The sequence below is a fragment of the Giraffa tippelskirchi genome, chromosome 10, assembly GCF_054371585.1.
Source record: "Giraffa tippelskirchi isolate mGirTip1 chromosome 10, T2T-mGirTip1v1.2.pri, whole genome shotgun sequence".
In the NCBI taxonomy this organism is placed as follows: Eukaryota; Metazoa; Chordata; class Mammalia; order Artiodactyla; family Giraffidae; genus Giraffa; species Giraffa tippelskirchi.
In genome coordinates this window covers 18,660,973-18,733,061 of record NC_137284.1, presented here as the reverse complement: position 1 = coordinate 18,733,061, position 72,089 = coordinate 18,660,973, and the positions used below count along the sequence as shown (strand labels likewise).

Sequence of the window (72,089 nt, the reverse complement as noted above, 5' to 3'; positions counted from 1 at the left end):
GAGTCTGGGGTTAGTAGGTGCAAATTATTACATTCAAAATGGATAAACAACAGGGTCCTATTGCATAGCACAGAGAACTATATCCAACCTCCTGGGATAAAGAATAATGGAAAAGAATATCAAAAAAGAGTGTATATATGTACATAACTGAGTCACTTTACTGTACAGAAGAAATAAGCACAACATTGTAAATCAACTATATGTCAATCAAAAAAAAAGATGTTAAGAATTCTGCTTTTGCCTGACTGGCCTTCCAGCCAACGTCCAGAGAGTTGAAGGTCGCCATCATGGCAGTAACTTACTTCTGTGCCAATTTGTCCTTGGTACCAGGGAAGAGCATGCATATCCTGTATGCTACATAGAGCAATCACCTCTGCTTCTTTTGTCTGTACCTTCATTCAGACTCTGCCCACCATGCTTCCCACCTCCTGGAGCATGCATTCTCACATGGTGATGATTCCTTGATGCCCAGTACAGCCATCTTCACCTCACCATGGTCCACCCCAAGGTGCCTCCTACCAAGCCTATGATGTCAAGTCCAGGGGACAACTGTCAACATGTTGGGGTGTTAGATTTTAAGGCTTCCTTAATTTATCATTATGTGCTGTGTGGAAGCAATCACATTGTTCTTTCAGGGTTGTTCCTGTCCCTCTTTCTCTGATATCTTCTTTGAGTGGTTGCTATCCATCCCCCACTTCTTTCTGTGCCATACCTATTGTCCTCTCAGATAGATGTGTTCTTTTTTTTTTTTAACTCTTTCTTATTTTTTAAATTATGAAAGTATGATAACACATTTACAGGAGACTTGAAAAATACAGAAGAAGGCTACATATAGTTCCACTATCTATTACAATTATTTAAGTGGATAAATTAAGGTTTTTAGTAGGAGTTTCAATGTCAAACTCTCAAAAATTAATAGAATGCCGATAATACAGAGAAGTTGAAGGATACAGTAGACCTGAAAAGCACTATGAACCAGTTCAACACAATTAAGATTTATACAATTTTCACGCAACACTAGGGGCACAGAGAATAGAGGGGAAGACAGATATGAGAACTGAACTGAACTATTCCAGTTCAGATGGGTGTGTCCTTCATCTTCCCCTCCAACTTCAGTTTCAGTGACTATCAATGAGGTTTCCTCCACCCCTATGTGTGGAATTTGCATAACCAACCTGCACTCTTTCTCCCTTGTGCCTGTCCTCTGCTGCAATTACATCCTAACGCAAAGCATCTGATAACCATACACTGGTTATTACCTCCCCCATCCAATGGAAATTAATACTTCTGGGCCAGGAAGCTCTCTGACTTCTGGTTCAGGGCATAATACATGAAAGCACCGGTGTTACCAATGGCCTCAAAGTCCTTGGCTCTGGCCACACCAAGCCCCCTGCAGTTTCCGGAACTGGCTTCATTCGTTGCGGATTTAGCATATGCCATGAAATACCTGAACATTCACTGGAAGGACTGATGCTGAAGCTGAAGCTCCAATACTCCGGCCACCTGAGGCAAAGAACCATCTCATTGGAAAAGACCCTGATGCTGGGAAAGATTGAGGGCAGGAGGAGAAGGGGGCAACAGAGGATAAGATGATTGGATGGCATCACTGACTCAATGACATGAGTTTGAGCAAACTCCAGGAGACAGTGGAGGACAGGAAAGCCTGGTGTGCTGCAGTTCATGGGGTTGCAAAGAGTTGGACATGACTGAGTGACTGAAAAACAACAACAATGGAATACCCGTTCCTTCTTCCAAGCCCCCTCCAATCCCTGGGTTATTTTCTTAGGCTAACTTCAACTCATCCTTGGAGCTCTGCTTTGTGGAGGAAGTTTCCTCTGAGAGTTCTCCCCACCCAGCGGGTTAGCATTCTTGCCGACTGCTCCCACAGAAAGAGCTCCATGCAGACTGCCCTGGGCCCCATCTACCTGCACCTTAGTTGTGTGTTTTCAAATCTGTCTTCCCCTCTATGCTCTGTGCCCCTGGATATGTCAGCATCATAGATATCTGCCTTTCTAAAGGTTTGGCACACTTTCCTGTGTGTACTGAGAAAATATCAGGGGCTTCCCGGAGGTGGGGGACACAATTTTGAGGGGGAGAATGGTGAAAGCACAATTCACAAACAAAACCAAACTCCCCAAATGCTGTCAAAAGCATAAAGTCTCTGACGAGTAGCTATTAAGGACACACAGTCCAAAATCACTGGGAACAAAAGACCCGTCTACAACCACTATTTATCACCCAGAAAACACTCTCTTTTTGTTCCATTGTCAATGCTCCACAGACCACATCTGCTTTTGGACAGAGGGGGGAAGACAGAGAGGGAGAGAGAAATGAATAGAAATGAGAGTATGGGTTTCGTTTATTTATTTATTTTACACATAAATCAGCTAATCTGTTTAACATTCATATTAAAGTTGTAATCACCTTTGCACACATTAAAATACAAACCAGCCCCAGTAATAGGCCTTAAGAACAACATTACAATAGCTATTAACATATAACAGCTACCTTATCAACTTACAACATCCCTATAAAATAATAACTGCATCCAGGACTGATTTGAGGGAAATTCATTCTCCCAGAGCACTGAAGCCTGACCCAGAGACTGGGGAAGCCAGAGTCGGTCTGCTCTGGCTGCCTCAAGAGGCGGCGTTGGGGTAGTGGCAGGGACACTGGTTGGGGAGGCAGAAGGTCTGAGCTTTTGTTTCAGCTTTATTACCCACCAGCTTCCCTGATGGCTCAGATGATAAAGAATCTGCCTGCAAGGTGGCAGACTCGGGTTTGATCCCTGGGTCAAGAAGATCCCCTGGTGAACGGAATGGGCACCCACTCCTGTATTCTTGCCTGGAGAACTCCATGGACTGAGGAGCCTGGTGCGGCTACCGTCCATGGAGTTGCAAACACACAACTGAGGAACTACTGCTACCACCCACTGGAGGTCTGACCTGGGATAAATTTCTTAAGCTCATTAAGACTCAGTTTCCTTACCTGCAAAATGGAATGAAAGATTTTTTTTTAACATGGACCATTTTTAAAGTCTTTATTGAATTTGTTACAATATTGCTTCTGTTTTATGTTTTCCTTTTATGGCCAGGAGCCATGTGGGATCCCAGTTCCCCAACTAGGGATTGAACTCATACCCCCTGCATTGAAAGGTGAAGTCTTAACCACTGGACCACCAGGGAAGTCCCCAGGATCTCTTCCTTTTAGTGATTTTGTTGGGAATCAAAGAGATCACAAGAAAGTACCTGGAATGTGTCATAGATGCTTAATAAACATTAGTGTGGTAGCTCAGACGGTAAAGAATCTGACTGCAATGCAGGAGACCCAGGTTTGATCCCTGGGTCGGAAAGATCCCCTGGAGAAGGAAACGGCTACCCATTCCAGTATTCTTGCCTGAAGAATCCATGGACAGAGGAGCTTGGCAGGCTACAGTCCATGGGGTCACAGAATCAGACAGGACTGAAAAGCTAATGTCAAACGTCAGGTGCTGAATAGGGACCAGGGCTGAACAGGAAGCTGCAGAGGACTAGACCAGCTCTAGACAACAGTGTACCCTTTCCATTCATTTATTTCAAGCTGGTTTTAGAAAAGGCAGAGGAACCAGAGATCAAATTGCCAATATCCGCTGGATCATCGAAAAAGCAAGAGAGTTCCAGAAAAACATCTATTTCTGCTTTATTGACTATGCCAAAGCCTTTGGCTGTGTGGATCACAATAAACTGTGGAAAATTCTGAAAGAGATGGGAATACCAGACCATCTGACCTGTCTCTTGAGAAACCTGTATGCAGGTCAGGAAGCAACAGTCAGAACTGGACATGGAACAACAGACTGGTTCCAAATAGGAAAAGGAGTACGTCAAGGCTGTATATTGTCACCCTGCTTATTTAACTTATATGCAGAGTACATCATGAGAAACGCTAGGCTGGAAGAAACACAAGCTGGAATCAAGACTGCCGGGGGAAATATCAATAACCTCAGATATGCAGATGACACCACCCTTATGGCAGAAAGTGAAGAAGAACTAAAGAGCCTCTTGATGAAAGTGAAAGAGGAGAGTGAAAAAGTTGGCTTAAAGCTCAACGTTCAGAAAACTGAGATCATGGCATCTGGTCCCATCACTTCATGGGAAATAGATGGGGAAACAGTGGAAACAATGTCAGACTTTATTTTTTTGGGCTCCAAAATCGCTGCTGATGGTGATTGCAGCCATGAAATTAAAAGACGCTTACTGCTTGGAAGGAAGGTTATGGCCAACCTAGATAGCATATTTAAAAGCAGAGACATTACTTTGCCAACAAAAGTCCATCTAGTCAAGGCTATGGTTTTTCCAGTGGTCATGTATGGATGTGAGAGTTTGATGGTGAAGAAAGCTGAGTGCCACAGAATTGATGCTCTTGAACTGTGGTGTTGGAGAAGACTCTTGAGAGTCCCTTGGACTGCAAGGAGATCCAACCAGTCCATCCTAAAGGAGATTAGTCCTGGGTGTTCATTGGAAGGATTGATGGTGAAGCTGAAACTCCAATACTTTGGCCACCTAATGTGAAGAGCTGACTCATTGGAAAAGACCTTAATGCTGGGTAGGATTGGGGGCAGGAGGAGAAGGGGACGGCAGAGGATGAGATGGTTGGATGGCATCACTGACTCGATGGACATGGGTTTGGGTAGACTCGGGGAGTTGGTGATGGACAGAGAGGCCTGGCATTCTGCAATTCATGGGGTGGCAAAGAGTTGGACACGACTGAGCGACTGAACTGAACTGAACTGATTTCATTTACTCACTCACTAAACATTTGTTGATAGTCACAGTTGATCAGATGATATAAAAAATTTTAAAGCATTAGAGTTTCTCTCCTTGTGGGACTCATGATTGAGTTGGTAAGGTATCCAGGAAGCAACAATTTGGGCAGGATAGATCACTTGATATAACAGGGTATTTACATTATGTCTGGGAGGACAGAGAAAGGCGTGTCTCTGAGCTGCAAACAGGAAATGACCTCATGGCAGAGGTGAGGTTTGAGCTGAGCCTTGAAACAGGAAATGTATTTCAAAAAATGATGAAAGAATATTTAGACTGAGGCAGTAGCATATGCAAGGGCATGATGGCATGTTTATATCCGGGGAATTTTTTTTTTCTTTCTTTCTTTTTTGGCTAAAGCTTGAAGAGCAAGGAGGAATGGAGAGAAGTTGATGCTGGAAAGACAGCTGGTTCCAGATTGAAGAGCACTTTCAGTGCAGGGTGATAGCACACACTCAGATGCCAGGTGGAGGTGTCAGGGCTCAGTTTATAGACAGAAGATAACAAGTGGACTTGGCTGAGATGGGGAAGAGTAAATCTGACTTGTATCTTACGAAGCTACAGGTAGTGAAGAATGATGATGGTGAAGGATGACTCTGGGAAAGAAAGTGAGGAACTTAAGAAGATACTCTAATACTTTGGGAGAAAATGATGAGGATAAGGGTGATAGAAACAGTTCAGACAAAAATTGTCACAATAAGATAAATGATTGGCCGTGGCAGATTAGAAAGAGGAGGCTGGAGGTGACGTGGGTTTCAGGACAAGATATTGGGAATATGGGGGATCCTTCACTGAGATGAAGACCACGATAGGGGGTTAAATGATTTTAGTGTTCAGGTGTTGAATTAGAAGAGACAATAGGGTATATATGAGATCTCATGGAACAGGAAACTAAACAACTCACAAGTATCTTTTCATCGTTATCTGCTCTCACAATTAGCCCCTAGAACAGGTGCTAGGGATTTAAACTTGGAACCAGGCAAGACTGAGTTAGAGCAAAATCAAATATTTGGGGGATCACTTAGAAACATTAACCCTTAATACTCTATACAGTAGTCAACCATTAACCCAATTGAAATTGCCGAAAATACTGTTCTCACATGATTTTGTTGTTGTTGTTCAATTGCTAAGTCATATCTGATTCTTTGAGACTCCATGGACTGTAGCCCGCTAGGCTCCTCTGTCCATGGGATTTTCCAGGAAGAATACTGGAGTGGGTTGCCACTTCCTTCTCTAGGGGATCTTCCTGGATCAGGGATCAAACTTGCATCTCCTGCATTGGCAGGTGGTTTATCACTGAGCCACCAAGGAAGCCCCTCTTACATGATGGGCCTACACATTTTGATGCTGAGTTTTAAATATTTGAAGCCTGGAACCACAGGACACCTTGTAGGATAAACTATTACCCAAATGTCTAGACAAAGACAAGAATGATGGTGAGTGAGCACCAGAGGGGGTGTTCTTATGTTCACAAGCCTTTCTATTTTGTTTCTTCTTGGATGTTAGCTCAGGGCCCAGGCAGGCTACACTGACCAGCACCCAGTGATTTCCTACCAGAGCCTCAAGAAGAACTGAGGGCCCTCAGATCCACTGAGAGCATGTAGACAGACTATCATCATCCCATAGAAAGTAACCAGGGCATGTTATATGTGCTACCTGGCCTGCCTCTTTAGAAATCTGTATGCAGGTCAGGAAGCAACAGTTAGAACTGGACATGGAAAAACAGACTGGTTCCAAATAGGGAAAGGAGTACATCAAAGCTGTATATTGTCACCCTGCTTATTTAACTTATATGCAGAGTATATCATGAGAAACGCTGGGCTGGATGAAGCACAATCTGGAATCAAGATTGCTTGATTGTTATTGATATTTCTATCAATAACCTCGGATATGCAGATGACACCTTATGGCAGAAAGCAAAGAGGATCTAAAGAGCCTCTTAATGAAAGTGAAAGAGGAGAGTGAAAAAGTTGGCTTAAAACTCAACATTCAGAAAACTAAGATCATGGCATCTGGTCCCATCACTTCATGGCAAATGGATGGGGAAACAGTGGAAACAGTGACAGACTTTATTTTGGGGGTCTCCAAAATCACTACAGATGGTGACTGCACCCATGAAATTAAAAGACACTTACTCCTTGGAAGAAAAGCTATGACCAACCTAGACAGCATGTTAAAAAGCAGAGACATTACTTTGCTAGCAAAGATCATTCTAGTCAAGGCTATGGTTTTTCCAGTAGTCATGTGTGGATATGAGAGTTGGACTGTAAAGAGAGCTGAGCGCCAAAGAATTGATGCTTTTGAACTGTGCTGTTGGAGGAGACTCTTGAGAGTCCCTTGGACTGCAAGGAGATCCAACCAGTCCATCCTAAAGGAAATCAGTCCTGAATGTTCATTGGAAGGACTGATGGTGAAGCTGAATCTCCAATACTTTGGCCACCTGATGCGAAGAACTGACTCATTTGAAAAGACCCTGATGCTGGAGAAGATTGAAAGTGGGAGGAGAAGGAGATGACAGAGGATGAGATGGCTGGATGGCATCACCGCTTCAATGGACATGAGTTTGAGTAAACTTCGGGAGTTGGTGATGGACAGGGAGGCCTGGCGTGCTGCAGTCCATGGGGTCGCAAAGAGTTGGACACGACTGAGCATCTGAACTGAACTATGTGCTAGAGCTCCAGGACTTGGGGCAGAAGAAAGTCTAGCCCCTGGGTAGGTCCCAAGGAAGAGCTACTCTCACCTGGACCTGTCTGCTTGCAACACGACTCTGCCCCTCTCCCCCCAGTTCTAGGAGGCAAAGGCAATTCGGCTTTTTCCCTTTATGTGGGAAGGTCTTCTGCCCTTCACGGCCTTGCTAAAACCATGTGTCTGGATGTCTGAGGATAACCCAGGGAGAGTCAGGGGCTGTTTACAATGGCCCTCCCTTCTGTGGAGTGGGCTCCTGGCTTGGTGCGGGCAGCTGTGGGGGGCTTCTCCCTCCACCCCTGCCCTTGGCCCTCCCCTGCCTTTGGCTCCAGGGCTGGTGCCTGGTGGGGCCCGTGCCCAAGGAGATGGCTGAGTTCTGCACCACAGGCTCCCTTACCAGGCGACTTTGCCAGCGATGGCAGCCTTTCAACGCCTCATTAATATTCAAATCTATTCAAGTCATTTCAATTTGAATTCTATGCATATTATCAGATAGAACAAAATGCAAATATATACAAATTCATCCATATGAAGAAATAAATAGGGGGAGCTCTGCATAATGGGATTATAATCATTCTCAGGGCTTGTCTCTCCTTTAATTCCCCGGAGCCCCGGGCTCAGGGTGGGTTGTGATGCTCCCTTTGGGACAATTTAGCAGCAGCATAACCTTTCCTGGACACAGGCCCTCCCAGGGTTGAACGCTGTGTAAACCTATTTGAAGATGCTATCATTGTCTGCGGATGATGTCTCTCCCTAGGCTCCCAGGGCAGAGCTGTGCGGCATTTTCAGGGTGAGCGTGAGGTAGACACAGTCTCAGAGGATTCTCTGAGAACTGAGACTCAGCTCTCCTTCTATGGAGTCTTAAGGCATCTGGTGGTGAGGTGAGCGAGAGGGGCTTCTTTCATCTCCAATGGAGGGAGACTTCATAAAGCCTTTTTAGCACACTAATGGAACCTTAAGACCTATATCTGTGGTCCTCATCCTTTTGGGCACCCGGGGCCAGTTCCATGGCAGAAAACTTTTCCACAGACCCAGGGCATAGGGAGATGGTTTGGGGATGATTCTCATAAGAAGCTTGAAACCTAGATCCCTTGCATGTACAGTTCACAGTAGGGTTCCCGCTCCCATGAGAATGTAATGCCACCACTGATCTGACAGGAGGTGGTGCTCAGGTGGTAAGGGGAGTGATGGGGAGTGGCTGTAAATACAGGTGAAGATTCGCTCGCTCACCCACTGCTCACCTCCAGCTGTGGAGCCCAGTTCCTAACAGGTCCGTGGCTGAGAGGTTGGGGACACCTGACCTACATGATCCTCAGTCAGTTCAGTTCAGTTCAGTCGTTCAGTCGTGTCCGACTCTTTGTGACCCCATGAACCGCAGTACGCCAGGCCTCCCTGTCCATCACCAACTCCCAGAGCCCACCCAAACTCATGTCCATTGAGTCGGTGATGCCAGCCAACCATCTTGTCTTCTGTCGTCCCCTTCTCCTCCTGCCTTCAATCTTTCTCAGCATCAGGGTCTTTTCAAATGAGTCAGCTCTTCACATCAGGTGGCCAAAGTATTGGAGTTTCAGCTTCAACATCAATCCTTCCAATGAACACCCAGGACTAATCTCCTTTAGGATGGACTGGTTGGATCTCCTTGCAGTCCAAGGGACTCTCAACAGTCTTCTCCAACACCACAGTTCAAAAGCATCAATTCTGCAGTGCTCAGCTTTCTTCACAGTCCAACTCTCACATCCATATACGACTACTGGAAAAACCATAGCCTTGACCAGATGGACCTTCGTTGGCAAAGTAATGTCTCTGCTTTTTAATATGCTATCTAGGTTGGTCATAACTTTTCTTCCAAGGAGCAAGCGTGTTTTAATTTCATGGCTGCAATCATCATCTGCAGTTATTTTGGAGCCCACAAAAGTAGAGTCTGACATTGTTTCCACTGTTTCCCCATCTATTTCCCATGAAGAGATGGGACCAGATGCCATGATCCTAAGTGGCGTCTAATAATGATCACAATACTCACTCTGCTTTGCTTGGACACACAAACTCATCCTTTAGCCCACAACCCCATGTTCACTGCCACACACTTTATACTCACTCCCTGTGGCCCCTTTCCAGTCAGAGACTCAAACAGACACAGGGGCCAAGAGAAAAAATCTATAGCAAATCCATGGAGGAAAACCCTGTGCCCGTGAGTCCTTTGTCTTACACTATTGTTGCTGTTTACCTCCCGTTCCATTTCAATGACTCCAAAGACAGGAGGAGGACGGGTTATATGGTATTCTCAAGGAGCATTCCCATACTCCACGATAATGAAGTCGAAGTAAATCGTTATTAAGAATCATTTAGTGAGGTTTAACTACAGACTTTAATAGACGCCCCCTTAATCTCTTCCCCACGGGACCTAAGAAACGTTGCATCTTGGAGCAGCTCCATTGATTAACATAAGCATAATTTATACCAAGTCATGGTAGGATACTGTAATAGCCATTCCATACTAAGCACCTTTTACTTGATAATACCAAAGCACTTTATAAACATAAACAGGATGAGAGATGGTTCTAATTTATGGAGAGTGAGCCCGAGGCACAGGTTTCTCCCAGAGAGAGGTAGGACAGGAATGCTGACCTTTTCCTGAAAAAGAGGACCACTCAGCTCCAATTTTGACTTTGGTCCCTGTGGTTGGTGTTGAGTCCTGCTCCCAAGGCCACAGGTGCGAGGCTTTGCACCAAGGCCACAGATGTAGAGCCTAGAATCAAGGTCACCTCTGAAGCTGACTGAGCCCCTTTGTAACCTTGCCAAAAGCCCCCTGATCATCACTAACCAGCTTCCTGACTCCCAATTAAGCACAGATGCCCACTTGAGTAAATACCCTATAGCACTCCAACCAGTCACCTAACACCAACCTTCCAGCAGGAATTTTCTTTGTCTTAAGGCTATAAAAATTGGCTATTAACCACAAAAACTGTCAGCTTTCCCAGGTCTGTCAGGAGGTCGGCCCTCTGCACCCACAGTGCCCACTTTATCTTTGCTCTTTGTTCTTAATAAACCCCCTCCCTTTTGAAATGTTCTGTGTTTGGGAATTCTTTTCCAATCCACGCTCAGACTGCCTCAACTGTTGGCAGAATAACGAGCCCCCAAAGATGTCCATCTCCTGGAATATGTCACCTTACATGGTGAAAGGGGCCTTGCAGATGTGGTTAAGTTAAAAGATGCTGAGATGGGGAGATTATCCTGAATTACCTGGGTGGACCTGATGTAACCAGTTGGGCTTCTCTGGTGGTTCAGCTGGTAAAGAATCCGCCTGCAATGTGGGAGCCCTGGGTTTGATCCCTGGGTTTGGAAGATCCCCTGGAGAAGGGAATGGCTACTCACTCCAATATTCTGGCCTGGAGAATTCCATGGACTGTATAGTCCATGGGGTTGCAAAGAATTGGACACGACTGAGCCACTTTCACGATCATGATATAACTACGTGTGTGTGTGCAAGTGCTCATTCAGTCGTGTCCAATTCTTGGAGAGCCTATGGACTGTGGCCGGCCAGGTTCCTCTGTCCATGGGATTCTCCAGGCAAGAATACTGGAGTGGATTGCCATGCCTTCCTCCAGGAGATCTTCCTGACCCAGGGATCAAACCTGCATCTCCTATGTCTCCTGCATGGCAGGCGGGTTCTTTAACCACTGAGCCATCAGGGAACCTGATAAGAGCAGTGGGAGGAGCAGATTTAGTTGTAGTGGATGTGGTGACAGAAGCAAGAGGTTGAGTAATGCAGAGGAGGAGCCACAAGCCAAGGGATTCAGGCAGCCTGCCTCTGGAAGCTGGAAAAGTCAGGAAACAGATCTCTCTGAGAATATCCAGAAAGAGCCAGCCTTGCCCACACTTTGACCTCTGAGCCCAGCGAGACTTGGTTTAGACTTCTGGCCTCCAAAGCTGTAACACATCTGTGTTGTTTTAAGTCACTAAAGTTTGTGGTGATTTGCACACCAGCCATAGGAAACTAATACAGCCTCATTCAGCCTTTCTCAACTGGGGTTCCTCTTCTGAACCAGAGCACCCAGAAAACAATACAAGTAACTGTTTCTTCTCTTCTCCCAAGTATAGCACATACCTAGCACCACTTTAGGGGCTTCCCAGGTGTGAATCTAACTGCCAATGCAGGAGTCAAAAGAGATGAGGGTTCGATCCCTGGGTTGAGAAGATCCACTGGAGAAGGGAGTGGCTACCCACTCCAATATTCTTGCCTGGAGAATCCCATGGACAGAGGAGCCTGGCAGGCTACAGTCCGTGGGGTTGTAAAGAGTCAGACATGACTGAAGTGACCTCTCACACACGCATACATGCACAAGCTAAAGCTGCAGAGGGAACACACTAATTCATTAATACAATCGCTGTCCTTCCGGGCATTTGAGTTTCATTCTCTTGATGAGTCCTGTTGAGAAAGGTCGCCTGGCCTCACCTGCTCCCTTAGAAAGCCATGCGGTGTCCTGCCCTGAAAAGAGACCGAGGATCCAAGCAGACCTGTCCTGACCTTGGGCACCAGCTCACCACATCTGGACATGCTGCACTAGAGGGTGGTGAATACATCCCCTCTGCTTAGCGTCCTTCACGGTGATTGAAACCACGCGTCCCTAAATAATCCCTCTAGGAGGCAGGTGGGAGAGGACGCCTGGGTCCCTTTCACAGAAGAGGGCCATGACACAGAGGGTGGCAAGTGAAAGGCAGAAGCTATCCAGACTGACTGACACACTCCATCCTCTCCCTACATGAGGAACACAGAACACATGATGACCATGGACTAGCAGGGCCAGCCCTTGCCTTCCAGGAGCTCACAGTCCTGAACAGAAGGCAGACAGGAAAAAGCCACTTCAATACGGGGTGATGAGAGCTTGGAAGGAGGGAGAAAGGGCAGTTCTATTTCCTTGTGAGGAGGGAGGTCAGGGAAGCCTTCCAGGAGGCCAGGTGAGCTGACCCTTGGGGTGGAAGTTAGCTGGACCAACATGGGGGAAGACGGGAGGTCCTAGTGAGGCAGGCTGGGACCTGGGACCTGGGACCTGGGACACTTTGCTGTAGTGCTTGCACCTGGACAAACATATCCTTGAGTAACAAAAAACTATAAGAGACTAAAAATAACTGCATGCATGCGCAGTTGGGGCAATCATCAACAACAAGATACAAGAAAACCAAAAAGCCCAACTGCCACTTCTGAAGAACTGAGAACAAAAGCAGGGTACTGCACACGCTTCCTACACACACCACCCCCAAAGGGCTGGGCAGACCACTTAAGCCACCCATCGAGCCTGAGCCCTGGACACATCCCTACTGCCACCCCATATAAGGAACCAGCTCGGCTCCCCTGATCAAGTGAGAGAGCAAGAGAAACTGTTAGGGGCCCCAATAAAGTCTTGTCTGAACTTCTTGCCTGGCCTCTGGTCAATTTCTATTGATTAAGGAGGCCAAGCACCCTGGTCAGTAACATTTCCAAGGGGGAAGGAAAATAGGTGAGGAAGCCAAGAGGTGTGAGGGAGCAGAGGGCACTCAGAGATGCCCCCAGCTCAGCCGGGCTGGAGTGAACGGTGTGTGAGAGATCAGGGAGGAGAGAGAGGCCTGAGCTCCATCCTGAAGATGTTCCATCCTGAAGGTGCTGGGACGCCATCAAAGGAACAGACAACCGTTTAAAGACAGAGACCTCTGTGACCCCAACCTGGGACATTTGCCCATCTTTATGGCTAAGCTACTCAAGAACTTCACAATGAAATTTTAAAACTGTCTTCTGTTCAAGTGTGTGCCTTCATGGTCCCCACCTGGGTCGGGAGAGTTAAAGCTGTTCTTTGAACCCCACAGTCCTCTGATCTCTGGGAGATGAGACTGTCTGTTTCCCGCATGTGACTCAGCTGGCTCAGTCTTCCTGTCTGTCCATCTGTCTCTCCTCTCGAGCCTGAGGGTCGCACACCTGTGTCTCTCTCCCCCTTCCACTCTCCTATCACATCGTCACTCAGGCATCTGGGAACACGCCCAGTGTACACTCAGAAGCCCCTGGAGGGGCTGAGGGTGCCTTCAAATCAGGCACTGGCTCCGCGTCTCCCTCTCCTCCCATCATCATATTCATCACCTCCTGCAGTCAGTTTCCCATTGGTGATCCAGGTTGAAGAAAGAGGCCCAGAGGCCTAGTGATGAAGACATCCCTTTTTATGAACTGAAAACTAAAATGACAGTAAGCAACTAGCAGATCCTAGTTCACAATGAAGCAAACATTAATGTCTGTGGTTGTACTGACCTTGAAGAGTTTTTTTTTTAAAAAAAAAAACTAAAACAAAACAACATGACAAGGACTCTCAGGGTGCATTATTATATACATGTGGAATCTGGACCAAACAGAAAATCCATCATTTATGGTCAAGAGCAACTCTGGTATACAGCCTTGGGTTAAAATACACATTCTGAAGTGCAGGTGGAAAAAAATACATGACTGTCCTGAGCTATGGTCTCTCCTGTCAGCACAGATCATCACGGCTCTCCCAGCCTCCCTGAGGGGGTCAGGGCTGAGAGCCACACGGAAAGGGACGATTCTCAAAGCATGTCTCAGTGATGGCTGGGTAAAGCTGCTGTGTTCTAAATTGTATGTTCTTGGCCTTGGCGCTTGTCCGGGTTCCTAGCTCAGGTTGTTGTTGCTGTTCAGTCGCTAAGTTGTGCCCAGCTCTTTTGTGACCTCATGGAATGTAGCCCGACGGGCTCTTCTGTCCATGGGGTTCTCCAGGCAAGAATACTGGAGTGGGTTGCCACTTCCACCTCCAGGGGATCTTCTCGACCCACAGATCGAAACCATGGCATGTGAATTCTTTACCACCTGAGCCACCAGGGAAGTTCTTCCTAGGTCAGGACCCATGGAAACTCCCAAGCCTATTCTCACCATCAAAGTCATTCTAAGATAACATGATACATTGAATAAAAACTCTGAGAGGCAGCTTTCATGAGTCACCTTGCTTCCACTGGTTAAAAACGCTTTCAAGACCCCTTGCTCAAGTTGTTGTTTTTCAGTGGCCCAGTCGTGTCCGACTCCTTGTGACCACATCGACTGTAGCACACCAGGCTTCCCTGTACTTCACCATCTCAGTATACTTGCCATGAGAACTTCAGGAACTGTATAAAAGGACAAGACTCGTTGTACAGAATAAGTTAATATATCAGGATTTACATGAGGCGAGGTTGGGCATGAAGGGTAGAGTGGATCCAGGGGAGTCTGGTGGCAGAAAATGCACCACCAGAAACCTGTTTTCCTTTTATGGACAAGCATCTGTGAAGCTGATCTTTTAAAGTATCTCAGTGTTTACTGAGGGAAAGTTGTGACCTTCACACTGGTGTCTGGTAGACATTCACATATACTGAAACTTACTCAACAAAAGCAGCAAAACTGTTCCCTATAAACATATTCATATTGGGATTTGAAACTACATTTCCAGTTCATATGGTTGCAACCCTATGGATTGTAGTCCAGCCTCCTCTGTCCGTGGGATTCTCCAGGCAAGAATACTAGAGTGGGTTGCCACGCCCTCCTCCAGGGGATCTTCAGGATCCAGGAATCGAACCCACCTCTCTTGCATCTCCTGCCTTGGCCAGAGAGTTCTTTACTACTAGCGCCACCTGGGAAGCCCATATGGTTGCAACAGCTCTTAAAGAAGATGTAAACAGCCCTGCCCTGCCTATGTAAACATTTAAGGTAGACAATGTAATGTCAGACTCAGACCGAGATGTTGACAGTGTAAGAAGACTAAAGCAATTGCACTTGAAAATTTGGTTGTTCAGTCGCTAAGTTGTGTCTATTTGTGACCCCATGGATTGCAGCACACCAGGATCCCCTGTCCTCCACTATCTCCTGGGGTTTGCTCAGATTCACATCCATTGAGTCGGCGATGCCATCCAACCATCTCATCCTTTGTCATCCCCTTCCATCAGGTGGCCAAAGTATTGGAGTTTCAGCATCAATCCTTCCAATGAATATTCAGGGTTGATTTCCTTGAGGATTGACTGGTGTGATCTCCTTCTTGCAGTTGATCTCTTTGCACTTAAAAATACAGCAGTGTATATATTTTTATTTTTCTTGACAAGAACTCAGTGGTATGGATTTTTTAGAAAATAAATATCTGCTTATAATGAGAGGGGGATGCAGATTTTCTATTATTATTCACAGGAGAACAGGCGAGGACAGGAATCTGTTTCTCTGGATGATATTTCTTGATTCTGATCAGCTCAGCATTCAGCTGCTTTCAGTTATAAAGTATGGATTTCTATCTGTAAATACCCCTGCCCTGATTTGATGAAGAGAAAAACCCAAGGCAAAGCTCGTGTCCAGAGAAACGGGCATCCAGGTGGATTTGGAGCCCCGGCAACGGCTGACAGCACAGTGCTGATGTGATCCATGTATTCTACTAAAGGACTTAGTTGGCGGAATACAGAGGGTTTCGTCTTTCACATGGGGATCTACCAGCCTGGCGTTCTTCTTCTGTATTCCTCTGATTCGATCTAAAGGAGCTTTGAAAACTTCGAAGAACTTTCATGCTTTGCTAGTTTATCATAAGTGTCTATCTTAAACCAATATTATGATTTCAAGCATGGCCTAGGTAGATACAAGCCATCTTCAAAAATAACTTCTGACACAAGATAAGATGTACCTGCTGCTGGATCCAAAGCGAGGCGAGTCGAAGGCTGAACAGCATTCAGACTCCTCTGCTTTCCAAGAGTCCTTTCTATTTCTTCCTAACGACCAGTATTAATCATTTCAGAAGCGTGTGGTCTTCTGACATTTTCACTCTTCTAGACTTGACACAAAGGAGGGTTTTGATGTCCTGAGTTTCTTTTCCTATGGAGTAGCTCCGTTCTCACAGGGCACAGCTCATACCAGGCTAACTTCTCCCTAAGCAGAATGGGATTTCACTTTTTTAAAAAAATCAATCCACAGAGGGAAAGTTAGGTGGTAGATTCTTATTAAGAAATTAGCACTTGGCTTTCAAAATGTTAAGCTGAACTAGTGAGGGGTGGAGGTAAAGATCAGCACCACCCATGGAAGAAAACTCCAGTTCTTACTCATGCTTTTGCATAAGGGGAGATGACTTCTTTCATTTTTATCTGTGCTTTTTCTCAAGTCCTACAAGTTAGGAAGGAGAAGGACCAGAGGTTTCTGTGGCTTACAAAGGACCCATGGAACCAGAATTCCTCCTCAAGGGATGGGCAGCAAAGGATTTGGGTCTTCATTCGAGTGTCTGGAGTGATGGCCCTATGCTTATTGGGCTTCCCTAGTGGCTCAGATGGTAAAATGTCCACCTGCAATGCAAGAGACCTGGGCTTGATCGCTGGATTGGGAAGATCCCCTGGAGAAGGAAATGGTAATGTACTCCAGTATTCTTGGCTGGAGAATTCCACGGACAGAGAAACCTGGTGGGCTATAGTGCATGGTGGTATGACATACAGGCAAGTTATGGAATCCAAGCCTTAGTAGTTCTCATCTGCAAATGGATATGACAGTCCTGGTTTTTTATCACGTGGCTGAGAGGATTAAATAGGTGAATACAGCCAAACTCAGCAAAGGACCTGGCTACAGGCCTCAATAGCGCCTTCCCATGGCTGGTTCCAGCTTAGGGCATCAATATTAGAGAAACACAAGGAGATTATGAGAAGTTTTGCTTCTTTTCTGTTCTCACCATTCCCCCTCTCTATGGAAGGGGCCCAGAAGGAAGACTGTGTTTGTAAAAGGAGAAAGGGGATCAAGTGGCCAAATTGGGGGACAGCAAAGCAGGGGACCAAAGGCACATATCACCTTGCTGCAACACCTTTTCGTGTGGGGAAGAGAGCTACCTCTATTATTTTTTAGCAAATTCTCAAATTACACAGCTCTACTTTTCCTCTCTGACCTGTGTTAGCATCCAATCTGCAGTTTCAAATGAGGTTTCGCTAACCTTATGCCAATGGTTTTCTTCTCTGACATGAGATGCTCACAGCCATGTGCCAGTGGAGCTGTCGGCAGAATGGACAGAGCATCCTGCCTCCTCCCAGCCCCACGGCAACCTCGCCCACCCCCAGGAAGACAGGCAGTGAAGACTGGGCAGACGGCAGCTCTCCTGGCTCCTGAGAAAGCAGCAAGGGACGATGGTGGTGACTCAGGTGTGGGAGGCTGCTCGGGCTTGACCAAACCTCATCTAATCCCACTGGCAACTGAAACCAAATGGTCAGCCACGCAACGTCTGACAATTTCAGGCAACGTACACGGCCAGTTGCACCAGCCCCTCAGACTACACCGAGGAGACTGGTGAGGGATGCTCAAAAGATGCCTCGTCCTTCCTTCATCCCACAGCCCACTGTCTTAGTTTATGATGTATGTGGATTGACCCCAAGCCTTTGGTCCATCCTGCTTGTAATTCTCAAAAGGTGAACAAGGCAGCTGTCTCCCCCTAGAAGATAAGGAAAGAGACTAGGAGTTCTTGGGGCCAAGAGGACCCCTCCACTTCCCTCAGACAGAGCACAGGACATCAGCTACCAGTGCCCACGTCAGGATTTGGTTACCCTGCTCAGAAAGACACACTTTCAAACAAGCAGCCATGGCTCACAGCAATTTTTTAATGGTGCCTGTTTCGGTCCAGAGATGAAAACACAGTGACTCCTCTTGAGCCTGCCCAGGAGGTCAGGGATAATGAGGACTAATGTGAGCATGTTTGTTTGGCTTTTTCGGCAGCGGAGGGGAGCAGAAGCAGAAATAGTGGCTCCTGGATCACTAAAGGGGCAAACACTTGAGAAGGGCCGGGGAATCCCCTGGGGAGAAGTGGGGTTCCTGGCTGCCAGCCGCCTGCCTGGGAGGACTAGCCCACCCATCACCCCCACGACAGAGCTGAGAGTCTCACCCACTCTCTCTGTAGCTCTTCCAAGCCCATTGAGCACTTTTAACTGTGCCCACCTACCCCCTGCCATTCCACGCAGGCATGCATCTCCCTTAGCACTCTGCCCTCTCATCCATCAGAAAGAGGAGAAAAGAAGGGAGCCTCCTTGGGGAGCCTCTGCCCCCAGGAAAGCCTGCTCCTCCCTCCCATGCCCTCTGTCCACGCTCAGCTGCCCTAGCCCGGTGGCCTGGGGCAGAGAGGGGCCCTCGTACCCTGGCCTGGGAGCCCCTCTCTCGTCCTGGTATTAAGAGACTGCCCTGGGCCGCCAGCTCTCAGCTCACTCTTGGGCTTTGTAAGCGCTGCTGCTGCCACCATCAGGCAGATGTAGGAACTGCAGTGCTCACCTGGTTTTTAGATCCTAAAACGTTCTATTTAATGTTCCACCAGCTCTTGACCAATGTGATGCCAAGACAAGCATAGGCCCTCTCCCCACCAGACACACGGACCCAGTGTCTTATGCAAGACAAAAACTTCAGAGTCCAGCTCCCCAAAGAAATGAGACTTCCTGTGATTGTGGGGTAGACTCCAGCATCCTTAAGCGAAGGACAGAAAAGTGCGGGCCCTGGGACATGGAGAGCAAAGCCACTGGCAGGTTAATTGGCAGTTGTTTTCTTTCTGTGACCAGGGCAGTGGGGCAGGGAAGGAAAGCGGTCGCTCCCTGTGCGACACTGGGATGGGTCCCCAGGAGACAATTCAAGTTCCTGTCCCCTGCATGCCTGCATGATGAGCCAGCCCGGCCCCATGTCACTCTGAAGCTGTCATAGCTCCCAGCATCGCCAAGGGTGACAGGTGGCCTGTCACACTGCACCGGAGCTGCGACACCTGTGACATGGGCAGGGGACTGACAGAGATGGGAGCTGGCATGCATTAGAGAACAGAAGGCCCGATTGTTTCTTGGGAGGGGTCGGTGGCTACCAGAGGGTATTTCTCTTGGCAGTGTTTCTGGTGACCCGATGGCCATTCAAGGCCTTGCTAGGAGAGGAAGAGCTTCCTACAGGGCTGCTGCTGCTGCTGGTGCTAAGTCGCTTCAATCGTGTCCGACTCTCTACGACCCCATAGACAGCAGCCCACCAGGCTCTCCCGTCCCTGGGATTCTCCAGGCAAGAACATTGGAGTGGGTTGCATTTCCTTCTCCAATGCATGAAAGTGAAAAGTGAAAGTGAAGTCGCTCACTCGTGTCCAGCTTGTAGCATGACTCATGGACTGCAGCCTACCAGGCTCCTCCATCCATGGGATTTTCCAGGCAAGAGTACTGGAGTGGGTTGCCATTGGCTTCTCCATCCTACAGGGCAAGACCATACTTTAAACTCTCGAGGTCTTTCCTCTGTCCTCCGTGGGGGCGTCTCAGCTTCTGCTGCGGTGCGTGGTGATGTGTGGGTGTCAGCGGGACTGCTTTTTCTTTCTTTCATTTTTCCTCACATTTCATTTTTTTGGCCTCACTCATGGCATGCAGAATTTCCCTGACCAGGAATCGAACCTGTGCTTCCCTGCAGTGGAAGCATGGAGTCTTAACTGCTGGACTGCAAGGGAAGTCCACGTTTCAGTATTTTAATATTCATTCGTCTCCTTTGTGCTGAATAGTATGTGAGATACAGGGTATAAAGAAATGGAGGTTTTAATCAACCAGCTAAGAAAATTTTGTGCCTTGTTTTTACTTTTGTTTTTGTCAGAACAGCCACAAAAGGGGTTTCCCAGGTGGCATCTTCTCGGTTGCTATTCAGCCCAAAAGGCTGACCTGTCATTTCCTCCTGGCAAGAGGGGCCCGGAAACCCTGAGCCCTCAAGATAAAGCTGAAGGTCAGACAAAGGAAGGGATCAACCCAGGAAGAGTCTGGAGTCAAAACAAGAGAGAGCGCTGCAACTCAGGGTCACGGTTCAAAAGTCAGCTTCCCAATTCCCATAGGGCACCCCCAACGCCCTTCTCTGTGCCTAGGCACTGAGGACTCACACTGGTTCTAAGAACATGGCTCATCTCAGGCCCCAGCTTAGCAGCCTCTCCTGCATCCATCCGTGTTGCTGATGCAGATCCACCAGCATCTTGAGATGCACCAAGGCTTCTGGACCACACAGTCAGCTGGTTGGGGAGCCAGTGTGTTCAAGCAGCCGAACCTCTCCAAGGGCCTGACTGTGACAATAGATGACTCTCACTGCTATCACAGTGACGAGTGAAGTACCGCTTGCGGAAGCTCATGTGCAAACACTAAATTATCATCATTGTCATCCTGACCACCGTAATGATGGCCACTGCTGCTGCCACCAACCACAAACCAAGGAATCTGTCTAGTACCTACAAGAAAATGAGCTGGACAAAGAGATCTGTAACACATCACAGACCTCCTAGATGATGGTAGAAGAATGTATTGTCTAAATTGCTTGCTGTTAATACATAATATTTAGGAGCTCTTGGAATTTTTATGTCATCTAGTCTATTCTTCAATCCACTTCATAGGAACCAACTCTTCCATCATCATCATTATTTGCTTGTAGGAGACTCACTTTAATATTATTTTTACTGAAGTATAGTTGAATTACAATGTTGTGTTAATTTCTGCTATAGAGCAAAGTGACTCAGTTATACACACATATGCATTCTTTTTAGTATTCTTTTCCATTATTGGACACTGGACATTGAGTCTAGTTCCCTGTGCTATACAGTAGGACCTGTTGTCCATGCTGACTCCTCCATTTCTGATGGCCCGGATTCCAGTCTGAGCCTTTCAGCAGACACTAAGGTTAGCTGTGGACACTCTTGGAGGTGTCACTGTCTCCTTCTTGCACAACGATGCAGGGTTTGGCTTCACCCCTGAGCTCGTCCTGCCAGCACCACCTCCCCCTGCCCTGCCATTTCCTGAAGAGAACAGACCAGAGTGTAAAACATGTGGGTGGACCTGATGATGCTCTTTACTCTTGAATGAAAGGTTACTTGCTGCTAGAGATCGGTAAGCATTTCTAACATCTGAGTACAATCATTTAGCTTGTAACCTTGCTGCCCACAAAGCCAGGGAAGCTTAGCTGCCTCTTGAGAAAAGGAAAGAAATCCTTGGCAGACTGTCCTCAGGGACCTCTTGCTTGTCTCATCCTGTCCTGGTCTCCCTTTTTTATTTACCATTTGTCCTCAGGCGGCCTCCACCTCAACCTAGCCTTCCAGGGGCACCAGAAACTGAAAACGCTCATCCCTGGCACAGTCCATCCAACTAACAGTCCAGTGTGTGGCTGACCATCCCTGCTTCTGCCTTCTCCATGGTCCTGTCCACATTCTCTATCCACTCCTTAAGTACACATCTACCTACTACCCTTCCCTGCCTTCCCTCTAGAATCTAGACCAACAGTGAAAGTCATAACTTCCCACTTTTTCTCTTGCTCACTTGTCCATCCTTTTACACATTACCATGTAGGAAGATGAGTGAGTGTATTTCCATTCAACTCTACATTTTTTAGCCCCTTGTGAAACACAGGGAGTACCAAGAAAAGATAACATGTTGATCCTTCTCTCTCTTTTTTTAGTCCATTGAACCCATAGTATAGAGAGGATTACAACCACTAATGATTTTTCTAAAGAATAGACTTAATGCTGACAAGTCATCCTCAAAACGTTTAGCACAGTATTCATGACCATTCACAAGCTTCCTCAGCACACAGCATCCCAGCTCCCGAGCAAACCACTGCTTCTGAACCCTGACATGCCTGTCCTACCTTCTGGCTTTTGCACACTCTCTGAGGTACTACCTGGGACCCTCTTTGTTTGCAGCATCGGGAGAACCCTAGACATCTTGTACGATCAATTCACCTCCTCTGTGAAGCCTTTGTTAACACCTTCAGCCAACCCTGCTGTTCTCAGAACACTCTGACTGCTCTGAGCTGTTGAACTGTAATGACAAGTCCAACTATCTGCTCCCTGAATAGTCTGAGAGCTCCCCTGGGGCAGAAACATGCCCTTAGTCATCTTCCCATCAAAAGCCCCTGGCACAGTGCCCACCACACAGTAGGCCCCCAACGAGGGCTGGCTGAGTGGACAGGACGGAGCTTTGGTGTCATACAAAGGTGCTTCATCACAAAGGAAGGAGTAAGAAACGAGGCCCTCTGAGACCCGGACTGTATGGAGCCCCCGGGGAAGAGTGTGGAAAGGAGAAAATGATGTTTGGTAGTCATTGCTGCAACTGTCAGCGCTAGATTTCAAATTCCCGTCTTCTAGACATTCATTAGAAAGAATGTGAACTTGCAACATCTGTCCAGTGAACACAGGCCAAGTAAGCAGACCACCGAGATAATCCGGACTGATGGGCACACCTCCTTTCAATACTGACAAATGCATGCCATGGCAGCATTCGTTTCAGTGATCAAAAAAAACAACCTCAGGCGAATCTCCTTCACTTTGCCCATGACGACACTAAAACCAGGTGGAAGATTAGAGGGAAAGCTCATCTCCCATTTCAGGAAAATGGCTGATGTGTTGTAAGTCCAGGACATCGCTACATTTTAGCAGTCAGTGTTGTGTGTATGTATGTATGTATGTATGTGTGTGTGTGTGTTGTGTGTGTGTGTGTGTGTGTGTGTGTGTGTACAGGGAGTTCTCAGATGGAAGTAGGCTTGAAGTGGGCATGGTAAGGCTTCTGGACTCCTAGGAAAAATCTCCCCATGGAATGTCAGAAGGTGTCTACATTTGGCTCCTTCCTTGCCTTAATATCCAGCCAAGAGATGGATGAATGTCCGTCTCCCAGACTCCTTGTCCCAGCCAGGCTGCAACACTAGAACTCTGTAAGGAACAGCAGTCACTCATGCTGGCCACTATTTCCGTGGCTTTAACTTGTCACCAGTGTGCCCAGGGAAAGCTGACATTTATTTAATCCTCATAGTGGTATTGACTGTGTACTCACGGAAACACTGTATGCTTACGGAACACATTTGTTTCCAAGCAGCTTATGCTAAATTGCAGTGATATAAAGGAAACACTTAACTAATATTGACATTTACTGACTTCTAAAAGTATACAGCCAGAATATGCGCTTTTACCATTGACAGAGGAAGAAAAGAGAGAAAAAGCATCATATTTGATCATTAGCTCTTTCAGTGGGTTAGAAGTAAAAAGCTAATGTTAAATATGGTGGTGGAGATCCCCAGTCTATGGCAACTGTGTGGGTTCTGTTTAGTCCTCAAGCTGAGCAGCGAGTGAGACCTAGCGTTCTTTGCCCACATGTGACAGAAGTATTCCAGTGATCCATAAGGCATCTATATTCTGGGCTCACCGAACAGGCTTCTCCCAGGGAAAAGGAGATGACACATGATTACATACAGAGCTGTATACCATCTCCGTGCAGTAGACGCGGCATCGCTCCCCTAACTGGAAACAAAATCCCACTCCATTGGGAATACCGGGCGAAGTCATCACATCCTGGCACAGGATGCTGGCAGGCTTAGCTCCTCGCTCCCTGGTGGACAGCAGTGATGTGATATGAAACTCGCCAGTGCAGATGTCCCCAGGGCAGCAGCTTCATGGATGCTGGGGAACTGACTGGCTTTGAGGGACCACTGAGGCCCCAATTATTCTGCTTGGAGAACCACCAATATGGTCAAGATTGGCACAGTGGTGAGAGTCCCAGTGTGCATTTCAGCAAGTTCCTGGTCTTACTGATCCTCTCCAATTAGAACAGGCCTATTCCTGGTGGGGGTGGGGGGGGCAGGGCAGCAGTGGAATTCAGGGTCTCATTATTTCTAGACTGACCTTGACTTAAAAGGCCTGCACTGATTTTTCACCCAAAAGATATCTCAGCATCTTAGATGGATAAGGACTACAGCTGAGAAATGATGCTTAAGTCCATGTAAACCCCTCCCCCCACCAGTTACCCGGAGACCCTAAAATGAATGCTCCTGGCCCTTCTCCCTAATCTTCCATCACAAGCAATTTTCTTTCCTCGTTCATGTTTCCAAAACAGTTTATCTTTTTATCTCCTTGGAAGAAAAGTACTCTGAAAATCACAGGAATCATTAGTATTGTTATTATTTTGCTATTGAAATCTCTTGAATTCACTAGGGATTATTCATGTGCATTTTTGGGGCTGCAAATATAATGCCGCCTAAGTCACCCCCACTGGGCTGAACAAAAAAGTAAAATTGCATCTTCAGGCATACTGCCCTGCTCCACCCGGTCCCCTGCTGGCCCTGGCTCCTACCAACACAGGCGCACCAGGCAGAGGGCTCCTTGGTGGCAAGCCTGGCTCACTGCTGCCATGTTCCAAGCAAGAACTGTCTTTGTAACCCAAGAGGGAGGCCCCCATGGGATCCTAAGTGCAGTGTGAAGGCCCTGACCCCAGCCCACGCCCCTCTCCCTCTGGGACATTTCTCCTCCCTCCTCTATAGGCCTGGCTGGCAGCTGAGAACTCCCCGCTAGGCAGCAGACACTGTGACCACCCCCAGACCCAACAGACATGCCCAGGTCCCCGTCACCCAGGATGTCTCTGAAAGAAGAGGTGGTCCCACACCCTTGGCATCTGTGCATTGACTCTACCCCTCTAGACAAGCCATCAGACCACTTGGGGTGCCGGTGGGGGAAGCCTCATGCTTATTCCTTGCCCCATCCTTTGTTCTATGACATTTCTGGGTGATGATAAATGCTTCCAAAGTTGCCACTCACCCCCCGTTTCCTTTTCTAACGCCGTCTCAGCCTGTACCCCCAGCATCTCCTCCACACTCCTGGCTGCCTCAGACACGCTCATGCTGTTTTCTAAGCCTCCCCACCAAGGGACTTTCTTGCCAGTTGAAGCCTCTGGCCCTTGCTCCTCTGTCCTCATGCTTCCTGTCACCTGCAGCCTGGCTCTCTCTCTCCTCTCACGCTCTATTTTACCCTCTCTCTGCGTGTCGCTCTTCTATTTCCCTGGAGATTCGAGTCACCAAGAACCTCTGCCCCTCTGGTGGCCATCTGACAGCCCTTCTTGGTGATATCTGCCAGCAAGTCAGGACAGCAAGTGGTTGAGATTGTTCTCAACAGGGAGATGGCACCCTGGATTAATCCTCAACTCAGAGATGCCACTGATGGGCAAGTGCCAGTTTTCACTTTTGCCCCAACACATCCAGAGCAGCACGGCGCACACGCAAAGCCAAAAGAGAGTGGACTCCTGAGAATTAGAACTTTCAGACCCACCAAGTCGCCAGGCAGGACAGGACACTCTGGGATGCTAGAGCAAAGCATCACAGAGCAGGCAAGAGGACGTGTTTCCTAGGTGTGGCTGAAGTAGGAGGCGCTGAGTTTGTACCACCACATGTTCCCTGAACGGTCTCAGAACCCGAGATCTGACAGGAAGCAGGCTGTCCCCAGTCCTGCTGGGACATTGTCCCTCCAAAGACATTACAATGTGGACGTGCAGGCTGGATGGGCCAGGTCTTGAAGATGAAGGAGGGCACAGAAGGAAATCATGGTGGACAAACCAAAATGATAAAGGGAAAGACAGAGCCAGTTCTAAGCGTGTGGATGACAAGGGAATCAATTCCTTTTCACCCAGGGGCAGAACATGCTTCTTCTCTGCGGGAGGCAAATTGTGCTGTGACATTATCCCTCTCTGTACAGAGCACGCCGTCCTGACAGCAGAGGAAGAGGCAGCCCTAGCAAGGGAGAAACCCACAAACGGCACTCGCTGACACCTCCACTGCCTTGTGGGGAGCCGGACCCGGGGACACTGGCTGGGCAGGAATGGAGGCATGCCGTTTGGCGTTTCTACGGCCACCCCAAGAGTGATCAACACATACTTAATCTCAATCTATATGAAAAGCCCAAAGTTTACAAGATTAGGGGTATAGTATATCACTAACATAAATGATACCTAAATTTCACTCTCTAAAGGGGGTATGAAAAAAAGTAACGGTGAATAGATATTTGACAAACTAAAAGAGAAAGGAGGACTGAAATGACTCTAAGAGTTGACCTAAGCGTTTTCCTTTTAAAGTCTTTGGAGTACTGTTTGGAGCATCCCCTCTGTATGGGACGCATGAGAGTTCTGTTTCCAGCGACTCCAGAATGACATGCAAATTCCCATTGTGAGAGGCGTGGGACAGCAGACGGATGTGTCACTAGAGGGCCACAGAAGGCCCTTAAAAGAGCCCTGGGCATTTGTTTTCTCCGACTGGAGGGCCATCCCTGAGTCTCAGCACATTTCCTTGGAAAGCATCCCAGGAGGAAGGCACACAGGAAATGGCATCCGATGGTATGGCTCAGTGTTTGTGTTGGGTGGGGTGCAACCGCAGTCAGGGGGATGAGAGGGCATCATTCAGAGCCGGGGAGGGGCTAGTCCTCTAGTGACCTGTTGAAAGCGGATATGCTCTATCTGATAACTTGATAAATATATGGCACCAGGCAGGGGCTGGCATAGTATATGCCCTAAGCATACATGGGTAGAGGGTCAAATAGAACTCTCTGGGGAATTCACGACACTACAAACAACATCCATATTCACATCAATGCCCCCGATCAAGTCAAAAGATCTTCTATCCCAGTGAAGTCCATTAAACGTGGTCCCACTTGACCCTTCATTCCTGCAGTCAGACACTGTTGACTCAAGGACCCTACCGTACAATGTTCAGTGATGTAGAGGATTCTCACTGGCCAGGTCCACTTAGGTCTCCTTGTCTTTCTTTAGACCTCTTCTGGAGTCCAGGAGTTCTCCAGAACTCCCTGTTCTGGAGTCCTGTGGACTATGCATCCCCCATCTGGTAGGGTGGGCAAAGCTGGCCAAGCTCAGAACAGTCAGGAATAGCAAGGAACTCTGAACTGCATGATATTGTGGTTCCTTCCCACTGCCCTCAGGGCTAAGAGTAGAAGAAACAGAGCATTTAACCTCCATATATTTAAAGATTTATATGAGGCAGCTCAAAAAATAGCTCCGTACCCAGAAAGAAATAAGCAAAGTAGAATATGGACGCTGTGATGATTCCAACAGTCAGCGAGGCACTTAGACACCTACAGGCTTCTTGTGTCAACCTAGAGGAGAGTCTCAGCTCAATCTTCTAGCATAATCAGTGGACAGAGTAAAATGTGCACTGGTCCGGGAAACCTGGGTGCGGGAGGGACAGTTAGATCCTCTGTTTGGGGATTCTACATGCAACTTCCTGAGTGAGTGAATGGTAAGAGGCAAAGGAAAAGGAGAGTGAGCATGTGTGTTGGTGTAGGTGTGTATCCACAAGCGGGCACAAACACATTCAAGAAGGAGGGTCATCTCCCCAAGTGGTTATAGAACCCACATTGTTTCTATACCAGTGTTGTGAGATAGTCCTTATTCATTCAGCCCGAAAACTCTGGAGAAAGCAATTTATCTTCCTGCTGCTATAGAGAGCCCTGGCGAGAGGCAACACAACCACATGAATACACGAGTGTGTGTGTGTGTGTGTGTGTGTGTGTGTGTGTACATCAGGATTATATACAAGCCGGGGCACATGCACACTCAGGTGGGGGAATGGCCCCCAGGTTAAATCAGGAGGGTCAGAAGCAAAGTTTGACAAGGGGGAAATCTGCGGTGACCGCAAGCACCAGCAGAGGAGCCAGGGAAGGAGGCGTGGGTTTCAGCTTTCATCTGGCTTCTCCCTTTCAGGGGGAGGCATGGAGACATGCTGTTTGCTTGCAAAGCCAGCCACCCATAACGGTGCTGTGCTTTCTGGAAAACTTTTACCCTTCATTTAATCAACAGATGGATGTGCTCTGTTGTGGATTTTTCTGAGAGAGTCCTGTTCCTCCCAGAGCTGTGCTGGCTGGCACAAAGGCTGCCTCAGACGGCAGAAACAGCGCCCAGCATTCCAGGAAGGGGAAAGGAACCGGCTGACGAGTCCCTCAAACTCAATTCCACAGGTGATTCCGGATGCCGCTGGCTATGAGGGCACTTGCACCATCCTTCTTCAGAACAGTCCTCTCCTCCCTCCATGGCTACTGGCCCCAGGGCGGCTCTCAGGGGCAGGGAGCCCAAGGGGGCCAAGTTCTTTTGGGAAAGTCCATTGACTTCTCTGCCACTACTAGGCTGCAGAGAGGAAGCGTCTGCAAGGTGGGATGGGGGGGCGGATTTCATTTTCTGCCCTAAAATCTAACGCTGTGTGGGACTCATAATGCATTCATATTCAGAGAAGCGGATGACACGCAATGAAACTCTTTAGAAGCTTTCCCTAAACACTGCACACCACCCCCACGCTCTATTCGGTCATCGCAGCCCCCTCCGCACGCCTTCCCTTCCAAATACACCCGTGCAAGCCAGACCTTCCTCGAGCTGAAATAGCCACCTCAACAGAGCTCTCCTTCCCGACCCTCTCCTTCTCCAACCGGCGTCTGGAGGAGAGGAGGCGCCCAGAAGTTCAGAACCGCACCACACGGCCACAGAGATGCCGCCTAATTAACATACAGGGAGCATAAAGAACTCATTTGCATTGGAGAGTTTGAGCTGGATGTTGACAAGTGAGGGGAGAAAGTCACCCTCCCTCCTCTCCCGTAGCCCTGCCTTCCAAAGGAAAATAAACAGTACCATTTTGTTGCATTTTCAAAGGCAAAGAGGCGATGCCAGTGCCTCTCAGCCGGGCACCGGGAGACGCATCCATCAGTTCGAGTTCCCGAAGCCTGCCCACATTCCTGCCCTCAGCCCTGACAACCCAGCCGACTTTCTTTGCAACTCCGGGCGGCGCACGGGTCCTACCTTGGCTGAAGAGGAAGAAGCAGACGAAGAGCAGGTCGAGCTGGAAAGGTCTCATTCCTCCGCGCGCCGAGGGGAAGCCGGCGGGGCAACTTGGGACCGCGATGAGTTTCTCCTGCTGGGCGGCTCACGGTGCTCAGCCTCCGCCGCGGTCCTCCCGGGTTCGCGCCGACCATCTGTCTGTCTGTCCGTCGGTACCTCCGGGTGGCCCGGGGCTCCGTGCCTCGGGGGATCCGCAGCCCAGACGAGGCAAGTTGCCTGTTTTCTAGCCGCCTCGGGAAGCCGGGCTCGTCAGCGACGTCCCCTCTCGGAGCAGCTCCATCCTCTGGCGCTCGGCATCCGAGGCACCCAGCTTCCTCCGGCGGCTCCTCCCACAGCCAGCGCGCGAGCGAGACAGGGAGCGAGTGACGAGTGACAGAAGGGCTCCTTTCACTGAAGCTGGGGCGGGGGGAGAGGGAGGGGAAACGGGGCATAATTAAAGAGGAAACACTAGGAGAAAGGCGATCTATGCAAAAAGGAGGGTGTGCTGGTGGTGGAGGGGGGAGGCTCCTTTCTTTCTTTCCTTCTGTTTCTCCCCCTACATGGGGGGAAATTCAGCTTTTGTCCCCACCATTGACCAAAAGGCATTTTGAACAGGGAGCGGAGCTGTGACTTTTTGTCCACAGGACATAATGTTGTTTAAAGGAGTGAAGTTAAGAATGGCTGGATGCACCTAGCCACAGTATAACAATATGCCTGCCTTGACTTTGCACTGGGGTGGGGGGGCGGTGTCCACTTTTCTCCAGGAAGGACTCGGCCAGTGTGTGCAGCGGGAATCTCCGAGTTGGGGAAGAGATAAGCATGGTTTGCATTTTTAAGACTTTCCTAGGAGGGGGGCTCAGTAATAAAATGGGGATGTTTGCACCTTGGTTTTGCTTTGCGATACTGCTAGAAAACAAAATGAAGGAACTAGAGGGCAAACAGGTAGATGGGTGACACATGCCCCTTGATTATTATTATCCTTGTTTGTGCATTTCCTACCAAGGATGGGGAGCTGCCTGGTTTTACATTTGGAAGCTCTCCTGTAAGGAGCGCTCCATCCCTCTGAGTGTGTCTTTTTTCCAAGAGGTGCTGTGAATCCTACTGCGAAGGAGAGGCCAAGGTCATAGGCAATGCCTCCTAAGAACCTTCAGGTCTTTTTTTACCTGTCACCAAACTCACATTCAAATCAAACTCTATTTCCTCCCGGATATCAAAGCAAATTTATCTAGGTCTATTTACTTGATAGACATTTAGCTATGCCTGGTATAAGTAGGGCATTGGGGGAAATAAAATTGCAGGCACAGTCCATGCCTTCAGGAGCTCGTAATGTTGTGTGGAACACCTATAACTGTAAGGATAGCTACAAATCAGAGAACACACCTAACTATAAGGATAGTTACAAAGCAACATATAAAAATGTACAGCAGTATGCAGAAGAAGGGGGATAATGAATAACGAGAAGGAAATGAAAGATGCTTGCTCGATTTGTGCCGTGCAATTATAAAATCAATCATTTCTTTCATCAGTCCCTGGACCCTGGGGAGGGCTTTGGGGAAACTCTTAGCTTATAAGTATTACGTATTTGGGGGACTTTGCTGATTGCAAGGTACATTCTAACTCCAAATTTCCATGTGGATCTTAACTTTTTAAAAAATGCATCCCTTAGTATTTATGAACAAGAAAGAGAAGGGGCACATGTGAAAGTGTGTGCTAGTAGGAGCTGAGATCTGGCTGTTGACATCAAAGGTCTACAAATTAGTAGGTGTCTGCTCTGTTGACTCTTCTATTCTTCACTTAATAGTTTATTTAACTGCATCCCTTAGAGGCTGTTAAACATATCAAAGGGAAATTTGTAAGCAAGCTTTGGGGGGGGCGGGGGGAGATGCTGAGCAAAGGAAACCAAGGAGACCCAAAAGAGGCACCCCATCAGCTAAATTGCAAACAAGGTATCAAATAAAGTGTCAGCCTTAGTCCAGGGACTTGCTATAACAGACAATGCAACAAAACCAAAGAGCCAATCAGGAAACACATGCAAAAGATGAACAGTAATTCTAAATAACATGTCAAATAACATATCAAGAGTGAAAACACAGCACGAATAAAAGCGTGCTTTTACTAGGAGCTTTCCATTGAATCTATACAGGCAGGAAGAAATTTCAGGTCTGGGCATCATTCTTTAGGCCAACCTTGCTGTGAGCAAGACAAATAATTATAGAATCTAGATTGCACCTTACAAAGCAACATTTGATGTTTTAACTGACATTCATCCTTTAAGCTGTTAATTCTGATTGCTAATTCCTAAGTGGCCTGGGGCCCACACTTGTTAAATTCGGCCCCAGAAGGAACCAGGGTCAGGAGACCAGGGTCATGACCTGTGCAATCCACCGAAATCAGGCTCACATACAGGCACCTGCAACCCACACACAGTAACTCTGGATCAGGAGAAGAGGGTTGAGGGGGACTCCGCGGTAGAGAGTGCCTGGTTTCCCTCACCCCCTGGTCCCTGTGGTTGGCCTCCTGACTCTCAGTCTGGCCTCGGTCCCCCCACGCCCAGCCCAGCCAGCTGGGCCTGTTCCCTCCTCCAGCCCCTCCGCCCCTGCTCGCCCCTCAGTCTCCGGTCTCCAGCAGAAAGGGAAAAAAGCTTGGATTAAGTGGTGAGCTGCCTGCCTCTAAAAAGGCCAGAAGGCGTTTCAAGCCTGCGTGCCGGAAAAACCACGGGCAGTCTTTGGCAGCCACCACGTGGGGCAGCGAGAACCACAGCGGTACCTGCAGGACTCGCAGCCGGCCGGGCTCTGGCGCCAGCCCCGACGGCGGCCCCGCCACGCCTCCGCCCGGGCTGGTCCTCGGCCTCACCTCCTCCGGGGGGCTCAGTTAACCTCCTGGCGCTGTTAGGTGCCCGCGTGCAGTTCGCCGGCTAGGAGGCAGCGGGGGAGACCGGCGGCGAGGAACACTGCTCCACCTGATGGAGAAGCGCGGAGTCTTAGACCTCCGAGCGCCGCGAGGGGAGGGGGCCGCCGCCCTCGCTGGAAACCTCGGCGTCCGCAGTCTCCGGGCTCGGCCCGACGAGGTGGAGACCCTAAAGAGGCAGCAGAAAACCAGCCACTTGAACCACTGCCCGAATTCTTGTTCTTTGCCCATCCGGGCTCTGGGTCTCTGGTGCGCCCACCGCGCGAACCCGGGCCCCTCGCCAGCAGGTGGCATCATCTCCAGAGTTTCTTCACCTGGCGCAGAGCCCGAGGCTGTCGTGGTCAGTTCCCAGCTCTCCCTCCGGCCTTCAAGGCCAAATGCAGTGTCTTTTGAACCCCCACCCCAGTCGAACGGGCCCCGGAGCGGGATCTCCCTACGGAGAATGAGGGCTGACTCCGGAGCTGCTTTCCGGCCAGTAAGTTTCAGAAGGGTAGATCTCCTCTGGACAGTTTCCAAACCCTGCTCATCTGCTTTCTGAGTTCTAGGGCAGAGAGTGAGGCAGGAGTGTCCCAGCACCGCTGTTCAGCGCCCCGAGCCCCTGAGAATCCAGACACTGCCTCATCACCACTTTCCAGTGACTTTCCTCCTGGCTGTTTGTCCAGTGTCTCTAATGTTTATTATTCCCTTCATTTGTGCACAGGCCTGTTTGGGGTACTTAATAAAGATGGGTGGAATAAATACATGAATTTCTGTTCTTGGAAAGTTTGCCCTCTAGTTGGGGAGAAGCATATACACAGGTGCATCCAGGGAACAAAATTATGAACCATCTCATTGGCTTTTTAGGCTTCCCTAGTGGCTCAGTCGGAGAAGGCAATGGCACCCCACTCCAGTACTCTTGCCTGGAAAATCCCACGGACTGAGGAGCCTGGTAGGCTGCAGTCCATGGGGTCGCAAAGAGACACGACTGAGGGATTTCACTTTCACTTTTCACTTTCATGCATTGGAGAAGGACATGGCAACCCACTCCAGTGTTCTTGCCTAGAGAATCCCAGGGACGGCGGAGCCTGGTGGGCTGCAGTCTATGGGGTCGCACAGAGTCGGACACAACTGAAGTGACTTAGCAGCAGCAGCAGCAGCAGCAGTGACTCAGTGGTAAAGAACCCACCTGCCAATGCGGGAGACATAAGAGATTCCTGGGTAGGGAAGATCCCTTGGAGGAGGAAATGGCAACCGACTTCAGTATTCTTGCCTGGACAATCCCATGAATAGAGGAGTCTGGTGGGCTAGTCTATGGGATTGCAAAGAGTTGGGCAGGACTTAGCAACTAAACAACAACAGTGGCTTTTTAACAAGACAGGTTTTGCCGTGGAGGTCATCTGTCAGGTGGAATCCCTTCTTGTGGGGTCATCCTGGGTTCACTTGCCTGAGGCCCTAAAGGAAGCTGGAAGGCTGAGATGCAATACAGGACCAGTACCTTCGGCCTGAGTTTCAAATGCCTGGCCCCCTCAATCTCCTGCAATCCTTGTGCAGTGTATGTAATTACCTTCCTGTGTTTACCAGGGGCCCTTACCATGAAGGAGAGGGAGAGGCAGTTTTATGAGAGGGGCCATCATCACGGGTGGAGAATTTCCTGTTTAATGCCTCTGTGTTATTTGTTGCACAGATACATTATAAACCACATTTCCTTTTGTTTTTCTTAGGTCCTGTCTGTGCTGGTTAAAACCTCCTTGTCCAGGGATTTAAACATATTTTGAACAGGGCCCTCCTGGGAGTTCCCAGTAACCTGACTCTCCCTTCCTGGGTGAGTTAATGAAGGCTGGAAGCTACATATACTTCCAGAGACCAAATGGGCTTCCAAGGTTCTCCCTGGGTGGCAGCCTGTCTGACCTGGGCAGTCACAATCTTTCAACCTATTTCTCTTTCATTTATCTGAACAAAATTTCTGGCTTACATCTGTGTAGGTGGATTATAAGACTTTAACCCCTGTGCACTGTGGTCAGTCTCTCTGCACTGCTGTGGCAAGGCCCCCAAGAACCAGATTTTCAGCTTTCAGAAGCATCCCCGAAGGGCAAGCCCTGTCTGTGCCACTGATTCACCCAAGGCCAGGCCTGAGAGAGCGGTCAGGGGCAAGCTTTTGGACCCGGGCTCTGGCCTGGGCACTGCCATGTTTTGCAACCACTTAATAAACCTGGGCATATCCTGCTTCATCTATGAAAGAAAACAGTAGCTCTCTGGGATCCCTCCCAATCCTGAAATCCTGTTGTCTGTTTTCCAGAACCCACACCTTTCAGCCTGGAGAGATTTGAACATGCTTCCCCAGTGACTTAGTGACTTCAGCATTCGGGCAGTTTATTGCCCATGACATCCCCACCCCCAAGAAAACTAGTGCTGACCCTGGAATCTGCGTGCACACCTCTGCTCTCATTGGTCACGACTTTTCCCCAAACTGTTTCATCTTCATCCTACTCTGAGGACCCTCTTTCCTTTCCCAACTTGCTCATCTTGTGATTTCTCTTCTTTTCCTTACTTTCCCCAGAACCATACCCCTCCTCCATAGCTTCTCTTCAGTGTACATTCTATAATTCTACTGGATGCAAACCCTTTAGTCAAGAGAGGGAATGCTGATGCCAGCGTGGCTCATGGTAAATGCCTCCCTTGAAAGGCAGTAAGGACCATGGCACCTTGTATTTTAACTCGTTCTTAACATGAATCAGAACGGACCGTAGAATCTATCTGATTGTGCATCCTCCAGGATATCCTGGTGGCCCCATGAGGGTTGGGGCAGTATCTTTCAGGTACCATGGCGCCTAGCTCTTACCCTGGTAGGCAGTAGGCATTTAATACATAATATTAGCATGATTGGCACAGTCTTACCTAGTGCCCCACATCCCACTTCCTGTTTTCTGAGTCCAATTTAACTTATTCTTCACTCTGTTATTAAACCATTGTCAAACATCTGGCATGTGCCTGCCACTGCTCTGGCTGTATTTTATGGGGCTGGGTAATGAATTGAGCCTATATATAGTTTGCAAAATGTGGAACACACTTTAAGATGCAATGCACTATAGAAATGAAAGATATTTTTATCTCTTCAGCATCATTCTGCACAAGGAGACAATTTCTCTGGCAGTTCTGTTTAAGAACAATAGACCTGTTTAGCCTTGACACACTCATACATGCAGGGCACTGGGTATTCAATTCTCATGGGAGCAGCATTATCTCCCTCGGCAAAGGCCTGGAGTGTGTAATTTACAGGGAAGAAAAGATACGGGAAATGGTATGAAAGGTGGTGGCCGTGCCCGGGTGTCTTGTCTCATCGCCAGCTGAACACACAGGCCAAGACCCTCATCCCTGCTCCAGGGATGGCATGGGTGGCAAGCCTCAGCATCCTGCTTCAGTGCTTGGAATGAGTCTTGTGTCATTTTGGAATATGTCATGTGCTCTTTTTGTGTATATGAATGGGCTAATTATGTGGAAAATATTGGAAGACAAAGTGAAATTCCAATTTATGACTCATTTGTGGTATTCAAAGTCTTTAAAATTATACCACATTTATTCTTTTTCTCTATTATTCTCTTTCATAACCCTCTCCCCCTGACATACACACACACACACACACACACACACACACACACACCCTAGGCCCATGGTATAAATTAGTAAACATTTAGAGAAACCCAAGGAGCAGCTGCTTCTCACTTGAAGCCCTTTAAGCTCTTTTCCTGGATGACAAGCTTGACTTCCTCTTTTCTGTTTATTATGTAAAGACAGCATTTTCCCTTCCTCCCTTCCTTTCTTCTTTTCTTCTCTTCATATTATAGATAGATAGGTGATATCAAAGTTGTATATGCAACTTTTAGATTTATCTAGCTTTATGAAGTTATATAAGTTTACATATATTCAAACCTCTAGGGACTTCCCTGATGGTCCAGTGGTTAAGCCTTCGCCTTGCAATGCAGGGGGTGTGGGTTCTGTCCCTGGTCAGGAAGCCAAGATCGCAATGCCTCGGGGCCAAAAAACCAAAACATAAAACAGAAGCTATATTGTAACAAATTCAGTAAAGACTTAAAAAAACCTCTACACACAAACGCATACACACACACATACTTTTCTACTGACATACTGGTGGTGGTTTAGTCGCTAAGTCGTGTCCAACTCTTGCAACCCCATGGACTGTAGCCCTCCAGGCTCCTCTGTCCATGGGATTTTCCAGGCAAGAATACTGGAGTGGGTTGCCATTTCCTTCTCCAGGGGATATTCCCGACCCAGGAATCAAACCCGGGTCTCCTGCATTGCAGGCAGATTCTTTACCGACTGAGCTATGAGGGAAGCCCACTGACGTGCTAGTAAGGGGCTTCCTATGCAAATATTCTGAACTAAGGAGCCCTCGACCAGGTTGTCATCATGTCTGCCTGAACTCATGGCTCCCTCAACTCATTGCCTGGTCCACAGACTAAAGAAGTCCTTCACCACTGTCTAATCTACTGCAATTGTCTGTTCAAAATTCAGCCCTGTGTGATCATCCCCCTACACCACCTTGGGGTGCATGGTCCCCAAGAGACAGTATAAACTTTCTATCACCGTGTGTAGGGCACACCAAGCAAACATATCTTTTCTGTCCCATCGCCAGCCCCCTCCTTCACAGCCCACACTTTAATCCTGTCAAATTACTCTGTATTGATTAGAGTCAGCAGCCACTCTGACTCTCCCGCACCTCTCTTCCACGGCTTCCTCTCCGGTGTGCCTCTCCCTGACACATCTCTTTGCTGATAGACAGGTGCTCACCACTCGAGAACCGGTTGAACTGTCATCTGTGAGTTGTTTGCTTCACCTCTTTCTTCCCTTAGTTGAAAATGAACAGCATATTCATAACAACCAGTTATTCTGTAACGATTACTATCATAGTATATTTATTTACATGTCTGCCTTCCAAACTATGTGTGAGCTCTTCAAGGTCAAGGACCATTTGTTGGAATTTTTTTTTTTTTTGCATATCCCAGAGTCTATTGCTCAATGCTTGGCATACAGTCATTGTTGGCTAAATGAGGGTTTTAGAATAAGATAAAATTAAACCAGAGGTCCTGCTTGCCTCCTTGTGACTATTCAACCTCAAGCGTGAAACTTTCTTTCTTCATCATCTGATGCGTCTAGACTGAACTAGTTGCAGAAAGCCCCACATCTACTTTCCAGAACTAGGTACATCAGAAAGACCTAAGGAAAAGATTTCTTGACTATACATTTTAAAACCAAACTGAGTCTCAGGCAAAGATGCAAAGTGATGTCATCAATCTATATAAACCCCAGCCTAGCTCTAGCTCTTGTATTAAAAAAAGCAGTTAGAAATTCTGGTTATTTATTTTGCTTAAAGGCACAGTCCCAAGCAGTTGAGAAGCTAGCATACTCCATAACTGTTATATAGATATAGATTCAGAGTAAATGAGGAAAACCAGCATTAATACTTCCCAAATTCAGTCCAGCTTAAATTGTGTTGATGGTTCAGAGCTTTTCTGGTTGTCTGTGTTTCTTTTCTGCTTTTTTTTATTTTTTTGCTTCTGTCTGAGATTCTGAGCAAGCAGAAAAGTAGAAACTCCTTTCTTCCACCTTGCTTTGTTGTGCCAGCCCCATTCAGTCCCGTTTGGTTTTTAAAGAAATATATTAAAAAACAGAGAATAGACTAATGATTCTCATCATGGGGTTCCCAGGCCAGCAGCATCAACCTCTCCTGAGAACTTTATTTTATAAAACTTTTATTATTTTTTAAATTTATTTTTGGCTGTGCTGGGTCTTCATTGCTGCACACAGGCTTTTCTCTAGTTGCAGCGAGCAGGGACTACTCTTCATTGTGGGGCATGGGCTTCTCATCGTGGTGGCTTCTCTTGTTGTGGAGCACTGGTTCTAGGCGTGCAGGCTTTGGAGTTGTGGCACAAGGGCTCAATATGGCCCTTGTGGCATATGGGCTTAGTTACCCCACTGCCTGTGGGATCTTCCCAGACCAGAGATCCAACCTTTGTCCCCTGCATGGGCAGGCAGATTCTTAACCACAGGACCACAAGGGAAGTCCCCCTGAGGACTTTTTAGGATTGCAAATTTTTGGCTCCACCCAGATCTCCTGAATTAGAATTTCTGGGGAGGGGCCCAGCTTGTATGTTTAACAAGCCTTCCTGATTATTCTGACCTGTGCTAAGGTTTGAGAACCACTGTTATTAGAACACCCTGGTACCATCACTCAGCCTCAGCAATGATCAAGCCATGGCCCAGTCTGCTTCACTAATCCTCCATCCTCTTCCCACCTCACTGGATTATTCTGAAGCAAATTCAGACGTTATATCCTTTCATCCATAAGAATTTCAGTGTGTGATAAAGGACTTCATTGTGGATGAAAATAATACTTTATAGGATACATTTGTTAGCTATCTGGGCCAGACTATTCATCTTAGACAATTCATCCTTTGAATACATTCAACAGCCTTAATAGGGTAGTTTTCAGCCAAAACAATAAAAAATTAAAAAACAACGCTCAATTAGATAAGACTGAGAGAGATCCTTTTTTTTTTTTTTTTGGATTAAGAATTTATTATTTAGAAAAGGATAAGTCTGGTCATCTGGGAAAAAGAATTAACATCAAAGAAGCAAGTCCTTAACAAAATGATGCCTGACTTCACCTTGAAAGAGGCTGCCGCCTTATGGTTTATAAAGTTTTATGCTACATCCTATTCATCGGGTATATAGCCTGATTGTTTTCCCAGAATTGTCATAGATTCACAATTTGTGTTCATGCTCTGTGGTCTGATCTTCTCTCTGGTCCACTTGGCATTTGTATGAAAATTGGCCAGAGTTAAGATACAACCCATGACTGTGATCTGATATTACCTGAGAAACACAGAGAAGTGTACAGCCATGACCTTGTTCTCATCAGCCAAGCATGCTAGCTCTCCACTGTAAACAGCCCATCTCATCATATGGCTATGTCATCACCTGGTTCCTTCAAGTCTTATTAGACCCCCATGAGGACTTGTTAGACTCGGATAAACTCAAGAGAATATTTGTTCCCTTCTTCAGATGTCTGTGGCAAAAACTGACACTTGCACGGGGCATGATTTGATAGCAATATCTGCAAAGTGTCAGAGAGGGGAGGGGATCGATACACTTAATTTACTTGGAATAATTCATTGCCTGACCAGAGTTTTCAGTGAGGGCAGACAAATTCCACAAGACATGAACTCACCCAACTGGATGGAAAGGAGTACAGTGAATCCATCTTTGGAATGAGATATAAAACTGAGATTCTTGGTTTCATAAGTGACTCCCTTGGCCCCTTTCTTTCTTGAGACAGGGTTTCATTGAGTCAGCCATTTTTCGAAGTGGGCGATATGCGCTATTGATTGTGAGTCTCCTTGCTGTTCCACCTGAGCTGTTGTTTGTACTCTCTGCCCTTATATCTGACTGTGTTCCCTGCTCAGGGATTGTTGGTTTGGAGCTGTATTCCACCTTGAGAAAAAGGAAAAAAGCACCCATCTCTTCCATTGGTGGAGGAGATGATGGTGATTTTTCTCTTCTTTCAAGGCTAACCAATAGGGAATCTGTTTGTCATGGGACTGGGGGTTACAAAATAAGGAGAGAATTGCCTAGTGAGGTGAGAACCTCAGCAGGGTGTACTGAGGTCATGGACTTTTTTTTTTGAGATAAATATTGAAGGGGCATCTAGATTTAGTGGCTTCCCAGCACTCTCTCAACCTCCCATCTCTTTTATCTGGCACCGCGTACAAAGTGATTTGAAGTAGGGTTTGCCACATGGTAGCAGTGAGAGCCCATGAGTTCTGAGTTTTGGAGAGCATCCACTGGAGGTTCCTCCCTTATTACGTACAGTCATCCCTGGTAAACAATGAAGGCCCGGTGGCACGGCGCTGATGTAGGACAGGAAGGGGACAGGAACCAAGATCCCAGTTGAAGAATCTAAAGGAGCCTGGGGAGGAGGGATGTAATTATAAGGTGCCTTCAAATAATTATGCTATTACCATCTAATTATGAAGTACAACTTTCTACTTTAACTACCTGAAATTCAGAGAGCACCGGGCAATAGGCTGTCTACCGAGCTTTGGCATGCTCCCTGACGGGGAAGGGGAAGTCCACAGGCAGAAAACACTGGGCTCTTGAGGGGGCCAGAAAGGTCCTCGGAGAGTAGCTTGGAAAGGTCAGGAGGTGCATTTCCATTCTCCTCATTTGTCAAGCTGTCTCACCTTTCTGTGCCTCATTGGAATTATCTACAAAATGAGGGGGAAATACATCTCTTCTCCTCTTTTTTGCCAGCTTGTCAATAGGCTGGCAGAAAACAATAAAATCAAGATATAAATCTCTAACTATTTTGGGGATTATCCTTTAAAATAGGAGACATGGGGTACTTCCCTGGTAGGCCAGTTGTTAAGAATCTGCCCTCCAGTGCAGGAGGACTCGGGTTTGATCCCCGGTCGGCAAATTAAGATTACAGATGCTGGGGGGCAACTAAGCCCGTGCGCTGCAACTACTGAGCTGGTGAGCCTAGAGGCAGTGCACTGCAACTAGAGAACCCCTGGACGATGCAACTAGTGAAAGTTTGCATGCTGCGATGGAGACCCAGCTCAGCCAAATAAAAATAAATAAATACATAAAAATAAAATAGGAGAAGTCAATCAAGAAATACTTGTTGATGCTCATTTTTCTTAGGATACCCTAAGGGGATGCAGAAGATTTAAGACGTAGCTCCTGTTCTCAAGTACCTTCTGGTACATTTGGAGACACAAAACAAGGCTCATGGTTTGATTCAGCCAACCATTCATTCATTGAGATGTGCATGTGACATATATTTATTGAGCATCTACTTTGTGTCAGGCACTAGGTGCAGGCTCTGGCAATGCAGAGATGAAAAAGATTTACATTGTGTCCTCAAGGAGCCTGTCACGGTTCATGAGACATATAGGACAACAGTATAAGCCCTTGAGAGAAGCTGAAAGTGGCTGGAAGATACAAATGATCTGAGAAGGGAGCGTTCGTTGTCTGCTGAATGGGCAGGGGAGTCTTACAATGGGCCCAAGATGGAGCAGGAAGAGCTAGGACTCAAACCTGACATGCTGCTGCTGCTAAGTCTCCTCAGTCGTGTCCGACTCTGTGCGACCCCATAGACGGCAGCCCACCAGGCTCCGCCATCCCTGGGATTCTCCAGGCAGGAATACTGGGGTGGGTTGCCATTTCCTTCTCCAGTGCATGAAAGGGAAAAGTGAAAGTGAAGTTGCTCAGTCATGTCCGACCCTTAGCGACTCCATGGACTGTAGCCTACCAGGCTCCTCCGTCCGTGGGATTCTCCAGGCAAGAGTACTGGAGTGGGGTGCCATTGCCTTCTCCGAAACCTGACATGAGTCCCAGTGAAATCAGGGACCCTGATGTCCAGCAGTTCCTTATTCTCTTCCCATGTTCCACCTTCTAGAACATGAGCAATAAAACTCAGTAGGAGAGGCATCATCATGGTGATAGAGGAGGAGATTAATTCATAATTTTGATTTCCTTTGAACCATTTTCACTTGACTTAGTCAAACTTACTGTGGAAGATGATTCATTACAACCTATTTTAAATCATGATCAGGAAGCACAATGACACCCCGAAATGACAGAGAATGTATTTCAAGTGAAGAAATCTCAATTTTTAAAACTTAGAGAAAATTAATTTGGTTCTTCCTGGTAGCACAGAAGGAAAAGAAAAGACCTAAAAAGGATTGTTAAAGAATTCACTATTTGTGATTGAATCCATATATTACTTATGTAAGCAAAAACTAAAGAAGTTAATCTCGTTTTATAGAACCAAATATTCTAGAAGCATATAAAGTGTGAACACCTTCCTTCACCAACCCTCGCCCCAAATCTATTCCCAGAGGTAACTGCATTAGCAGTTGGAGACTTGTGCTATGTGTTTATATACATATAAACAAGCAAGCAGTCTGAGAGCACAAATGCATAAATGGAATCACACATGATGTACATTATTCTGCAATTATATCTTCTTTGAATTTAACAATATATCTCAGAGGTTTTTCCCAGTGATAGTCTGCTTTAATATGCCTGAAGGAAGCAGAAATTGAAGCATTCATTTCCTTTTGTCTTCGGCTTTCCAAGGCAAGACTTGCTTTTTTCATCCCTATCTGATCCAGCCTCCCAGGGAAGCAGTAATTGCTGTCGTGGTCAGGGAAAAAGAGCAGAAGGGAAACGGTGAGGGTGCAGGAGAAAACAGGAGCTACACTGAGTCTCCAGGTGTTTTTAATCTGGTCCAAACATAGGAAGGAGAAAGAGGAACCCTCGACACTCTTAGGTAAAGGATATTTGGCTGGCCTCGGGGAGGAAGACGGCCATGACCTTGAACTGACTACTCTCAAGTCCACATGTATTCATCATTTTCTACACACAAAAGTGTACCAGTGGTTTCTCAGTATTCTTTTAGGGTACTGCTGCCCCTTTTCAGAAGGAAGAGTAAAGAAAGAATGAAAGGAAGGAAGGAAGAAGTAGGGAGGAAGGGCGAGAAGGAGAGAGGGAGGGATGGACAAGGAAAATAAGGAAGAAAGGAAAGAGAGAAAGAGACTAATTAAATGCCTCTGCTCGCTCTATGCAGACTTGAGTTTCTTGGAGGCCCACACTGGGGAGAGTTTGGAAGCTACCATCTTATCAGACATCCAGTGCACACAAAGCAGAAAATAGTTAATTCTGAGTTCAGAGTGTCACTGTCTGATAGATTTCTTGACATTCAAACCCTTCAATTCTGGACAGGAAGGTCTTGGGGGAAGCAATGTTCAACATATTTGGTTCTACACATAATTAATCAGAGACTTGAATATCCATTGGACTCTTATCCCCACCCCTCCCCTCATCTCCCCAAACATAGGCCATCCCATCAGATAGGACAAACGTTTTTGTATCTGAGAAAGAGATGCATTCTGAAACATGCAATTGTAATGCGGTTGTGGATACAGATAGGCATCGGGTCTTCAGTGAAGGTTCACTCTGTCCTCAGATAACAAGGGAAACACTAGCTGGGCTTCTCTGGAGACTGCCGTAGATGGCGTGTTCGTGGAGCCAGTTCAAAATTCTGAATAGTCCTTATCATGTTGAAGACTTTAATGCAGGTCACGAAGCAAGGGCCTTGGTGGCCACGCCAGTCTGTATCCTGGCATAAAATAAAATACACTCAGGTGGGTTGTGGAAAGAAATTTCATAGACTGTGTACAGAGGGTTGGGCTGGGTTCCGGGACCCAATAAGAGGTGATCTTGAGACACGCAGGGAGGCGGAGCAGTGGTTAAGATCATTACTACCCCCAGCCCAGCCCTGAAGCAGAGATGAGGGACCAGAGTAAGTGGAACCTTGTGAACTGAAGGCAGGGGGCTGGGGACCCCTGGCAGGAGCTGAATCCTGGAGGGGCAAGATGCTACCAATGTCACAGCCCAGCCCTGAAGCAGAAAGGGAGCAGCAGAAGAATTATTTCCACCCCTTTATTTCCTCCTGCACTCCATCTCTGGTGGTTCCTGGTGGCTGAATGCAACTGAAAAACAGAAGGAAGAGGAATCTGAATCCCACAGAGTCAGCTCATCAGGGCACAGAGCCAAGTGGGGAATGTCAGAGAGTAAACCCTGGTGGTGGTGATGGAGGTCAGAAGGGTGCGGAGAACATCCATCACTTCAGCCTGATGGAGCTTCAGCCTGGAAACCAACACAGGGCAGCGTTTCATGAGGCTCAGGTTCAAACCAGAAGGGTGAAGAAACAGTTTTCTGAGTCACCCTAGTGTGTTTAGAGCTTGAAAGACCCAGAGCAAACCACCAGTCACTGACCCTTTGGGCATTAACACCATCATAGAGTCCACTGGCTGGAAGAGAGTTCCAGAATTCATTCTTCTGCCTCCAAAGAGAGTAGTACCAGACTATGCTAGGGAGATGGGTGGTCACAACAACTTTACTTACATAGCTTTATGAGGTGTTCCTTTTCACCCAGCCTTAGCCATGCATGCAAAAGGAAAAAAAAAAAAATTCCAGTTTTAAATGCTTAGGCATTTAGTGTAGAACATACAGTGTTTTAAACTTCGTACTGGATATGGAGATAAACAAAATACGGTCCTTGGTCTTCTGAAGCTTACATTCTGCTGAATGAGGCAGATACGTGCCTGGCAAATTATATTTCAGAGTGGGATGTGATTAGTGCTTTAATAGAGATAAGTACAATATGTTATTGGCGAATAGAAGAATTGGAGGTTAATTTTGACTGCGAGCATTAGGAAAAGTGAAGTGATATGCCAAGAAGTGGTGGGCAACCAGGTGTGTAAAAGCAGCAAGGCAGGAAAGCCTCCCACCCCCCATCATGCTTGGGAAGGGCACAGGGTGCCCTGGGTTGGCTGGGTCATGGAGTGAGTGGCCAAGGTAAGAGGAAGTGAGAATAGGAAAGTCAGCTGGCGTGGGACTGTAGGGTGTGTGAAGGTCACCTCTAACCTATATGTGGCAGAGATTGCCAGCTGTACACTCCATATTCCTGCTTCTCTTTCTCCTTACTGACAGAACCTCTATTTTTTTTCAGTGTGGCATTATGTCCATTTAAAACTGTGAACCTCTTCAGCTCCCTTGCAGCTAGAGAGATATCACGTGGATATCAACTCTCAACTTCACTGTGTACACAGATGCCTCCCAGATGAGGCTTCTGGGAAAACCATTGGATGACTGACAAAAATGGACTCACCTTGGGACTTCCCTGGCAGTCCAGTGGTTAAGACTCTGCCCTTCCAATGCATAGGGCATGGGTTCAGTCTCTGGTTGGGGAACTACAATCCCACATGTCATGTGCCATGGTCAAAAATTTTTTAAACTTTAAAAAAAAAAGAAAAGGTACTCACCTGGTCTATGCCTTTTGCCCTTGCACCTCTCTCCTTCTTCCCATCTAGAACATGAACTTGAGTCCTGGAGGTAGAGTAGGCATCCTGTGACCATGAAGCAATGATCCAGGTGTAGGAGAGCATGAGAAGGAACTTGGACCCATGATGACTTCCTGGGGCAGTAGCATCCACTTTGAAACACCTCCTGCCTTCTCATTCTGTTAAAAGAAAAAAAAGCCCCAATTTTTAAGCCTCTATAGTCAGATTTCTGTTCTGTGAAGCTGCATAGAGTGGTCCAGGGTTTGAGTTTATTCTGCAGGTTAGGAGGCACCCCTGAAAGCTGACAAGCAATAGTGTAGACCTGGGATTAGGGGCTGTGCTTCTAGTCTAGCTGTATTCAGAACATGATGAGTAATAGCCTGCACCTAGGATTTGGGGGTCTAATCCGGCTTTTGATCCAGCTCTGCCCCTGGCTGGTAAGGTGACTCTGGGTGATTCCCTTAGCCTTTCTGATGTTCGCATTTATTTAATACAGGTTTTCTTAGAAGATCTCTGGAGGATCACTGAGGTTTCCTAGCTAGAGTGACATATTAGGAAGATGGTTGGAGGCAATGTGGAGGCTGGCTGAAGAGTGAGAGCGGGAAGCAGAAATATCAGAGACGTGGTTGTTGGTTTTGGAGATAGAGAAGATGCTGAGGACTTGAACCTGGGGTGTGGACAGACAGGAAAAGGAGTTGGCTGTTCAATCCGTAGGTCTCCCTTATGGATTGGACGGAGGCTGCATGGTGTAGACGATGGAGAAGTTGCTGCTGACGGATCCCAAAGGTGAATAAATCCAAAGAGCATAAAAGGACTGAGCATTCTTCAACATCACAGAGATTTCACACAGATTTTTGGAGATGCTGTAATAGCGTGGCCTCATGTAACACTCTTAGGAAGTCACAGATGAAGAAGCCAACAATAATAAAAATAACTTCGCTTCATGTCGTGCTCTCCCCCTCAAGAACCCAAAGTATGTTTGCATAGTTGTTAGGAGTTTATCATTGTGACATCCTTTCACAGGGAGGGAGGGGAGACTCATCTCTCCATGTTGGACTGACAAAGAAGCTGTGATCTGGAAAGGAGGGATCTGCTGAAAGTCAGGGCACAACGGGGCCTCAACATTAAGTCTGTCTGACCCCCGGCCTGGGCTCCTCAGGGCCAGAGACATGAGAAAAGCTAGGCATGGGTTGCTTCCTCTGCCCAATCGTTGCTGGTTGGGAAGGCAAAGCTAATAATACATCTCTCCACCTCTTCTTTCTTCTTATGACACTTTACGCTTCTTGCTGGAGTCAGATCTGGAGGCCCTAGAGCAGGGATGTCTTACTCGAAGCTTGAAAGATCTGCAAAGAAAACAAGACTGAGGGGTCTTGCCCTCCGCTGTCCAGGCTGAGGGCGCGCTGTGATCTGCCGCCAGGTTTGTTTCTTCACCTCCTCCTCCAGTTGGCTTACCTGCCGGTCTCTGTTCCCAGTTTTTGTTAAACCTTACATTTCAAATCGGTCCAATCTCAGACACAATCCCTCTCCCAGATCTCTCCTCCAAACAATGGGGGGGGGAGGGGCGCATAACTGGTATATTTTAATCCCAAAATGGCATCTGAAAGCGTTCTGCAGTGCCGCCAAGCCAGCACTTTTAGAAGCATCTGACGATATTAATTTCAGTCTATTTCCTGAGGTTTGCAGGAAACTAAAATGTAGAAAGTGCTGTGGCAAAAAATTAAAGCTTTGTGGAAAAAAAAGGAAGATTGACAGGAAATGAGCCTTCAATAGGACAGCTTGCACAGAGCGAGGCTGTCCGCTTTGCTGCATATCAACATGTGCGTGGGGAAAAATAGCTCTGACTCCTACTTGCAGCTCTGCCATTGGGAGCAGCCTGCCTGCAGGCTGTAGGTATGTAGGACTGGGGTGAGTATTCATGGGCGACTGTGCACTGGCCCTTTGGATGGGTTCATGAATCACAGCTGGTGGCCAGACTTTCGTAAAAGCGAAGTTATTAATACATACAAGTTATGTAATACATCCATTTTTTATCCAATTAAGAAGAAAATCTAAGGAGACGTTCAACTCAGTTTTTCTAAAACCCATGATTATTTTGTTACTTGATTTTCCCATATCTGTCTTTTTTTTTTTTTTTAACATTTGATTCTGATACTTCAACATTCAGGCCTTTGTGGAATTTCTTCTAACTCTTCCCTGTGCAATGATACTCGGAAGCAAATTATACCTCGAACGCACCATCTTTTGTTTTAAAAGCCCCTATCTTTGTCTGGTTTTCTCTTTCTTCTGCACACCCCAAGGCAAGTTTTCATGACTCTTTCCTTCTGCCGCTGGGTGTTGGGCTCCTTCAGAGGGTCTTTTCCTGTTTCTCACCAGTAGGTGGACACAGCCCTGCTCAGCACAGACAGAATTTCTAGCATGTTCAAGCCCTGCAGGGTCTCAGGTTGTTGTTGTTTAGTTGCCCAGTCGAGTCCGATTCTTTTGAGACCCCCATGGACTGGGATTTCCCAGGCAAGAATACTAGAGTGGGTTGCCATTTTCTTCTCTAGGGAATCTTCCCGACCCAGGGATCGAACTCTTGTCTCCTACCCATTGCATTGCAGGTGAATTCTTTACTGCTGAGCCATTGGGGAAGCTCCTACAGGGTCTCAGGAACCTCCAGGAAAAGTCACCAAGTGAGCCATCGATCACCAATTGGTTAAAACGCCAAAGCTTGTGATAGTGAAACCAAGCAGGACCTTGTTGGGGGCGGGCACCGTCCTGCTTGGAGGACTTCCAATGTCCCCCAGGTCTTGATTACAGGAAATAGGCTTTCTTCAATCCCCAGGAGCCTCCCTGAATTCCAATGGACAGGTTCAAATGGATGCTAATTAGGGAAAGGAGGGGATGCAGAGACACGGGAGGAAGAGTCAAGAGAAACAGTAGTACAGTCTTGGGGAAGGGTCCTGAACCTCAAGGGATATGCTGTTTTGCAGATATCAGGAAACTCCCTCCAGGTGCGAGAAGTTAAGGGTATGCTGCCCACAAGCAGGTAGAGCCCAGACCAATTGGAACCAGATGGTTGATGATGACCACGCCCACTGACCTCACCACCAACCAATCAGAAGAATGTCCATGAGCTGATCGCACCCTCCTCTTTGTACCATTACTATAAAACTTCTCACTACTCCCTCCAGGTCAGGACACACAGTTTGGGTTTGTTTTGTTTTTTGAATGTTTATTTTATTTGGCTACGTCGGGTCTTATTTGCAACATGCAGGATCTTTAGTTGTGGCATGAAAATGAAAGTGAAAGTGAAGTCGCTCAGTCGTGTCCGACTCTTTGCGACCCCATGGACTGTAGCCTGCCAGGATCCTCCGTCCATGGGATTTTCCAGGCAAGAATACTGGAGTGGGTTGCCATTTCCTTCTCCAGGAGATCTTCCTGACCCAAGGATTGAACCCAGGTCTCCCGCATTATAGGCAGGCGCTTCACCATCTGAGCCACCAGGGAAGCCCTAGTTGTGGCATGCGAACTCTTAATTGTGACATGTGGGATCTAGTTCCCTGACCAGGGGTGGAACGTAGGCCGCCTTGCACTGGGAGTGTGGTCTTAGCCCCTATACCACCAGGGAAGTCCCTGGGACACAGTTTTGAGGGCATTAGCCTGCTGTGGCCCCCTTTGCCTGGCAAAACAATATAGCTATTCTTTTCTGCTTCACTCAGAACTCTGTCTCTGAGATTTAATTCTGTGTCAGGGTACAGAGGCATCAATGGGAGGTGGGGACAACTGGGGCCAAGTCTTCCAAAAAAAGAGTTCTGCTTCACTGGGACATGATCTTAAAAAGTACGACCGAGTCACTCCTACCTCCCACCACCCACCTCACTCAGTGCCCGGAGATCAACAAGGTGAAGAGGGCAAAACAGGAGGTGCATGGTGTGCAGCTTTGTGGGTCAGATGGGGGCACCTTGGATTTCAGAGATGAGCTGAGGCACCAGTGCGACCTAGGAAGAGGCTTGGACCCCACAAAGCCGAAGCTAGACCTACTGAGGGGCCCACGTTGTCATTGGAAAAGCCAGTTAGTGAGGGGATCTGGAGCGATGCAGAGGCACCCAGACTGGGCTGGGTGGGGAGGCTGCACATCCCTAAGCTCCTCTCTGCCTGTTCAGTGTAACAGCCCAAGTGGGACTTTTTTTTCATTTTCTTTTTTCAAATTTATAGGTGCAAGACATGCCCCAATGCCACCATGGATAGTGTTAAACTTATTATGATCTGTTGTTCCTGAGACTCGGTGAGAGATGAGCAGGTGAGAAAAACAGGACCTTACTTCACTCTTTGCTGTAAGTTTTAACAGAGCCAGGGAATCAAAGTCAGGACCACTTGGGCCTGTGGCGGTCCTTTCAGGAGAATTCTCTTGCAGGTACCCTAGTAACTGTAGATCTGTTACGATTATGACCCCCCACAGTATGGGTGAAAAGGAGAGGCTGGGGGAGGTTCAGGGATGTTCCCAAGATAAGAGCGGGCTGTGTGGGGTGGCCCTAGAACCCATTTCCAACTAAATGTGAAGTTCATTGCAGATCGCTCTCCAGACTTGCCTGTTATTCTGATTCTTAAACAGGAGAATCAGCATGTATTGTAAAGAATGTTGTTGTTTAGTCACTCAGTCATCTCTGACTCTTTGCAACCCCATGGACTATAGCCTACCAGGCTCCTCTGTCCATGGGATTTCTCAAGCAAGAATACTGGTGTGGGTTGCCATTTCCTTCTCCAGGGGATCTTCCCAACCCAGGGATCGAACCTGTGTTTCCTGTATTAGCAGGCATTGGCAGGCAGATTCTTTACCAACGAGCCACCAGGGAAGCCCATTGTAAAGAATAATAAGAGCAACTGAGTCCACGGAGTGAATAATAACGTTACAATTTTGCAAAGGCGCTGGGACTCCTCCTGGCTTTGTGGCTCTCTTATGGGAGTCCAGATTGTATCACCATGGAAACCGGGATCTTGACATCACCTTGGAGGGCCACAAGGATACATGAGATTTGGGGCAAGGGCAGAGAGGGCATGGTGAAGGAGGGAGTGAGTGACTTCGCTAAAGAGTGGGGACTTGGGGGATGTGGTTTCCTCAGGAGACTCCACACTTTTAAGATTCTGGCGAGGTGTATGAAGGTGTCTGGGCCCCATGGCTCCTGTCTCACCCCTCTGCTCCAACTCAGGGACATTTTATCCTGGCTTGATGGTTACTGGCGCAGATGTTAAAGGCCATTAACGGTGGAAAAATGGAAAACCTTTTCTGAGCTAAAAAGTAAGTGTGGGTTCGGCCTATTGATTTGAGCACAATAGATGGTTCTAATCATTTGAACGCCTATGTTGTCAGGCACACAAAGGCATTGGCTAAATCATAAATACAGTAAATATAATCCGAGAGTGTGTGAGTGGCAGAGCAGGGGGGAGCCAAAGACATGAGATGATGGTTGAGAGTTTGGATTCAGAGTTTAGAGAAGTAGCTTTTGAGATTTTTTTCTCTTTCTTTTTTTAGGTCTTCATTGCGTCACTTGGACTTGTCTCAGTAGTTGTGGGCTCAGTAGCTAGGGCGCTTAGTTACCCGTGGCATGTGGGATCTTACTTTCTCGACCAGGGAAACCATCTCCTGTGCCCTGGAAGGTTGGACTCTTAACCACTGAGTCACCAGAAAAGTCCCGGTGTTTGAGATTCTAAACTGGGTGAGTAAGCTGGAATTTTCAAACCTGTGTTTCCAGATCAGATTTGGAGCTGTCTAATCTTCTGTTTTGATAAATAATTCAGAATCATGGCCTTCATAAATCTGTGTTACTGTTCTCTCTCTTATTGACCAGCCTAGGGGACCTTCCTTATTTGATGATTGCTCTTAGTTTCAGATGCTCTGGGATCTTGAATTTGTTGACGTTCCCTAATAAGAGATGAGACTAACAGGGCAGATCTCACAGCCTGGCTGGTAATTGAATTGTCTGTACTCCCCAATCTCCTTCTGTGAACTACTTCTATTTGGGACCCTGGGAAAATCATTTTATAAGCTGAAACCTTTTGAAGGGACAAGTAGATGCTTTTTTCTCTTCTCATTTCAGGCGTGCTGAATTTTAGTTCAGCCTGGTTGCCAAGGGGGCCTCTCCATCATAAATCTGGAAACCTTCTATCGTTAAGGATTATTTCTCAGATTTCCTGAAAGTAAAAGAAAAATGGGAAAGGTAAAAACTTGATCTTTTCCAAATGCTTGACCTTTGAAGCATGTGCCGGTGCTGTACTTTATACAGGCCTGTTCCCCTCAGAGTTTTTTTTCTTCCTTCCTTCCCATCCCTCTTGATTTATGCCATTCTCTGACTGTTACATGCATCCCCCGGTTTGGAATTTTCACATGAACTTCTAGCTTCTCTTGTCTTTTTCAGTTCAGTTCAGTCCCTCAGTCGTGTCCGACTCTTTATGACCTCATGGACCGCAGCACATCAGGCTTCCCTGTCCATCACCAACTCCCAGAGCCTGCTCAAACTCCTGTCCATCGAGTTGGTGATGCCATCCCACCATCTCATCCTCTGTTGGCCCCTTCTCCTCCTGCCCTCAATCTTTCCCACCATCAGGGTCTTTTCCAATGAGTCAGTTCTTCACATCAGGTGGCCAAAGTATTGGAGTTTCAGCATCAGCTCTTCCAATGAATATTCAGGACTGATTTCCTTTAGGATGGACTGGTTGGATCTCCTTGGAGTCTAAAGGACTCTCAAGAGTCCCCTCCAACACCACAGTTCAAAAGGGTCAATTTTTCGGTGCTCAGCTTTAGAAGCATCTTTAAGAAAATATTGTTTAGTTTTGCTCACTTTTATTAGTTTAATTGCTTTATAATGTTATATTCAGTTCAGTTCAGTCGCTCAGTCATGTCCAACTCTTTGCGACCCCATGAATCACAGCACGCCAGGCCTCCCTGTCCATCATCAACTCCCGGAGTTTACCCAAACTCCTGTCCATCGAGTCAGTGATGTCATCCAGCCATCTCATTCTCTGTCGTCCCCTTCTCCTCCTGCCCCCAATCCTTCCCAGCATCAGGGTCTTTTCCAATGAGTCAACTCTTCACATGAGGTGGCCAAAGTATTGGAGTTTCAGCTTCAACATTAGTCCTTCCAATGAACACGCAGGACTGATCTCCTTTAGGATGGACTGGTTGGATCTCCTTGCAGTCCAAGGGACTCTCAAGAGTCTTCTCCAACACCACAGTTCAAAAGCATCAATTCTTTAGCACTCAGCTTTCTTTATAGTCCATGACTACTATAGACTGAATTGTATCTCCCCCAAATCCTTATGTTGAAGACTTAACCTCAGATGTGATCATATCTGGAGATTTGAGGAGGTGATAAAGATTAAAAGGAGTCAAGAGTAGTGCCCTAATCTGATAGGACTGGTCCCTTTATGAGAAGAGGGTGAGACCCAGAGCTCACTCTCCACCATGGAAAGACACATCAAGAAAGTGGCATCCAGGAAGAAACTACTCACCAGAAACCAACCACTCTGGCACCTGACCTTGAACTTCTCGCCTCCAGAACTGTGGGGAAATACATTTCTATTGTTTAAGCCACCCAGTCTATCATATTCTGTTACGGCACCTCAAGCAGACTAATATGATAATCTCATGTTTGAGTTGCTGCTAGTAATAACGGCTAGCATTTACACAGCGTTTTCAAAGGTGATTTTGTGTATCTTATTTGCTTTCCATAGAGTTTGGCATTCATATTATGATTTCACAGGTGAAGCAAAAGAGCCCTGAGAATTCTTGGATTAATCAAGGGTCAAGGTGAAGCTAGAAACCAGGGTTGCTGAATTCCAGCCATTCCACCATATTGCTTTACAGATCCAACGTGACAGCCCAACATATCCTGTGCCTGGGAAACTCTGAACTACAATGCTTGTCCATGGCTGCTTGCACATTCAAGTCAGCCCCATAAAAATAATGAAGAGTTCAGGAATGAGGAGATCAATATTGCATAGTCAACAACGGATTCATTTCCAGAATATTAAAAATATTTTTCTACAAACATGTTTAAAAAAAAAGCAGGAGATAAATTGGCAAAGGACATGAACAAAAAAACACAGAAGTTTAGTTTTGTATATGGTGTCAAGAGAATGTTCTAATTTCATTCTTTTACATATAGTTGTCGGTTTTCCCAGCACCATTTATTGTCTCACACCATATACAAAAATAAACTCAAAATGGATTAAAGATCTAAATATAAGACCAGATACTATCAAACTCCTAGAGGAAAATATAGGCAGAACACTCCTTGACATAAATCGCAGCAAGATGTTTTTTGGATTCATCTCCTAAAGTAAAGCAAACATAAACAAATGGGACCTAATTAAACTTAAAAGCATTTGCACAGCAAAGGAAACCACTGACAAGATAAAAAGACAATCTACTGAGCGGGAGAAAAATACTTGCAAATGATATGACCGATATGGGATTAATATCCAACATATATAAATAGCTCCTACAACTCAACATCAAAAAAACAAACAGCCCCAATTTAAAAATGGGCAGAAGAACTGAGTAGACACTTTTCCAGGAGGAAATGCAGATGGCCAACAGGCATGTGAAAGATGCTCAACATCACTAATCATTAGGGAAATGCAAGTCAAAACCACAGTGAGATACCACATCACAGCTGTCAGAATGGCTATCATCAAAAAGAATACAAATAAATGCTGGCAAGGATGAAGGGAAAAGGGAACCCTTGTACACTGGCACACTGTTGGTGGGAATGTAGATTGGTGTGGCCACTGTAGAAAACAGTATGGAGATTTCTCAAAAAATCTAAGAATAAAACTACGGTATGACTCAGCAATTCCACCCCTGGATATATATGTGAAAAATACAAAAAAAAATAATAATTTGAAAAGATACATTCAGCCCAATGTTCACTGCATCATTATGTAAAATTGCCAAGATATGGAAACACCCTAAGTGTCCATCAACAGATGAGTGGATAAAGATGTGCTGTGTGTGTGTATGTGTGTGTATGAATATTACTCACCCATAAAAAATAATGGAATTTGCCATTTGCCCCAACATGGATGAACTTCGAGGGCATTATACTTAGTGAAAGAAATCAGACAGAGAAAGATACATACTTATATATTGTTTTATAGGCAAATAATTATATGTGGAACCAAAAAACAACAAACTAGTGAATATAACAAAAAATAAGCAGATTACCAGTGTGTGTTAGGGGCAATATAGGGGTGGGAGAGTGGGAGATACAAGCTACTGGATGTAAGTTAGGCTCAAGGATATGTTATACATCACAGGGAATATAGCTAATATTTTGTAATAACTGTGAATGGAAAATAACCTTTAATATTGTATGAAATAGTAAAATAATAACTAATATTAAAAAAGAAATCCACAGAAAAGAAAATTCAAAAAGCCAATGCTGTGCTGTGCTTAGTTGCTCAATCATGTCTGACTCTTTGCGACCCCATGGACTGTAGCCCACCAGGCTCCTCTGTCTATGGGGATTCTCCAAGCAAGAATACTGGAGTGGGTTGCCATGCCCTCCTCCAGGGGATCATCCCAACCCAGGGATCGAACCCAGGTCTCCCACATTGCAGGCAGATTCTTTACCATCTGAGCCCCCAGGGAAGCCCCAAAAGCCAAAAAATATTTTAAAATGTGCAACCTTGTTAGTAGAAAGGAAAATACATTAACTAATTAATTTATTCCTTTATAAGCACTTGCTAACACAGTTAGTCATGTAGAGTAACAGGCTGGCTAGTAAACCAGGTCACTCAAAATACAGATGGTGTCAAACTAGTGATCAAGGACTAACTTCTAAAGTAAAGGTCATTTTTTCTGGAAAGGTCATGTTAATACCCATCCGATTAGGAAAATTTTTTCAAGTCTCATAACATCAAGCACTGAAGAGGAGACAAGAATTGTCATAAACTGGAGATTGGAGTGTAAATTAGTGCAGCCTCTTTGGAGAAGAACTGGTCCAAATCTAGTAAAGCTGAAGATATACAAGCCTTATGATCCAGGAACTGACTCCTATATGTATATCCAAGAGAAAATCTCACACATGTTCACAAGCAGATACGATCAAGGATATTCATTGCAGTCTTAAGTAATCGCAAAAAACTGCAAACAAGCTAAATGTCTATCAATAATGTAACAGATAAAGAGTAGTCTATTCATACAATGAAGCATTGCCTATTAAAATACAACAAACTAGATTTAAATGTAGCAACATATATACAACTCAACAATATGATGCTGTGTGAAAAACAGCAAGTTACAAAGATACATGTGCAGATGATATGATTTACATAAAACATTCAAGAACAAATTAATATTATATATTATTTGTGAATACATACATAGTAAAACTATGAACAGTACAGATAAAAAGTTAAAACTCAATCTCAAGATGGTGATTATCTTTGAGGCAACAGAAAAATTTCAAAAAGTAAAAAGTGAAAGTGTTAGTCATTCAGTCGTGTCTGACTCTTTGCAACCCTGTGGACTGTAACCCACCAGGCTCCTCTGTCCGTGGGATTCTCCAGGCAAGAATACTGGAAGAGGTTGCTAGTCCCTTCTCCAGGGAATCTTCCCAATGGAGAGAGAACCCGGGTCTCCTGCATTGCAGGCAGATTTTTCACCATTTGAGCCACCTTTGGGAGTGTTTGATTATATCTGCAAATTTTTGCTTTAAAATTTTTTCTAGAGCATAAAGGAAAAAAGTTAACATACAACAAATCTAGATGGTCCATGGGTAATTGTTAAATGATTCTCTGTACTTTTATGCATATACATTTTTCATAATTTAAAAACTCAAACCATTCTGCAAGATCAGAATTTTCCTGATCATTTGATATCAGCACTCACAGACCCCATCTAAGCATTATAGTCTTAGCAGGCTTCAGAGCAAGCAGACGGGGACGGGAAGCAGCACTCGGAGAAACTCTCTTCCAAGGACCGCCTGCAGGTTGTGGAGAGAGATGGGATGTGATGTCATTGCCCGGGGTCAGGCACCTCCATCACTGTAAGCAGAGACCCAGAATGAGGCCAAGGTCTGAACTCCGCAGTGTGGATGGTTGGCAAGCAACTCTCCTCAGCTCTGCCTCTTTCTGCTGGGTTAGGGGTCACCTAACTTAAGACTTAGCTCTAACACTCACTTTTAACATCTTAAAAGCAAATCTAAAGCATAAAATTAATTTTTAAAGCAATTAATGTTGCACGCAGGCAATTATTTTCCTGGGTCTCCAGAAAGCTCGGCATTGCTAAGAGTAGTTTGTGTGTGTTACAGGGATGAAAAGAATAAAAAAAAATTAATTAGTGTTTCATGAGTCACCCAGTCACACCTTTTCCTTTAAAAAACAAACAAGGGGGACACGTTTGCCACTAAACATCACCCCTCCCACATCTGCCTCCCCTCTCCCCACCCTGATTTCAAGGTTCTCTCAGGTTTTTGGAAACTTTATGAGATTAGGTCTTCAATGTTTCACTCACCTTCCGAAGATATGTCTTAGCTAGATTCTTTCTGGATGTCTACCGACAACTATTTGGGTGAACAAAAGAATGTCTCTTGAGCAACTATTATGTGTTAGATTCTTGCTCTCCACCTTTTTCACTTGCCTTTATTTGATTCTGATGATAATCCTTCAAAATTAGTGTAATCATCAACATTAGCTTCATTACAGAATTAAGAACTAAATCCCAGAAAGAGGAAGAATGTGCCCATGTTTGCAAAATGATAACCCTTTTAAGAGAGCTAGGATTTAAAAGCTTTGTGGTTTTAAGAACTGCACTGTGGCTTTAAGGATTTAAGAACTGCACTGTGGCTCAAAGTCCTGGGTTCCAATCCTAGGGATGCCATTAATTACTACTGTTACATTATTTTTTCCTGGTGGCTTAAGGGTAAAGAATCCGCCTGCTGTGCAGGAAACGCAGGAGTCTTGCGTCGGGAGTCGGGAAGATTCCCAAGAGCAGAAGGAAATGGCAACCCGCCCCAGTATTCTTGCCTGGAAAATCCCATCGACAGAGGACCCTGGAGGGCTACAGCCCGTGAGGTCCTGAAGAGTCAGACGCAACTGCATCTGGGCACGTGACTTTGTATCTATTAGAGCCTTAGTTTTGTCATCTCTGAAATGAAGGGGTAGGAATAGATTATGTCTAACTTTCCATCTAATTCTATGTTTGTTTGTTTGTTTGGTGGCCTTTTATTACACAAAACGAACAGAAGAGACCACTCGTTTTTGCCAGCTCTATTTCTCTTCTAGCTTGTCTGTGGACAACAATTCAAGGAATGAATTGACCAGTTGAAAGATCAGTAAGCACAATAAATCCTGGTGGACCAACTGCTTACCGAGGCCATGATTTCTGTGGGCAGAACTCATGCTTGTCTCCCTGTCTCTGAAACACTGGCACATTTGGAACCCAGCCTGTGTTTGGGGCTTCCCTGGTAGCTCAGATGGTAAAGAATCTGCCTGCAATGTGGGAGACCCGGGCTCGATTCCTGGGTTGGAAAGATCCCCTGGAGAAGGAAAAGGCTACCCACTCAGGTATTCTTGCCTGGAGACTCTCATGGACAGAAGAGCCTGGCCGGCTACAGTCAATGGGGTCACAAAGAGTCAGACACGACTAAGCAACTAACACACACACACACACACTGTTATTATGATTATAGAATGTCTATGGGACACAAAGAATGAGCTGAAAAGGCCCTGTGCACATAAAAAGTTGAGAAGAAATGCCTTGAACTGAGTCCACTTGCCTTTCTTTGAAATGTGCTTAATTCAGAGATGAAAGGACATTCTGTTCATAGGATGGGGGTGGGGGTGTTGGCTTCTTTCCTTCTAGTAATTTGTCCATAGAGCCAGGTTCACATCAGGACTGAAGCTGAACAATTTAGGGCCCAAGTGTGTAAGTTTTCAATCTGGAAGTACAGCTATCTATTTCTTCCAGGGGTAATTTTGTAATTCTGGCGTTAGCATCAAAATAAGGGGCTAAACTTGAGTCAGGTCCTAAAGGAGAGGTACAATTTGGATATTATTATAGCAGAAGGTGGTTTTGCAATGTGTGTATGCGGCGGGGGAGTATAGAGCATCAGAACCTAGGTGGAGCTTGATAGAGGCCCAATATTTAAAGAATGAGACTCACCTAAATTAGGGGAGAAAAGGAAATGGAGTAGAGGATACAAAGATGACACATAATTAGAAAGAATGTTGGATTTGTTGATAGGCAGTTTAGATGAAAGATAGCATTAGGCTGTTGAAGAGGTGCTAAAGACCCTCTTGAGGAGGGTGAAAGAGGAGAGTGAAAAAACTGGCTTAACTCAACTTTCAAAAAACTAAGATCATGGCATCCAGTTCCATCACTTCACAGCAAGTAGAAGGGGAAAAAATGGAAGCAGTGACTGATTTCATTTTCTTGGACTCCAAAATCACTGCAACTGGTGACTGCAGCCATGAAATTAAAAGAAGCTAGCACCTTTAAAGGAAAGCTATGATAAACCTAGACAGCCTATTAAAAAGCAGAGACATCACTTTGCCAACAAAGGTCCCTATAGTCAGCTATGGTTTTTGCAGTAGTCATGTAGGGATGTGAGAGTTGGAGCAAAAAGAAGGCTGAGTGCCAAAGAATTGATGTTTTTGAATTGTGATGCTGGAGAAGACTTTTGAGAGTCCCTTGGAGAGCAGGGAGATCAAACCAGTCAATCCTAAAGGGAATCAACCTTGAATATTCATTGGAAGGACTGATGCTGAAGCTGAAGCTCCAATCCTTTGGCCACCTGATGCAAAGCGCCAATTCATTGGAAAAGACCCTGATGCTGGGCAAGACTGAAGGCAAGTGGAGAAAGTGTTGGCAGAGGATGACATGGTTAGATAGCATCCCCGACTCAATGGACCGAGTTTGAGCAAACTCCAGGAGACAGTGAAAGACAGGAAAGCCTGGCAAGCTGCAGTCCATGGGGTCATAGAGTCGGACACAACTGAGCAACTGAACAACAACATCTGAGATGGAATTCTGGGTCTGCCACTTCCTAGCTCTTGCAAGCCATTTAACTTTTAAACTTTAGTTTCCTCACCTGTAGTATCTACCTTATAGGGTTGTCATGAGGATTAAATGAGAAAATTCCTGTAAGGCTTTCAGCACAGAAAACTCAATCCATGTTAGTTATTATTAGCGTGGGGTTAGGGATCTTAGACATTGCTTTCAGGGGAAGTTACTGGAGATTTTTAGCATGGGAATAATGATTTTAGGGCATTGGCAGAAAGCTATTGAATTTAGATAGAGACAGGAGGATAGTTTGGAGGTCATTACAGTGATATGGGTATGAGGTAATTGGGTCATGGCTTGGGATGATGTTAATGAGAATAAAAGGGAAAGGGTAAATGTGACAGTCATTTCAGGATTTAAAAATTTAGTGAATAAAAGGGACAAAAGAGAGAGATGAATAAAAGATGATGTGCAGTTGTTGGACTTGGCCTCCTAGAATAGTGGAATCATTGAATCAATAGAGAAACTTGTTTGGGGGGGAAATCCTTTTGAGATTTATTTATTAATGTTAAAATTATGATGGACCACCATCCAAATGGACCTCTCCAGGTGGCTATCACAAGTGTTCAAAGAGAACTTTGAACATTTTTTATTTGAAGACCCACATACATTTCCTTAGCTTCAATTTTGTACTACTTACATTTTCCCCCTCTATCTCATACTCTTATAGTACTGTTTATTTAATGTTTTACTGTAATTTGACTTAAACTTATTTTTTTCACTTCATCTAGGCAATAATGTCTGTGAAATCTCAGGCTTTATGTGCTAGTTATATTTTGTCTAATATACAGTAAAATAAAATAACTATTACAAAAGAAATATTCATCCATATTCTTACTAAAATCATCCCCAGTATCATCATTGTTATATACACATTTGTGAAACATGGATAAAAATGAAGAAAACATAAAAAACATTGATTTTTCTTGTGGAAATAGAATAGCAAAAAGATCAGGAAGCTAAAGTGAGGGAAAGAAAACGGCCAGGGAATTACAAAGAAAGATACCAGTACAGGAAAAAAAAAAACAAGTACCTATAATGTCATGGCAAATAGGTTGGGGGCAGCATGGTGAGAGGGAGGGGTGTAATGAGAAAATTTCAAAGAAAGGGTAGTAAAAAATATTAAAATATAGAAGAATAAATTTTTGAAACAGCCATGGTATCTAGAATTAGAATAACCAAAGGCAGGTCAGATTCTGGGTATACACATGTATATGTATTTTAATTTTTACTTTTTAATTGACATGGTTTGTAGTGTTTTGGTTATACAGCAAAGTGATTCACTTATACATAGATATGTATTTATATTCTCTGTTAGATTCTTTTCCATTATAGGTTATTACAAAATACTGAATATAATTCCCTGGACTATATAACAGGTCCTTGTTGTTATTTATCGTCTGCAGAGTAGTGTGTATCTGTTAGTCCTAAACTCCGAATTTATCCCTACCCTCGCCCCCACTTCAGATGGTAAAGAATCTGCCTGCAATATGGGAGACCCAGGTTTGATCCCTGCGTTGGGAAGATCCCCTGGAGAAGGAAAAGCCTACCTACTCCAGTATTCTTGCCTGGAAAATCCCATGGACAGAGGAGCCTGGTGGCCTACAGTCCATGGGGTCACAAAGAATCAGACACGACTGAGCTACTAACACTTTCACTTCACTTTCTCGCCCCTGCTTTGGTAACCATAAGTTTGTTTCAATGTCTGTGAGTTGATTTCTGTTGTGTAAATAAGTTCATTTGTTTTTAGATTCTGCGTTTAAGCATTTGTCTTTCTCTGACTTACTGCATTTAGCATTATAATCTCTAAGTCCATCCATGTTGATGCAAATGACATTATTTCATTCTTTTTTTTTTATGGCAAATTACAACCCAATAAGCCCATGAACATATATCACCAAGAGGCACGTACTAGAATGTTAATAGCCACACTTCTCGTAATACCCTAGTGAAGTGAAAGAGAAAGTGTTAGTCACTCAGTCGTGTCTAACTCTTTGTGACCCCTTGGATTGTAGCCCACCAGGCTCCTCTGTCCATGAAATTCTCCAGGCAGTAATACTGGAGTGGGTTGCCATTCCCTTCTCCAGAGGATTTTTCCGACCCAGGGATCAAACACAGGTCTCCCATATTGCAGGCGGATTCTTTACCATCTGAGCCACCAGGGAAGCCCCATAATATCCCACACAGGAAACAGCTCAAACAACGTGATCCAGCAGCAGAATGGATCATAGGTGTGTGGAGTGTGGTGTAGCCACACAATTATATGACCCAGCAGTAAGAAAGCACTGCGGGTGAATCTCGTAGCATCATCTTAGGAAGACAGACATTTGAAGAGTACCTTCCCAATGATTCCATTTATGTAATACACAAAAACTAAGGCAAAACTAAGCTCTGTGGAGAGAAGTTAGGACAGTGGCTACCCTTAGGAGGAGAGGGAAAATTACTGGAAGGTGTAAGTCGTGGACTTAAACTGATCAAGTCATGCGTGTATAATATGTGCATTTTCATTAGAAATGAAGCTTTCCAGGTAGCAGTAGTGGTAAAGAACTTGCCTGCCAATGCAGGAGACATAAGAGACGTGGGTTTGATCCCTGGGTCTGCAAGATCCCCCGGAGTAGCAAATGGTAACCCGATTCAGTGTTCTTGCCTGGAAAATTCCACAGAGGAGCCTGGCGGGCTACAGCCCATGGGGCTGCAGAGAGTCGACACGACTGAGCGACTAAACACACTCACGAACACAACATTAAAAAGATAAAAATGTATTAATGAAAAATAAAATAATCAAAAGCATTGTAGCAGCCAAGTAAAGCTAAATTACTTTGTGGAGATTTCTCATCTCGCTTGTTTTTTAATCACCGCTTGCTGCCTCCTGGGCTAGAAGGGCTCATTCAAGCCACAGAAACAGGAGTAAACATTTGTATAAATAGGATGCATGTCATTTTGGTTTGATTGACAGTTTAATTAGGCACATGTCCTTTCATTGCCAGTCTAATTAAATTGGTGGAGGATCCAGAAATTCCAGATTGTTACATTTGTCTCTTGATTGTTGGATTTTTTTTAAAGGATTTATTATACTTATGAACAGGATGGTGTCCTTGGCATGAAGTAGCCACACTCACTGCAGCAGAAAGGTTAATCTTATTACGTTAACGATGAAATTGCTAAATGAAGGGGCAAAACAGGGGAAAATTGCCCCATTGCTCCCCAGTGTTAGTCAGTCACAAAACAGGGCTTCTGGAATGTGGAAACCAGCCTTGAATTTAAGAGCAGCCGCAAAAAGCAAGTGAAAGTCCTTGCCGATTTTACAAGGCAATCTCAGGCTCCCTCTCACTGGCTTTTTTTTTCTTCTTTTACTGCAGCTAGTTTAAAGTGATGCTGTCACTTTAATGGTTACTAGGAATAAACACAACCCAGCTCCAGCAGGGCTTATCCAAAAAGGGTGACTGTAGACTCAGAAAAAAAATTGAGGGGCCCTCTGGTTCACGCCCCTGGCTCTGGGCTGTAGACTGGAAATCATTGCTCGGGAACCCAGTCATCTGAATTGGGAAGGCAGGCTGGTAATGGAGCTTTGTGCTCTCCCTTTTTGTACTCTGACCCTTTGGGATTCAGCCTAGATTGTCTCCACTAGTTAATTTTAGTTTTGCATAATTAGGATTAAAGAATGTCTTTAAAAATTTTTTTTTAAGAATTTCTTTTCCTCTTAGACATTTTTACTTAATTTAGGGTAGGTAATTGGAATCCTGTTTTCTCCCAGAGTAAACTAGATAGAAGGTGTTTGGGTATAAGTCAGAATTAGTGTGTGAGATTTCTATGGAGTTTTCAACTCAAATCTATACACTTTATGAATATATTTTTTTCAGAATTAGTCACAATATATTACTTCTAATGCAAAAGCTAAACATGGTAAGCCTTACATATTAAATCAGATAATCCCTAAGAGGAGATATCAGCATGTAGGTAGTTTTATCACTATTTTTTAGCTATTTCCCATCTCATACGTGCCTGCTATGTTGCTTTAGTTGTGTCAGACTCTTTGCAACCCCATGGGCTGTAGCTCACCAGGTTCCTCTGTCCATGGAGTTTTCCAGGCAAAAATACTGGGTGGGTTGCAATTTCCTCCTCCAGGTGATCTTCCTGACTCAGGAATTGAACCTATGTCTCCTTTCTCTCTTGCATTGCAGGCAGATTCTTTACCACTGAGCCACAGGGAAGCCCATTTCCTGTCTCATCTAAATCTAATTTTGATCTCACCCCTGATTACCAGGGGGCTTCCCTGATAGCTCAGTTGGTAAAGAATCTGCCTGCAATGCAGGAGACCCCGGTTCTATTCCTGTGTGGGGAAGATCCGCTGGAGAAGGGATAGGCTACCCACTCCAGTATTCTTGGGCTTCCCTTGTGGCTCAGCTGGTTAAGAATCCACCTGCAAGAATATTGGAGTGGGTTGCCATTTCCTTCTCCAGGGGATCTTCCCAACCCAAGAATCAAAACTACATCTCTTACATCTCCTACATTGGCAGGTAGGTTCTTTACCACTAGTGCCACCTGGGAAGCACTATCTCTAGATTTCTTTAATTATATTTAATATTCTAAAAGGGCTTCCCTGGTGGCTCGGACAGTAAAGAATCCACCTGCAATGTGGGAGATCGATCTGGGTTTGATCCCTGGGTTTGGAAGATTCCCCTGGAGAAGGGAAAGGGTATCCACTCCAGTATTCTGGCCTGGAGAATTCAATGGACTGCATAGTCCATGGGGTTGCAAAGAGTTGGACGGGACTGAGCAACTTTCACTTTCACTTTCTGATCACCACGATGACTGTTTCCAAATCACCCTCAGCACTGACTTGGAGATATATGCAATCAGTTCAATTCACTGAACATTCATTGAGGGCTTCCCTGGTGGCTCAGATGGTAAAGATCCACCTGCAATGTAGGAGACCTGGGTTCAATTCCATGGACAGAGGAAGCTGGGGGGCTACAGTCCATGGGGTCACAAAGAGTTGGACAAAACTGAGCGACTAACTTTCAACATTTACGATGTGCCAGGTACTGTACTTGATATTAGAGACAGAAAATGAATAAGAAACTAGTCTTATCTTTTTCTTTTTAAAGATTTTTTGATATGAACCATTTTTAAAAGTCTCTATCAAATTTTTTACAACACTGCTTCGTTTTTTATGCTTTGGTTTTTTGGCTGCAAGGCATGTGGGATCTTAACTCTCTGTCCAAGGATTGAACCCATGCCCCCTGCATTGGAAGGTAAGTCTTAACCACTGAGCCACCAGGGAAGCCCCAAAACTGTTCCTGTATTAAAGGAACTCAAACTTAGATAGAAGGGCTAACATATAATGGCAGGAAAAAGGTGAGTAGAAATTATAAATAAAGAACAGAGAAGGAAGGAATTGGCTTTGAAGATTAGGGGATTCTTGGAAAGGCCTCCTGAAGAAGGGAATATCTGGACTTAGTTTTGAAGGATGAAGAGGGTTTTTCCCAAAAGACTTTGAAACAGAAAGAATGCAGTGAAAAAAAAGAAAAAAGAAAAAAAAAAGAATGCAGTGAGCACAGGCATAAATACTTGAAGCAATCTAGCCTGTGCTAGGATCTAGAGGTAAAGCTTTAATAGGTAGATAGAGGCAAATGGCACCTTGACATTAATCTTGGACCTTCTGTAAGTGATGGGACAAGTGAGAAGGATTCTAAATAGGTAACATGATTGGCCCGCTTAGGTGCAGCTTGGAGGATGGACTGACTCAGTGCCTGGAGGTGGAAATGCTATTAAAAGTAGGAGGGCTGATGATCCTATTTGCAGGGCAGGAATAGAGATACAGTCATAGAGAACAGACTTGTGGACATGGTAGAGGAAGAAGAGTAGCACTGACACATATATATTACCATAGGTAAAGTAGATAGCTAGTGGGAAGTTGCTGTATAATAGAGGGAGCTCAGCCCTGTGCTCTGTGATAACCTAGAGGGATAGGACAGGGTGGGGGAGTAGGAAGGATGCTCTAGAGGGAGGGGCCATATGTATACTTATGGCTTCTTCACATTGTTGCATAGCAGAAAGTAACACAACATTGTAAAGCAATTATCCTCCAATTAAACAAAAGTAGGAAGAACAATTAAGAGATTGTTGCATTAGTTTAGGTTAGTGATGATGAGAATTTGGATAAAAATGTCAAGATAGTTGGAATCAAGAGGACAATTTGAGAGATATTTAGAAGGACAAGCAGTGCTTGGTGAAGAGATGCACTTAGTTTAACAAACTCTCCTCCACCTCACCTGATAACCTTTGCTACCTTCATGGTGATCTCCATCCCAGGATCTTGGGACCATGGATATCTTGACCCTTCAGGAGCTGAGCACACCTCTCTGCTGGGACTCCAAGCTGATTGGTACTGAGGCTCAAGACCTTCCAAACCTCACCAGCTCCTCCTCACCATAATTCCTAATCACACAGCAATACTGTCCAAAGAATGCAAAGCCCCAGCCCAGGCTTCTCAAACCTAGAAGGTTTTCTCAGGTACGTGTTAGAAGGCAAAGAGAACAACCTGGAATACTTCTCTCCATCTGCTCTTTGAGCTTTAGTTGGCAGCTGCTCACTAGGTGTAGCATTATTTAAATACTTTTCTAAAGAACATCTTAAGCTCATGATCTGACTTACTTTAGAGAATTCTATTTATACACCTAAAGATGTATTAGAATAGAATCTCTAAAAAACGCATTTTTACAAAACAGGAAACTGAGCAATTCAAGAACAGATATTAATGGATCTATTCTTGTTTTCAATCACACAAAAAATAGTCCTGAAAAAAATCCATTTTAGGTGCAGCAGTTCAGACACTCTGGGTTGCAAATACCAGAAAAGCTAAGACAAGTTGGATTAGGCACCAAAGGAAAATTATGAGAATATATAGTAGGGGATAGCCATTTTATTCCCTCATTCAGGGGATCTTCCAGACCCAGGGATCAAACCTGAGTCTCCTGCATTGTGGGTGGACTCTTTACCTTCTGAGCCACCAGGGGAGCCCCTATACCAGGGGATACACACATGACCTCATCCAGGGCCATCCAGACAGCAATCTCTACTTCCTGGCTCGCTTCTTCAAGTTGGCTGCATCCTTTACATCTATCCATGGGTTGCAAGATGGAAGCCAACAGCTCCATGTCCACATACACACCAAATTTAAGCTCAAGGGTAAAATCAAACCCAGGAAAACTTGATGCTCTACTTAGAGGCGATTCCCTAGAAAGCGTTTTCCCCAGAAAAAGCCCCAGAAATGTGGCTGTTTCTCAGAGAAAGTTCTGAGTTCTGGTACCAGAAGAGAGACTGAATTACAAGCAACTAAAGACAAGAAAGGGCTTCCCAGTTGGCGATAATGGTAAAGAACCTGCCAGCTCATGCAGGAGACATAAGAGATGTGGGTTCGATCCCTGGGTTTGGAAGATCCCCTGGAGGAGGGCATGACAACCTGCTTCAGTATTCTTGCCTGGAGAATCCCATGGACAGAGGAGCCTGGCGGGCTACGAAGTGACTTAGCACAGCACAGCACAAAGACAACAAATATCTACTCTACTAGGAAATCCAAAAATTCAAAGAGGAGAATGAGACTTTGTGTTTATGGAGTCAACTGCTTCATTTGCCATCTACTCAGCAACTCACCCAAAGATAGGCGTGTGATCCATGCTCACTAAATATTTGCTGAATGAGTGAATACTGTATGTTCTTCCTGTCAGAACTGCTGTCTGGTGTCTTGATTCTGAGAGAGGGAATTGCACAGGAGACATGTGGTTCTGTCATTACTGTCATCCCTCATGCCATCGTCCCACCACCCTGAAACCATCATCCTATACTTGAGTTGTCCGTTCACACATCTACATCTCCTCCTGTGGACTACAGACCCCTGAGGGCATGGGCTATGTCCTTCCTCTTTGGCATAAAGGACCCGGCATAGCATTGGCACAATACTTGTTCTCAGTAATTATTTGCTGTATATATGCATGCAGACTCTTGGGAGTCCCTTGGACAGCAAGGAGATCAATCCAGTAAATCCTACAGGAAATCAACCTTGACTATTCATTGGAAGGACTGGTGCTGAAACTGAAGCTCCAATGCTTTGGCCACCTGATGCAAAGAGCTGACTTACTGGAAAAGACCTTGTTGCTGGGAAGGATTGAGGGCAGGAGGAGAAGGGGGCAGCAGAGGATGAGATGGTTGGATGGCATCACCAATTCAATGGACATGAGTTTGAGCAGACTCTGGGAAATAGTGACGGACAGGGAAGTCTGGCATGCTGCAGACCATGGAGTCACAAAGAGTCAGGCATGATTTAGCAATTGAACAACAACTGTGCATGCATGAATGAATGAACAATCGATTGAGAGGCAGCTCTTTTAAGTTCTTCAGAAAATTACAGTTTATCTGTGATTTCCATACTTATTTGCACATTTGAACTATCTTGGGGTAGGGGCGAGGTCTTCAAAATCGTCTAAAGCCCAGGATGCACTCCAGACCAATTAAGTCTCAGTATTTGAGGATTACACCAGGCCATCAGCAATATCTGAAGCTCCTCAGGTGACCCCAGCATAGAGACAAGTTTTATTCAGAAACTTGGTGAACTGTAGGGGACACCTGGGTACCTCGGTTAATGGTACTACACCCTCTGGGACTAGGAGATGAGAAAACTGCTGGGCTTGTATAACCAGGCCTAGGGAATGTCTCCAGGGACCTGGAAAGATAGAGAGGGGATGTTTATCAGACTCTACAATTTATACTCATGGTTGTGTCAATCATTTATTAATAGTTTCCTTTCTTTGTGTCAGTGCAGAAGAGTGAGCTGGAACACACCACTTGTAATAATAGCCAACAAATTGGATGTCTTCTCCTGGTCTTGCTGGCCTCTTCACAAGACGTTAAGAGCCCACAGGAATGATGTCCAGGTTTTGTGTCTCTCAAACACCCACCTGGGACAAGGTAAAGGGGTCTAACCCATCCAAAGCAAATCTTAGGATTTAAACTTTAGTATTGTTGAAACTGCAGAAACCATAGATCTCTCTTTCCATTAGACCTTTGTTATTAGGGTGTAGTCAAAGGACCAGCAGAGTGGGCTTCCATTAGGACATTTTTTGGCCACTCTGTGAGGCATGTGGGATCCTAGTTCTCTGACCAGGGATTGAACTCACACCCCCTGCAGTGATAGTGCAGAATCTTAACCACTGGACCACCAGGGAAGTACCCCACTAGGAGCTTTTTAAAAATGTAGACTCTCAGACTCCAGACCTTCTGAATCAGAATGAACACTTTAACAAGACCCCAGGTGACATGCATGCACATTTATTTCTAAGAAACACACTTTTATACTACCTTGATGGGAAAAAAGAAAAAAAATAAGTTTTGACATTCCTTCCATTGCTCAGAAAATGTCTTAAATTTTTATTTCTTTTGTAGGATTTTGACTACTTGTACCTCTACTGAAAAATGCCCAAGATGCCTACATCTTTTACTTGTGAAAAATAGGCTTACCTTTTGGGCTCTCAAAACAGTGTTTGAAGATTCTTATATTAGCGTTTGGAGGCCTGAGTCTTTGCATTTAACTAGAGGAATTCTAGACTTCTTAATTCTAAGCTGTATTACTCTAGCAACTACAGTGAAGCAAGGAGATGGTCTGAGTGTACCTACACTGGACTGGACAGTTCCTGTCCTCATCATCTTTATCCTTTATGTTTGCGAGTGTCTTGGTTTAGCTGGGAAAGAATGATCTGAATGAAAATTCAATCAATGTAAACTTGTTCTTGCACAAAGGGATTATGAAACGACCAGGAACCGCTGCAGAAATGTGATTTACTTGATTTGTGAAAAAAGGGGTTTACAGAGATCAAAAACTTTTTTTTTAATATTTATTTATTTGGCTAAACCAGGTCTAAGTTGTGGAATCTCTAGTTGTAGCATGCAGGGTCTTTCTTAGTTGCAGTATCAGGGATCTAGTTCCCTGGCCAGGGGTGAGACCTGAACCCCCTGCCCTGGAAGTCTGGAGTCTTAGCCACTAGACTACCAGGGAAGTCCCCTAGAGATCAAAATTTAAAGCTAAATCTAGGCAGAATGGGTAGGGCTGGTAGAAGTGGGGGTATATGTGACAATCAGGTTGGGGAAAATGGGACATTTGATGGTAAATGAGGGTTCCATAGTTTTGGTATGGAATCCAGGGAAATGAATTTGCACCCGTGTTGGAATTACCTAGAAAACCTGAGGCCCCAGTGGAAAGCCCTGGCATTCTTGCTGCAGGAGCTAATGGGTGTGATGTGAAATGAGTGGTAATAAGAAATCAGATTTCTGCATTTAGACTCTAATCTAGATTTAGTTACAAAGTTCTAAAATACACACATGTATTTGTCTGTTAGGGCTGCCATAACATAGAAGCACAGACCGGGTGGCTTAAACAATAAACATTAATCTCCTCACAGTTCTGGAGGCTCTGAGCCCAAGATCAAGGTGTCCATAGGGCTGGTTTCTTCTGAGTCCTCTCCTTGGCTTGTACATGACCATGTTCTCGCTCTGCCTTCTCACTGTCTCTCTATGCTTGTCTGTGTCCTGTTCTCTTCTTGTAAGGACACGAGTCAGAGTAGATCCACCCTAGAGAAACCATGGACTGCCACGCCCCAGGCCTCCCTGTCCTTCACCATCACCCAGAGCTTGTCCAAGTGCATATCCATTGAATTTGAGCATGCCCACCCTAGAGACCCAATTTAGGTCTCTAAGACTTAAGGTCTCTAAGGTCTTTAGGACTTCAATTCCCTCCTTAAAGGGGCTTCCCAGGTGGCTCATCCATCAGGAATTGGCCTGGCAGCTTCCCTGGTGGGTCAATGGGTAAAGAATCTGTCTGCCAATGCGGGAGTAACAGGTTCTATCCCTGATCTGGGAAGATCCCATGTGCCTCAGAGCACCTTAAGCCCCTGTGCCACAACTGCTGAGCCCGTGCTCTAGAGCCCAGGGGCTGCAACTACTGAGCCTGCCTGCCTCAGCTACTGAAGCCTCTGTGCCCTAAAGCTGGTGCTCCCCAACAAGAAAAGCCACTGCAATGAGAAGCCCCACGCATGGCAAATAGAGAGTAGCCCCCACTTGCCACAACTGGAGAAAAACCCAAGCACCAATGAAGACCCAGAACAGCCAAAAATAAATAAATAAATATTTAAAATAGAAATCACCAGCCAATACAGGAGATGTGGGTTTGATCCCTGGGTTGGAAAGATTCCCTGGTGAAGGAAATGGCAATCCACTCTAGTATTCTTGCTTGGGAAACCCCATGGACAGAAGAACCTGGCAGACAACAGCCTATGGGATCACAAAGAGTCAGACTTGAATGAGCAACTGAACCACAAGCAACCTCTTTAAAGACACGCTCTCTAGATACCGTCACATGCTCAGGTACTGGGGGGTTAGGACATCAACATTTATAATTTGGGGTGAATACAATTCATCCCATACAGTGTTTCAATTACCAAATTTAAAGCACAGGAACAGGAAAGGAAATCTACAGGATTACTTACCTCAGTATCACCCTTTTATTTATAAGGAAACAGAAGCCATTGGAGATGAAGCAATTTACTTTGTCATGAATGTCATTAGTACTGGGACCAGAATTCAGGTCTTCCTGGCCGGTTTCCACTCCCTCACGCCTCTTCCCTTTGAATCTTTTCCCGGACAACAAAAGTAGGTAAGACCTGTAGTGGGACGCTTAATAAGCACACCAATGGCTGGGTCTCTTATTAAATGCAGATTCGGACTCCTCAGGTCTGAGGTGGGGCTTAGGTTTCTGCGTTTCCAGCCACCAAGCTCTCAGTGTTGCTCCTGCTGTAGCGTTGGTCCCCAAGCTCTGACTCTGGACCAGCATCTCCTGGGAGCCTGCTAGAAATGCAAATTCCCAGGCCCACCCAGGTTTACCAAACTGGAAGCTATTACGGTGGAACCCAGCAATCTGTGTTTTAATAGATTCCGGGTGTTTCTGATGCCCGTGCAAGTTTGAGAAATTCTGCTCCTTAATCTTATTCTGCCTCAGAATTTCCTGATGGGTTGGTTAGAAGTGTGGATCAACTGAATCAGAATCATGGTAACAATATATGTGTTTAACAGCAATGGTTAGGAAGATGGTTAGGAAGATCTGTATTTTTCTAAAAAACACTCCAGGTAATATTGCTAGGCAGTGAGGTTTGGAGCCCACGATTCTTGACTGTACCCTGGAATCATCCAGGTTGAAATCAATCATTATAAAATATTCTATTTTTAGCCAGCTGTTCAATGAGCACTTTGATTAATGAAAGAACTTCCTTTCGTTTCTCAAACCTCCCTCCTCATTCCACGAGCCCCAAACCCTCTTCTTCCAATAGGGTCTTTCTGGACTTCAGATAATACCTGCCATTAGCAGGATGTCACTGAGCTGAGTTCCATTATATTCTGACACATCTGCTCTGCAAGGCTGCTATGTTCTATGTCTCATCTTTGTCTTAACTTAATTCTCATTAATATTAAACTTGCTACACACCCCTCCCCCCACACTTCTACAGGCCTCCTCCCCTTGGTTTGCATGTGGAGACAGGTCACGCTTGGATGGCTTGCTGACACTGCATACAGCTGAGGCACATCATAAAGGAGGCAGAGATGACATCAGAATGGTAAAGATGAAAAAGCAATAATACTCAGTGTTGGTGAGGTTGTGGGGAAATAGGCACTCTCATGCACCATCAGGAAGTCTAAATTGACATAACCTGTTTAAAAGGCTTCCCGGGTGGAGCAGTGATAAAGAATTCGCCTGCAAATGCAGGAGATGTGTGTTCCATCCCTGGGTCGGGAAGATACCCTGGAGCAAGAAATGGCAAACTGCTCCAGTATTCTTGCCTGGGAAATCCCTACGTACTCTTTGGTTCAGCAATGTTATTTCTGAGAGTTTGTCTTACAGACACACCCACACACTGAGCAAAAATGTATAGATAAGAATGTTCACAGCTGGATTTTTGTAATGCCCAAAACCTGGAGACTACTACAGGAGTTATCATTAAAAGGCTGGTTAAGTCAGTTGTGCAGTGGTGTCTGTTAGCTCTGTAAGTGCTGGAGAAGGCTGGAAGGCTGGCCCCAGCTGGGACTACTGCCCAGAATGTGGGCACCTAG

General features: G+C 45.7%; 2 long non-coding RNA genes across 2 annotated transcripts; one reads left to right on the top strand and one right to left on the bottom strand.

The window, feature by feature from the left end:
* Positions 1-42,907: 42,907 nt before the first annotated feature.
* LOC145523865 (uncharacterized) lies at positions 42,908-71,508 on the bottom strand. The gene is made up of 6 exons (XR_014066929.1): positions 71,337-71,508; positions 70,475-70,832; positions 44,873-45,069; positions 43,953-43,984; positions 43,359-43,537; positions 42,908-43,164 (listed from the first exon to the last, which is right to left on the bottom strand). It is a non-coding gene; the product is annotated as an uncharacterized LOC145523865 (long non-coding RNA).
* Positions 48,015-53,771, top strand: LOC145523866 (uncharacterized). The gene is made up of 4 exons (XR_014066930.1): positions 48,015-48,263; positions 49,088-49,172; positions 50,403-50,586; positions 50,968-53,771. It is a non-coding gene; the product is annotated as an uncharacterized LOC145523866 (long non-coding RNA).
* Positions 71,509-72,089: the final 581 nt, after the last annotated feature.